Below are 71,446 nucleotides of genomic sequence, written 5' to 3'. Positions count from 1 at the left end.
ATTCATACAGAAACATCTGCGGGTTACTTCAGGTCTTGTGATATTTGTTTGATTTGTTTTTGCTTGACAGAAAACTGGAAATTATATGTTTTTAAAAAGAAAAACTTGAATTTGCAACATGAAGGGAAAGTGATTGTGCATGCTGCGCTCACTTGTTGGCTAATGAATCTTTAAAAAAAAAAACATTATTAGAAATTAAACAGGCCTGCTGCCTCTGGAGGATTTAAACATGAAAGACAGCAGAGAACTTATTACACTTGTGTGATAAGAAAACGGGAGGGAATGTTTGCGAGTGCACGGCAGCTGTAAGATGAGTCTGAATCCATGGGAGCGATGGAAATGAGCCGTTCTGTCTGAGCAGTGATTGTCTGAGGACGGACGCCAGAGAATTGAGTTTGAGTTTTACAGGAAACGCGACGGGCGGTTAAATGACGGTGTGAAGGATTTGTGGCATTAATTGGATTGGCAGAACTTCAGCGGCGGAGTTTGTCTTAAATCCGGTTTTTAAGGAGAAGTTTTATTCAGTACAGTGACCGATCAACATCAAACACAAAGTTAAAGCACAAAAGTAATACTTTTTATATTTGAGGAGTTTATAAGTATCACAAACTACCGGTTTTTTTGAAGGATTACAATTGTAATACTCACAATCCTCATAAATCTGTAAACATACATTAAACAGTAAAATGAGATACATGAGAGCCCCCACAAGTCAAGCATCCGCTCCATGTTCGTGGATGGGACGTGGACCAAACTAAAAAATTCTGTCATATAAGGTAGTTTTTTTTTTTCACACCGTTGTTTGTTTCAGTTCTGGAACGCATTATCCTCCAAAACACACAAAGACACTAGAACCTGCTGCAGGGCTGGAAACCCGTAACCATTCTCTGTGGCTTCACATGACCTCTCCTGCACTACACATGCAAACAATCCCAAAACTTACACAAAAACAAAAGTAATGACCACACTTTTCTGAAAAACACACAGAGAGAAATGTGGAGCTTGTACTAACTAATGTGTCTTTAACTAAACATAGTGCATGAGAGAAAAAAGTGATAGAAACATTCAGTTCACTGCAAACCAAAGTCAACTCTCTGGACTGCACAGGTATCAGGCAGATCTACATTCCTCTGGCTCTGTCCCGCTCTGCCCACGGCTCCACGCCCCTGTGGGTAAACTCTCTGGCAGATATCACTTCTCGACTCTTGCATAACGCAGCAGTCTGGCTCCCTTCCAACTGCACTCCCTCACATCGCCATGATTCATCGCCGGGACCTCCTTGATCCCAACCGCAAATAGGCCCTTATCAGTCAAGAACCCCCTCTTGAGAAATCCATCCTTTTTTCATACGCGCCACTCGCTCGTAAAGGAATTCCAATAAGACGGCATAAATCAAGGCTAACGTGCCCCTGTGCTCAAGGCTCCGGCAGAATCAACATGAGCCTGACGGAAGGCCCTGGAAGCAGGACGGCGTTGTGAAGCGATGCTTGTAAAAGGAGTTATTTGATTTGGCTGGCTAGGCACAACCGCTATGGTTATGTTCAACATTCTTTAGCTAATGGTCCATGTTACAGCGAGTCTGCTCTCGGGGGGGATTAGGAGGGAGCGGATCAAAAAACGGCAACACTTTGAAACAGCCTGATTCTCCGGCATCAACCTGTGTGTTGACCTGTGGAGAAATATAGTGCGGTGTAATAACGCAGGACGTGATGTGTGGGGAGCGTGATTCAACAGGAACGGTGTTTTTAAGTGCATCATCAACTTCTCCTGCCGTTAATGCTTTGGCATCATGTAAATAGGAGTAAAGTCTCGAAGTCACGTCCACATCGCGTCTGTCCGCCCCGTTTCTGTGAACATGTCTCGACACCTCGAGGGAAAACAAAAACGGGAGGGATTTTGGAGGTGAAATGTCAAAAGTCAAGAACGCTGTGACTCATAAATCAGGTTTTTTTTTTTTCCTCGGGATCGTGTCAAATTTTGTCCAGTTGTCACTTTAAAGATGAACCGATTCGATTTCAGTGGTCGAATGTCACAGTGACTGAAACTGCGCTGGTTGGACGAGGGAAACCACCGCAGGCTGTAAAATCTGGGTTTCTGAATGAAATGCGTTAAATAACACGTTCAGAGCAGCGGTTGTCGGTTCGATTGCCAGACTGACAGGATAAATCACAGCAGCTCTCACTGCAACGGCTGAAGTTGCTCTTGAGCAACGCAGGTAATCCTCGGCTGCTGCACCTGCACAGCGGCCGACCGACGACAATGTTGAGCAGCTTCTGGGCGTGAGTGTGTAACCGTGTGATTGTGAAAACGGGCGTTCCTGCGAAAGAGAACTCTGACTCTGTTTATGTTGAGTAAATAAAAGTTAAAAATTAGCTCGACTTAGACAGAAAGATTTATTTGATAATAATAAAGATAAATACGAGGCTGCAATCTTAAACTTACAGTTATACAGTAAAACCAAACTCTTATCTTCAGAGTATTTGATATTTCAGCTACAATAAACAAACTTTATTTAGGTTTGTTACACAAGAAAACAAAGCAGATGTGTTTTCAGCGACAGTTTAACGTCTGTAATTTCATTCTGTTGTTTCTTCTTCTGTTAACAATCTAGAAAATCTGGAAAATGTTTTGGTCCATGAATCAAAAAACACTGAGGAGAACAACATAAATCTAAATGTTTAAGATTCTAACAGCTGCTCAAGTTACCAGGAAGTGCATTCTTTCCTATGTCATGAGTGAGATATGTTTGATTTCACTGCTACGACACCAAGATGCTCACATCTGCACTTCGGCCTCAAAACTCAACCATCCAGCTCATTTCGTTGTATCACTCGTCTGCCAACAGCAATCCCACTTCCAGACATCATCTCCTCCAGTCGCAGCTCTTTGGCCGAGGCAGCGGGAGACGGATTCCCTGTGTTCACGCTGACGGCCGTAATGCAAGTGATGGCGGCCGGCCAGCATCACTCATTCGCCGCAAAGGTCTGTGAAACACTCCCGTGCTTTTCTCACGCGTAGTTTGAACACAGCCGTGATTCATGGCTCTCAACACGCCGTCGTGCAGGAGCGCAGCGGACGAGCGGCGGATTACGGGAGCAGGGCTCTCTAACACTCAGCTGATGTAATAACGGCATTTGGGCAACGACTCCCAAGTAAGATGTGCGTCGGCCTCAGAGAGCTGAGTGAGAGAGAGATGCTTCACATGCTCCAGTTCCTCGAATGTGGATCCACTGATACTAAACCAACCATGTCCACCTTTTTGTCTTTTGTCTCCTGACATCAATATCTAGTTTTGATGGTTTTGCAGATAAGTTGTTAGCAGGGTCATAAAATAATTCATTTTCCCCCCGAACAGACGCTGTGACTCGTAGATCGACCTCCACCACTTATAGAAGTTTAAACATGTTCTCTGCATTTCCACAGAAGTCTGGTTTACATGTTTACATTTGAATTCAGACTTCAGATAAATAGTAAATAAGATCATATCGATCCAGTAAAATAATAACTGAACTTTCATCCGTCACTGTTAATGGTGACGTCATGGCAGCTGTCCAGGGTGCTGAACCCGGGGCGTTCCCACCGGTGAGGATTAATGGTCTGATATTATTTTTATATCATTGTTTGCTTCTCTCTTTGCTTCTCTCACTTTATATATAACTTGTTATTCCAGACCCTGGATTTAACTTTTATTCGAGTTGGGTTTTTGGCTGATGAGAAGGTGGATTGTGTTCCTGAGTTGGAGGAAAGGAATGGAATATCTAAGTGAACTTTCTTGGTGGAACATTTTAAAAATATTTTAGACTCCACCACCGTTATCAAAACATTGAATAATGGAATATCTCCTGCAAGAGACTTTGACATTACTTTTGTTTTTGTCCCTGTAAATGTGCATTTTATCTCCATGAACGCACATTAAACACAACAGGACACGATATGTCCTGAGAGTGACGTGATGTTTTTACACAATCCCATGAGATCACGTTGATCTGCTTTAATCCTTCACAGGCTTCATTTGTGTCAGGATGTTTGAGCATCTGATATGTTTCAGTGTAAAGTTGTCTGGTCTTCAAGTGCGACGCTGCCGCACAAACAAGAGCTTTAAAAAGAAAGTTTCCCATCATCAGTCAAATATATTGCTGCTCCCGATGCCAAATCTTTTTTTTTTTACTGGCATGTTATTGCTTTCGGGAGCTATACTGGTGCGTAGTCGGCCTTGAAATAAATACAGAGGGAGATTGGGCTTTGTTTCATTGTGGATTAAAAGTCCTATCGTATCGCAGCCAGACGGAAATTGAATGCGGCCTCCTAATTTTAACCGAGGTAGCTGCAGGATTCACTGAGGAAAGAGAGAGAGAGGGAGAAGCTCTCAGCTAAAGTCGGACATGAAACTCACTCGTCACATTAACCATCACACACACGAATCTTATGGTTTAAGATTCATTCAAACCTCAAGTAAAACTAGGTAAGTGCTGAGTAAGTGTCTTTAGCACGATGCTAAACGTAGCCTCTGCCCAGTATTTACAAACCCACCGCGACGTACACGGAAGCTCAACTTCCGTATTTATATGTATATATATTTGTTTAGAATATATAAATACAAGCGTTTGAATACTCTGAGGGGTTCGTTTGTGTGTACAAATACAAAAAAGAAGGTGAAAGTACTTCATATGAATATGTTGGTAAATAATGTCAAAGGAGCTGAACTCTTCACGTCTTCTTGGCCTCTAACTTAACAATGCATCGCCTGTAACCGTCGGCAACCACCGACCAAATATGACGGCACTGATGTCGGGAAAAAACTGCCCGGGAGTGACTGGAGAACGAGTCCGAGCCTGGTTCCACTGAATTTCCTCCCGGGCGCTTTGGATGTTGCGGTTTGATTGATGGCGTTTCTCAACTCTGGTGAGGAGCAGGAAATTGCATCACAAGGAGTCGCCGTGACGACAGCGTGTCAGCTCTCGTGTGGGTGGGTTTGCCCACATCGCCATGCACATGCTTGTTTGTGTGTGTTTGCAGGAATGTACATGAGTGTGTGTGGGTTGGAACGGGGGGTTGGGGTAGAAATGGGTCACGCCTAATCAAGGGGAAAGACATCTCTATCAATGTCTGCTCTCGACAGACGAAAACCTAAACAATGATCTCGCCTGACGTCTTCATTCATTCATAATGTTGTTTGCTCACTGACTGGAGCGGGGGTGGGGGGGGGGAGCGTGGATGTGATCTGGAGATAAATCACACGGCAGATACAGTTGATTTTACAACTCGGTCTCCAGGGTGAGGAGCCCACATGATCCATAAAACCCAGCTGAAGGCGTTCCACATTTGCATTTCAGGGATTTAGCTGATGCTGTTATCGGTCGCCAGCGAGCGAGCGAGAGAGCGAGCGCTGTGCTGGAATAAGTGTAAAGTAGAAATTTAAAATGTGCAAATGGTCAGGTGAAAGGTGGCGAAGTTAACAGATGCAACAGGTGATGATGAGAGAATAATAACCAGGTGGAAGAGCAGGATGAGAAAACGACGGTTAAATGTTATCTAAAACATTTTCATGTGAGCTGCAGGTTTTACATCACCTGCAGAGCAAGACCACAAAAGGCCTTGGCATGAAATTTGAAATGTCTCTGTCCTGTTTTATTTTCTGCGGCTGCAGGTGCATGTGAACCTCCCTCTCATTTCTCCCATAGATTCAATCATTCGAAGCCACTCTCGTGTTTACATCTTTGAAATATCCTAAACCTTTACTTCAATCTGGGCAGTGTGGTTGGAAAATAAGGATCTGGTCTTTCACGGAGTTTGTAAACTCCTGGGATTTGTTTTAAATAACTTCACAGGGGCCATATTTCATACGCAGGAACCGTTTCTCTGCACAGATGATTTCATAAAACAACACACACAGTAAGTGACGAATGAACGTCCTGTCAGAACGCCTTTAAACTTAATCTATCAGGTGGACAGTGAACGCCCCCCCCCCCCGAACCAACAGATCAGCACTTTCCTCCGCAGACCTGACTCTCTGGATGTCGTGTCAGCAAAGTACTGCCAACTGTGTCAGGGATTACACGCTGCGTGTGGCTGCTCGACGCCACGAATTCTTGACCGCCGTTATATTCGGCTTTGAAACCCCACCCCCACCACCCCGAGCCGCCATTCCCCCTCTCATCTGACACCACCCTCTCTCCTCCTCACACAACTCCCCAGGCGAGGCAGCCGCACTATTTCCGTCCTCTGGGCCCAATGCTTGACATACTAATTATATAACAGCGATGCCAGTTTCGCTTTTTGCTGCTCCATTTCTTTTCTGTGCCATAGTTTAGTGTTTCCTCCTCCGTCAGCACACGGCCCTGCAGAGCCCCCTGTGGGTCCCTGTGGCGGTCGTGGAGATCTAGACGTCTGTTGCACGCTGGGTGCACAGGTGTAGTATCCGCATTGTTTCTCACATAAAGACGAAGCGTCGCTCTGATAACCTGCAACGCCCGAGTGACACAAATCATTGATATTTTCCTCAGATGGTCAACGGACACGTTGCGTGCAGTTTCGCAAACAAACAACCTGAAGCTGAACTCTCTCATAACCTTGGAACATCCATGTAAAGAGCCTGTAGACTGAGAGCCAGTGACTAAACCTATTTACCAACGATGTACAGAAGAGCCAAAGGGCTGAGGATAGTTTCTGTAACAGCTCTAACATGAAAAGTAGAAAATTGGAACATTTTACTCTCAGAAAATGATGCGAGCTTTGGCAGCAAATTGCAGCACTTTTTCTCTCTTGAGGTGTGTGTGTGTGTGTGTGTGTGTGTGTGTGTGTGTGTGTGTGTGTGTGTGTGTGTGCACATCCAGTAGGTGCATTTGTTTATGTGCATGATTATGTTCTTATCAGTTTTCCAAATATCCACTCATCATAAAGCGCTTGATTCTCTAAGATTGCCGCATTACTCTGAATTACCGAGTGTAAAAAGTCAAAGCACTACTTGAAAGTTTTTTTTGTGGTTTTTTTTAAGTATTTCTGTTGTCGGCTTCCCGAGAATCAACAAACATAATATTCTAATAGAATAAAATCTACCCAGCTCTTGTAATCCCTAATCCAGCCAGTGTTATATCAAATCCAAGCATAGCTCTGTGCAGGAAAGGAAACATGACGCTTATTTTCAACAGAGTGAATGAGAGCACATCTGTGTGCAGCTGTACATTTCTATACCTCCGAATGTTTGTGCACACGTGCGCCTGCCACACTGTATTTGCATTTGAGTGTCTTCCAGTCTGCTTCTGTGTTCATGCTTGTCACACTGCATTTGAGTGCTACATACAGCTCCATACATGTATGCACCTGACTGAACATGTTAGCGTGCGTGTGTGTGTGTGTGTGTGTGTGTGTGCAGCTAACAACCAAGGCAGCAGCTGACAGGAAACATTATTCAAATCACGCTTATCCCCCTCTGACTGCTAAAACCTGACATTTAGCTGCAACACGATTCACAACTGCAAGTCGTAACACACACGTACACTAACACATGCATGTTCGCACGCGAGGATCTGGACTCTCGTTCCCACAAGCGCCTGTGGGATTTGATCCCAGACCTTTGCAAGGTGTTGTTATTGTTCTGCTTTAATTAATCAAACATTGAAATTGCCGCTGCCAGATTATTGGCAGACGCAGTGAGAGGAGGCAGATCTTTGCGGCGCTTCCTGTCGAGGAAAGTCGTCCGTCCTCCTCTGTGGATTCTGTTATTAGTTGTGGGACGGCGCTCAAGGATTTTTGGAGTGTTTGTTGAGCGCCCTCATCCCCCTTCAACCCCACATCCCTCTTGCTTTCACACAGCGGAGCTTCAAGGACAAAATGAATTTGAAATTGAAGAAAATTGAAGCAGCAGTCGGCTCAGTGTGGGGTTTGTGAGACGCCTGTTTGCTGCTGGATATTGTATAAATTGAGCATAATGATTTAGAATGCAAATGGAATCTCTGCGCATGGAAACAGATTTTTAACTAAAGCATAACTCTTAGTGGAGAGGGACACACCAGCAAAATATGAAGCTTACTCCAAAATAATAAGCGAAGCTGCTTCCAGTTTGTTCCAGTGCTTTACTGGAGCTTCTGTAAATCACACTGAACATAATATTAAGACCCAGGACAGCAGTTTTATGACTCCAGCATTATATCAAATGGCAGCTTGTGGTTGTCCTGAGGATCATTTCACACGTTTTGCTGTTATTCAGCCTGATCCTTTATTTTCCATGAGAAGTTGAAATTCTGGCGACTTCATCAGATTTTACCTGCAGACGAGGAACCTTTGTGCATCAGGCTGTTCACAGCTGTAATAGATGGTTTGTTTAAGCAGTGATTAAGTGTTTCTGTGTGGGTTTTTCTTTAATGCGTGATGAATGAACGTGATGAATGTGGAATAGATGAAGATGAAGGATGATGATAGATGATGATGGATGAAGCTCTGCAGGAGGGGTTGCACCAGGCAAGGGCCGCACAAAGGAATCCACCCGACGACTTCGATTTTTTTTTAGCAGAAGCTTTTGCCGGCAAAAAATAAATTAACATGTTGTCTCACTCGGATTAAACTGATGTTGCAAACGATCGTCTTTCATCCAAAAACACTCAGTTTCTAAAGAGAAAAACATGCTCTGCTTCGGAGCTGATTCAGAAATCATGTCTGTGACAAGACCTCACACGATCCGCTGATGCTGTGAACGCCACTGTTCAATACCCGTGAAGAATGTTATCTGTTCTTACCTATTCATAACTGAAAAGAGACGCCGAGGCGCCCCGGTCAAGGTTGAGGGGACCCCACCCCACTCCCTCCACACACACACTGCGGATGAGGCCAAAACAAAAGATTGTGGTTGTAAACAGACTGGGAGCAGCTGACTGTGAGGAATGGTGTGTGTGTGTGTGTGGGTGTGTGTGTGTGTGTGTGTGTGTGTGTGTGTGTGTGTGTGTGTGTGTTTCCTTTGTGAATGAATGAAAGCATGAAAGGTGAAATAGACCATGTGTTTCTCTGTGTGTTCATGCAACAGGACAAATAATTGATTCTTTTTACAGAAATGGAAACAGCTTGATGTTGTTTGTGTGCAAATAGTACACTGTGTGCAGTATATGTACACTATTAGCTCACACATGAACGTATATTTATACACACAGACACACATATATACATTCTTCTCAATCAAAGTTGCAAATACAAGAGGAACAAGTTGGAAATTATATAAAACATATTTTGGATTTTGCAACACAAACTGCTGCTTGCACGCGTGCACATGCTCGACCAATCACAACTCAGTCCTCGATGTTTACACCTTCAAAAACATAAATACCTAAAATGACAGATAACATCTTGGTCCATGTCCCTTTGACTAACATGGAGGAGGCAGGGTATATAATCTACACTGCAGCGAGACAGCGGTTTGTTGTTGTCATGTTGTTTATCTCGATTTATTTACTGCTGGAAGTCAATTAACCAATTAGTTGATTAGCAGAAAATGATTTGACAGCATTTGTGATAATTGAAAAAATAATCTGTTCTTTTGAGAGTTTTAATTATTAAAATGATGTGATTAAAATGATGAATCCAAAACATCACCTTGGAAATTACAAAGGATGTTTTCAACCTCATTAAAGCTTATTTACTAAACAATTAACTTCATCCTCCAACTTTCAACACGAGACGGAAAATTGATTAAAAAGTTGTGTTTGCAGTTTGACCAGTGAATGTGTGTTTGTCATTATGTCCTGCATGTATCTAGCTGCATGTCAGTTTACACAAGAGGCAGTGAAAGAGAGAAACGGTGCATGTGCAAATGGCAAAGAATGAGAGGACGGCCGTGTTTATACATGCGTGCGTGTCTTTGTGTGTCTGTGTTTGACCTGGCTCCAATCAGAGAAACAGCAGCTATTCAGCAGAGCAGGTCGCGCCTGGCTTTGTTCCACTGCCACACCGTGTTCCAGTCAAAACCCGGCAGCATGCACAGTAAATATTGACATCTCTAATGGAAGCGCAGGCCGACCTGAGCCGCAGATATAGGTTTGGTCACTGACACGTTCTCTGCAGGGAAAGATACAGGACGAGCTCCTGGAATCACTGGTTCATATATTATGTTGTGCAAATTAGAAACATTAACACCCTGACATTATGAATCCACTGAAGATCATTCACACGTTCATTATTTGAAGATATGACGACAATCATTAGTTAAAATGTCTTAACATTGTGAATTTAACAAGAAACTGGTATCAAGGTTGCATATTTTTACATGTTTAACTGTAAAATGTTTTCGTCTTAGGCTCAATTCTTGGTCACAAATGTGAGGGATGGTTATCGAAGGTGCTCTAAAATACTGATATTGGTATTAACCTCCAAAATCCAGGTTTGTCGTGGTTCTAGCAGAACCCCCCTCTGGAATATCACCTTCTGGAGTGAACTCAAGCTGCAGAAAATTGCCTGCACTCGCCTAAATATTATTATTAAATGATGTTATTCTCTGGGAAACTGGTGAAAATGTCAAAGAGACGCTCAGAATGTGTCATTATCCTGTGTCGGCTGCTTTGTGCAGCAGAATGTTAACAGTTCTGCCCATTTCTCCTCCTTACAACAAGTTTCATAAAAAATCCATTCACTGCTTTTCGCATCAATCGTACAGTAAATATGACATCAATCAAACTGTCGTATCCATCACATCGGGCCTGACAACACCGACTGACCCTGATGGGATTTCTAATAAAAGGTCATTTGTGATGCAGCGTCTGTCCGACCCCTGAGTCCAGCTCCGGCACCCAGGAGACCGAGGAGGGAGCGCTGGCTGGAAGCCGGCTCCTCCTGCCAGGGGCCTAAACATCCTGACAGCTGACTCTCCAGCGCCTGGACGAGATAAATCGAGGATGAGTGCGTGTTGTCGAGAGCTCCGTCTTCACTGATGCCTCTCTCCTCATCGCTCTCTCCTTCCTCCCCCTCCGTCGCTGTCCGTCTCCCGCTCACATTCCCCTTTCAACCCACTCCTTTCTCTTCACGTCGTCCTCACAGTCAGCGTCCATTCATCCTCGATTGCGGCGTAAAACGACAACAACGTTCACTTAAAGAATTCAGGACAGCGTGAAAACAACCGGTCTCACGCTGCTTCTCCAGATGATTCCAGCTTTTACCTGTGAACGGTGGCATTAAACACCCCCTCCCCCCCCCCTTCACTCCTCCCCCACCTCCACCCTTTCTTTTTCTCATTTCTGTTTCTATTATAAGACTTTCATTTTCACGATGAGACAGAGGTAATCACCGATCAGATTCCCTGCTTGCATTCCTCAACCCCCGCTGTATTTGTTTGCCGCCGTCTCATTTCAACTTTGCCTTCATGCTGTTGACACGACTGGTGAAACTGAAACTGTGGAAACGTTCTGGAGGATTTAAAGGTCAGAATCTCATGGAAGAGAAATAAAAGTGTAATTAGATACTTTCTCCAAACATCGAAAATCATCAAGAACATTTCCACAGTGACTACATGAATATTTTGAGGATTAGCTTTTGCGTTCTCTCGCATTTCGTTTTTTGCGATCCCATTTAACGTGATCATTTCATTACAGATGCACACGAATCATTTAAATTAGGAGATCAAATTGTAATTTCTCTCTCAAATTATGCAGAAATAAAACCTCGGGTAGATGATTGGACGTTAGAAACCTGCAGCACATGTTGATCCAGTGATCAGATCAGTATCACCGCCTCTCGCTGTAACGTCCCCCCCCCCCCCCCATGCCTTTGGAGGATGTTTCTCAGATGAGCTCACTGGCTCTTGGGTTGTTGCTGCCGGCCACAAAACAATGGATCAAATGTGGGATGCACGCAATTCAGTCAACGATAAACTGGAGCCAATTATAATCTTTGTATCTCCGCCCCCAAGGGCCCCATGCGGCCCCCGGTGGGCCGGCCCCGTCCCGTGAGGTGGGCGATGGGTGGATGTGGGTGTGTGGTGGAGTTTGGGGGCCCCATGGGAAACAAACCTCAGCCGTCTGGTTCCCCGGTCACCATAAAAACATCATGAAGTGAGGCCCTGGCCTCTGTTTTTATTTTTTTTTTTTTCTATTTCCATAAGAGCGAGCTGGCCATTAACTATTAAGAGGACAATCCGTCGAGCAGGCCGTTGCCACAGCAACAAGCAATAAAGAAGTCTGGGAGAATCAGTCCTCTGTGGGGGAGTGCAAGCGAGGTTGCTCTCAAGGTCATGTTTGCTCTGACCCCTGCGGCCTTGTTACAATATATATGACCCATTTATGTCTCCATCCACTGTTGCGGCTGACCTTGGCGTTTATGAGGCCGCCGCGGCAGAAAGGGCTATCATACAATTGGCCTGATTCATGTGACATGTGGGCTAAACAACGGGCTTGTTACCCTCAACACACCTGCCTCGCCAGCTCGTAGCGGTTTGCTATATATCTGTTTGCTGAGATATATTAGCCCCGAGCTCAAGGCGTTATGTTGACAGGTAGATTTAGTTACCTGTTAGGATCGATACACGCCGCTGCGCCACAGACTCAGAGCTTCATATGTGTTGCTGACATTTTCCAAAATGACATTATAGATTTTGTGGGGCTCCATTTTGAAAGTTTGTCGTATTAAAAGGCCGTTAAATGTATAGAAACTACTTTAATCATCGCTCAGTGCTCATCTGAGATGCGTTAATCCCATTTTTGTCTCGGTGATATCAGATGTTTTGTGGCCTGTGAACCGTTTCCTGCGACCTGCAGTCAGCTGGTTGTGCAGCAGGGAGGCGGAGGATGAGAGGCCTGCGACGCCAAACGTTCAAAAGCAGTAAACATCAGTGCTTCCTGTTGTTAAAGCAGAACTTCTGCTTCCTCGACGCCCGCGGTGGCTCTGTGGATGCCGGTTACCTCAGCCTCGGGCAGTGTGACAGCTCGTCAAGATGACTGACAAGTGTGTGGAAGTGTGGGACTAACGATGCAGCCCCCACCTGAAGCCGAACACTCGAATATTGTGGTGAGACGCTCGTCGTGCCGCTGCGGAACAGCAACTCTCCTGCATTTGTTAGTGTCGTGTTAATTTGATGCTAAGTTCAGAAGCTTTGCAGTGTCAGGATTCAAAAATGCCTTCTTCGTCTTTCGTCTTCCACCGGGGTTGTGGAAGCAGCCAAGTCTCAAACGTCCCTCTCTCTTCCTGCGGCGTTCCCAGGCAAGATGGGATATGTATCGTCCCTCCAGTGAGTTTATGTCTACCCTGTGGTGTCCACTCGGTTGGACGTGCCGGGTACATCTCCAGTGGAAGGCAACCAGGAGGCATCCTGATGTCCCAACTACCCTCGACTGTCTTGAACGAGCAGTAGTTCTACTCCAACTCCAGGTTTTCTCCTGAAATTATCCAGAGGGGCTGTGTAAGAGAACACAAATGTCCAAGTCAGTCTCCCAAGACATTTTACAACAGGAAAAGTTCTGGAAATTGTAAACCAGTGAGTGAGTGGACATATTGATTTGACAAGGAGGAAGACGAAGACATCAACTTGTGAAGAGATTTGAGAGGTTTTGGCAAAAGAACCAACACCATTGCCAATTTCTACGTCCTCTCCTTCCTCCTGCATCCTCCATCCCTCAAATTAATATTAATATGTCTCCCGGATGAACGGACGATCAGACCTAAAGTAAAGTTTCCGACTCCGTACTGTTGTTTCTTCATATTTAGACGTGTTTAGGCAGCAGCGCCTGGATGTGTTTTAAGGTTCATACCAAGAATTTGAATATCCTCATAAAACCGACTGCAGCAGCGAAATATGAGATGATTGATTTTGGAGGAATATTTCTGTCTCTGATGTGGAAAGTACAGTTTACTGTGCTGTTTGGTGATAAAACTGGTGGTGGGGAAAAAATGCAAACATTCCCTTGAACGTCGGAGGAAAGTAGTTTTGATTCAGTGTTTTCTTGACAAGTTTTAGAAGCTCGCTCACACAAGATTTCTCTCTTTCCATCTTCATACGTCTCTGTCTTTGAACACACACGTACATTCTTCAGTTGGCTTTACTTGGTGTTTTGTGTGTTGTCTGTGTACTTGTACTTTATGAATTATAATATAATGTAGAAAAATGTGAAAGTTCTACACCCCTCATATTTTTTTTCCCCCCCTGAATGGAAACCTCCAAAACAAACATATCTCAAAGACGCATCCCTGTAAGGTTACCGCCTCTTGACAGTTGATTCAACCTAATTAATCCCAAGATTGTTCCCCTCCATGCCCCCCCCACCCCCTGACCCTTAGCTCCACTTTCCCAGCATTCCCCCCCCCCCCCCCCCCCCCCCGAGGCTGCGGCACATCGTGGGTCCCAGCTGCATGGATGCAAGCCTGAGTGCATCTCGCCGTTGCCATCACAACCTCATAAGCCACAGGCGTCTCTGGGTGCCGAGCATGAGGATATATGTTGTGTTTACCCAGAGAAATAGCAATGCGGTGATTTCAGACTGAAAAATGAAAAAGTAGAAAAACACACATGAACAGGAGGAAGATGACAACGCTTCATTTGGAAATTCAAAAGCAGCATTCAGAGCCAAGAGATGTCTGAGCCCGCGTGTCATTTTGTATGAATAATTCCTTTTATTTGATTATGCACTTTCAAAAGTTGCCTCTTTTGATCAAACCGCTGTCAGGCTGTTCACAGGTGCAGCCTCGTCCTTGTAGCGCAGCGTTTCATGGGATGCTGCATTTGAAGAGCTCCATTCACTGCGGGAAAACGTACAAAAAACACCAAATCATTCAATCTCTCCAACAATACGGAGAATCTGCTCTGTAGAAATGTGAAACTGTCGGGGTCACGTGCATCTGTAGACAAGTTAGTTTAAATTAGCAGGTCAATCTCAATGAGAAGCTGTTTGTTGTTTCAAATATCAAACAGAAGAAGTGTCCGTCGAGAGAAAGACGAGTGTTACCTTGGAAATGTGTTAAAGACGTGAGGAGCTGCTCAGCGACCGACAGGTGAGGAGAAAAAGAAGAGAAGTATAAATAGTAAACAGTGAGAAGAAGACGCCAGGTGAATGTATGAAACTGCGTGAACGTGTAGGAAAGCTCAGATGTGCAGTTGTAGTAAAACACATGAACTGTTTCTCTTTCCACATCAGATCATTTCCACGAAATCAAATAATCATTTGGTTTGAAAACTTTCATGGTTTGATAGCAGACGATAACATCGACCGTCTACTAATTCCACAAATTAAAAGCCTGTGGACCAATGTCTTCTAGTCCGTCCTCGGATAAATGACAACATTGGTGACACAGACATTCACAGACGCTGATCCCCGCCGAGGCAACAACGTCCACAGGAGTATTGTTCTTCAGTTTCCATAAAATAAATGCAATGGTTGATCATAGGTCACTTTAACAGTTCTGGAGAGAGAAGCTGCCGCCAGCATCACCACTCTGCACGAGCACTTTTTAAATTCTCATTTAACACAGCATCTATTTCTGACTAAATTCTGATAAGTTACACGCAGATCAAAGAGGCAATAAAGCCAAAGCGAAGACAAGTGTCATTCCTGATGCAGATCTTACCCATTCATCCCAGAGTCCCATCGGAGTCACTGTTTACTCATGAGCACAAAGTGAATAAAGAAAGTGAACACGCTGCAATTATCTGACAATGAGCGAGCTGATGATAAGCTACTTAGCAATCGGGGCCTCTTAATAAGTATTTACTGGAGGCTAATAGGCTGTGGGCTCATGAATATGCAACCATTAGCAGGTAATTGCTAATTAATTAGCTTCACACACTCATCCAATTAGAGAAATATGAGGCCATTAAGGAATCAGCAATCGGTCGTTAGTGTCAAGTATGCAAATAAATATTTACTCATCGGTGGGGAGGGGAATCTATCAAGGAGATTTGTGAGGTAGTTTTTGTCCAACTTGGTGTCGTGAATAAAAGGTTGGATTTCCGTGGGACCAGAAAAAAAAACTGTACGCATCCATTCTGGAGATGTTTTGCTTCCTGAATTCATCAGTTGACATTTTAAAACATTATTCAGCGGCTCTGCAGAAAGAAATGTTTTCAAAGCCAACTGTTTAATTAACTCATGACTTATCGTTATCGTTAATCTGCTTTGATTTCATGCCAGTGCTTTGTCTTCCAGCAACAGTGCCGCTCCTCATCTGCTCCCAGAGTGCAGCTCTGCGGTGGGTGACTGTGAAAAGCAGCGCTGGACATTTAACTCAACGTGAGCGGGGACGACTTCTTTACTCAAAATGAACGGAGACAGAAATATTTCTGAATGTGCTGCTGGCTGACGGCAACGCTGTGAAGAGTAGAAGTGAAAAATGCGACAAGAGACGACAGAGAGAGAAGTTTTTGTTTCGGCCTTTCACAAATTTTTAGACTCGGAAGCTGCAGATTTACTGTCTGCATCAGACACAGGTGAGAGTCAGGCGACACTTGATCAATACAAATAACATTTAGTTGAATAAAACTCTACATGATTTAAATCTTTCCTTTCTTTGCTCTGTTTAAAAGTAGTTTTCTCTGGGATCGTGAAGTGGTAGGAGACAGTACTCTAATGAACGTGCACACATGAACGCCCCACCAGGTGTGTGAAATCTGGACTGTACCAAGTGAGCTTGAAAGGGGGGGGGGGGAGGGGGGGCAGTGTGCTCATGTGACTAAATGACCCTTTCTAATTGGACAGTAGTCTTGACCAGGAAGCATTTGAACCTGTCGTTTCCTCCATGAAAGATGAAAGAAGAAACTTTTCTTTGCTTCTGGTTTGATGTGGCTTCGAACCATTTGATTAGTAAAATATAAAAAAGACAAACAACATTTGAAACTACACAAACTCCTGGATCTAAATCAACTCTGGATCTAAATCAACTCTGGGTCTAAATCAACTCTGGGTTTAAATCAACACTGGATCTAAATCAACTCTGGATCAACTCTGTGACAACATGAACGACATTCACCATGAAGGTAAACTAAACACTCCATTAATTACAGGTTTCTGTTGGACGCATGTTGTTCAGACATGTTGAATAAAAACCTGTCGGTATGAAATTAAATCAAATGTTTAGTCTCTTCCCAAGAGAATGGTGCCTCCTCCATGTTAGCAGGTGGGACGTGAACCAAACCAAAAAGCACACGTCAAATAAATAATTCTCAAAGATGGTTTCTGTCGTTTTAGGTCGTTCTTATCACATTGATGTTCATGTGTTCATCTTTCTCATCGGTCTGGTTTGATTTGGTAATTTGATGATATCAGCTGTTGTGCAGAGTCTCGTACTAAATTCACATTAGCTTGATTTCTGTTTACTGGGAAGACGTGGTGATGCGTTGTTGCTTTACCTAATCTGCTCCATGATGCTGGTAAAATAATTCTTGGTGTGAACGTATTTTTAAAAAGATTCCAAAGACGACCGGGTGATTCAAACAATTCTCCAGCAAACAATTCTCCCGCACTTCGAGTCGAGCCTTGACAAAGTTGTCTCCACGTGAAGGTCAGAGAAACGGAGCGTAAAATAAATAACCACGGAGGCTTTAGTCTCAAGGCAAGAGCTTCTCATACCGACACAGTTTTACAACTGCAATTCAAGACGAAAGGCGAAAGGACAAAGACAAGACACAAAAGAAGTGTGTGTGTGTGTGTGTGTGTGAGAGAGAGTGTGTGTGTGTGTGAGAGAGAGAGAGAGAGAGAGAAAAATCGCTCTATTCACTTGTGAGAATGATGAATTAGTATCATGGTGTCGTCTGTGCTGAGCTTGAAAATATTGATTTTCACATTTTGAAAACAGCTAATGATGATTTGATCAGAAAACCAGAACCTGGATTCTTGGGGATCAATCGGAATTGATCACATTTCATAATTAATTTGAGCCGAACTGTGCAGCTGATCAGAAACTGACCAGAATCGGGGTGGAGCAGCTCAGTGTTGTCATAATTTAAAGATTGAGAATAAAGATGGACGACACGACAGCTCATTGAAAGTCATCTTTCATGTTTCTGATGAGTCTGGTTTTAATTAATACCTTTTTTTTTAAAAGCTATTAAAAACCTGATGAGATGTCATGATTGACAGCTGACTGTCGTGATTGGTCCAACGTAGGTTTTGCCGGGAGGAGGTGCAGACGTCGTCCATTTTTATTCGTTCAGGAAGTAAAACATGGGAATAGAGGTTTAAAAACAATCGGACATATTTAGTGGGATGATATTTAACAATTTCTTAGAAGTATTTGTTCCACAGCTTTTGTTTATTGCTTTTCTAGTTGATGTATTGTGTAACTGTGTTAAATGTGTTCCTCCTCAGCAGACACACGCAGTTATCGACGCCGCGTGATCGCATGTTGGTTTTTTTTTAACGAAACATCTCGGGATCAGTCGCTCTAATTAAAGCAGGACGAGGATGTCACACTTTAAAATCAGTGATTCTCTAATGAATCCTTGAAGATGGAGCCGCTGTTCATATTCAGCTTCCTCTGACAGCTTGTGTGCCTCTGTGTGATCACAGGACTCGAGCTGAGGCACACGAACGAGGTGACGCAATCAGATTTTGCAAAAATGAACACCGAACACGTTTTTAAAAGAGAAACAGGATCAGGTGGATGGAGTTTGTCTCCACCGAGCGACAACATCTGGAGCCGCCACATACAAACAAACGCCTGTAAACGAAAAACCTGACGTTTCAACGAGACCTGCAAATACACGCTTTCTTCCACTTCTCCCTCTGTTTTCAGTTTTGCGTTCGAGAGTGGAGGAATGTGGAGGAGGAACGAAGCCTCTCTTGTCCCACTGATGCAAATAAAAACCAAATAAATGCATTCTTTCATCAAAGCAATATGTAAATGACGGCGCTCTCAGGATGGGGTTCCTCGAGGACTCGCTACAGTAGCGCAGCTGAGTCGCTGAGGGTTCGCCCTTTTATTTATTTCTTTTTTTCATCACCGCTTGCTTCATACAGACTCAGCCGAGGCAAACCAAGCTAACGCCCCGTAGTTCTGTCGTGGAGGAAAAGCAGGAGAGGAAATTTATGCCTTTAATTAAGAAAGTTGCGTGGCCTTGGAGGGACGTTACCCCGCTCGAGTCACCCCGGGAGCTAGAAAGTCGCGCTCCGTATATGTGCGTGTTGGTGGAGTCGGAGTGTGTTCATTGTGGTCTTGGGTGTTTTCTCTATAGCAGGAGGAGAATGGCAGACAGAGCAAGAAAAAAACTGTCGTAAACTGCCTCGGAAATGTTGTTTCTCATGAGCAGAGATGCCAATACAGCAAAACAGAGTGGGAGCACGAGGAGAGAAATGAGACAGTGAAACGACTTCATAAGAGAGACCGAGGTGAGAAACAGACAAACAGACATCAAAAATAAATTGGTAATAAAAGAAACTCAAAATTAGAAAAATAAATCAAGACATTTCCAGAGTTAATAATCAATGTTAAAGTCGTTATCAACAATATCGACTCGTACGTATTTTAAATTCTGTGAATAAAGCAATGAGGCAGAACATTTGCGGCGATAAACGTTTCTCTTGTCTGTCCAAGAAGTTTATTATCATGTTATTATCAGTAAATGTAAGTATATCACTTGTTGGCCACTTCTGATCACAACAACCTTTGTAACGACCTGGAGAAACCACAGAATGTATATAAAGATTGATGTAGACTCCGAAGCCGATGCAGAAGTTCCTGAAACCTGATATCGTGTCTGATACAAATACTTGAATTTACAATATGGTGATAAAGTTGTCTTCTAGTTTCTTCACTGGATTAAAGATGTTATTATTTTTGCTGAACACACAATCTGCTGTAACTTTAAATCAAATAAGAAGTGCTTCACAGTACCGAGGCTTTCATCAGTGACTCTGTGTCATGTTGTGTTTGTGTTGTGCGTTCAATGTGTTTGCTGCGTTTATGTATTTAACAGTGAACGGAGCTGCTCTGGTGAAGAGGAGAGAAAAAAAAACTTGTTTAACTGTCAATAGAGCCGTTTGAACTGAAGCGACACGAGGAGAAAGAGACAGAGGAGCAGGAGGCAGAATTTGTGTTATAGATAAAAATTTAAAAAAAGAGAGAGAAGCATACTCAGCTACACGTTTCTTTAGTTATTTAAACCCTGCGTGTTTAATTCCCGCTGTTTTAAAAAGCTTTGAATTCTGTGAAGTGAATATTAAAATAAAAATATTCTCTTTTTTTTCTCTTTGTTGACATTGTAAATGAAAGGGTGGAAGGGAGGAATACAAGTGAGAGCGAGATACAAAGAGAGAGAGAGAGAGAGAGAGAGAGAGAGAGACACGGTGATCTCATCTGGAATGATCTCATCGGTGTGTGTGTGTTTTTGTGTCGGTGTGTGACTGACTGGGTGACTACCGGGTGGAGTTGGGGGAAGGGGGGAGTTGAGGATGGGGGGTGGGGGGGGGTTGCCCTCTCTCTCTCTCTCTCTCTCACTCTGCAGCTCTGCCCCCCCCCCTTCTCCTCCACACACACACACACACACACACACACGCTGAGCTTTTGTGTTTGACTTTGATCGGGTAGTGTTGCCAACATCAAAAACTCCTCAGTCACTGGGAGCAACACGGTGTACAGTCAAAGTAAAGGGGTGTGTGTGTGTGTGTGTGTGTGTGTGTGTGCGTGTGTGTGCGTGTGTGTGTGTGTGTGTGTGTGTGTGTGTGTGTCTGTGCGTGCATGAAAAAAGTTGGTATAACATGATTTTTTTCAGAAAAAGAAAAGACTTATGATGTGCTCACCACTGCAGCACCGTGCCAATGGAAAGATAAGGCAGATAAACTGTAGTCACGTTTAGGGCACTCGCCAAACGAAGGTACCGAACAGCGATGATGGAAATCTTACACAGTGATGAAGTGTGGAATCGAACACAGGCACCATCCTCCCTTCATTGTCCAAATGAGGGAATGATCGGGGGGGTTTTATTATTTTGTAGCTCTCCTCTGCGGTGATGAAACGTAGAAAGGTGAATTTTCTTATTATGCAATGTAATTATGGGAACATTCAACATCAAAGCGGACGATGTGTGATACACAGTGAAGGAGGGAAAACTCAACAAACCAAAGGCTTCGAGGCAGAAAACCCATAATTGCGTAACTTCATCGATTCCGCTACACCTAATGAGCGGTGATGAAACTAAGACTTAACACGCTGATGTTCCTGTAGAAGCCTCAGTCAAGAAACTTCACACAGATCGCCACCAAACAATTATGATTTAATTGCTTTTTACGAGACATAATGAGAGCAAGACTTTTCAAACAGTTCCTCTAGAGATTCAGTTCTGCGGAAAGAAAATCAAGGACGTTTCTCAAAACCCTTCTTCTGTCATTTGTGTGATACAGTTGACGCTGACACGCATCAACACGGAGAGATTAGACTCTTCAAACTTTCTGACGACAAAACCAGAGAAATACGGGGAAATGAGAAAATGAGGGATACTGACGGCATCGTCTGTATCCTGGAATTAAATATAGCGGAATGCACGAGGGAGGATAATCAATAGAGTAGAAGTGGGATCATCGTTTGTACAGTGGAACCAAGGTGTTTAACTTCACTCTGGTCTGAATTCGTTTTTATTCCACATGATCCATATTATGAAGCTTGGAACATGTTTGAAGATTATTAAAAACCTGTGAGGCGGTGATGTCAGTATATCAGTTCCAGAAACTACATACATGATCAACTAAGTTGCAGCAACTGATGCTTTGAAGGAAACGTAACTGGAACTCAGTCATAATGAGATTGTGTTGTTAACTGATAGATTTTAATCAGTGTTATTTCTTGAAAAGGTTTTCATGCTCTAATGTTCAGGGAACACATGACTGTCCTCAGACCGCCCATCGCTGCAGCTCCTCTTTTCAGCCTCTGTCTCAAAAACTGAGCTCCTGTCTCTTTAAGACCCCCCCCTGAAATCATGCTAACCAACAGAGTAAACATAATCCTCTCGGTTGATGTAAAAAAAAAAACCTAAATAACAATGAAAGAGGGGAAAAAATGAAAAAGAATAATGTGTCTCCTTCAATACTTTATTAGTAAAATGCTCGAAGTTTCTGTTTTCCACTTCAAGAAACATAATCCAGCCCGATGAAAATATGATGCTAACACCAATCAAAAGGTGAATTTGTCTGTGAGCTGAATCTTCTGAATGAATTGAGTTTTATGTGTTTTATATATATATATATATAAAATAAAGAAGTTTTCTTCAGACACCTTCACTGACTCTTGTTTGGATTCACAGGAGAATCCAGGTTGACGAGAGGAACAAGACGTGTTTGCATGCACTGCAGTAACCTGGTTGTTCTAACAACAGCATGCATTTTTTATGGTACCAGTTGTAGTCTGACTTTGGATGTAATTATTCTGGAGGACGTGCCGCCATGTGTTGTGATATTTTCTCCCCATGAGAGAGACCCAGATACAGATAATCTGCCCGTGGCCAAGAAACCATGTTCCTCCTGCAGACCCAGGTTTCTGCAATGACTCAGTCCAACGTTGTTTTCAAAAAACAAAACACATTGATCTGGATCGAGCAAAGTCATCGAGTTCAAGGCAAAAGTTTAAACTAATCCATCCCACACATTCCCTACGACTGAACCAGTGCAAAGAATAAGAAGAAATACAGACTGATGTCCATAAACTGCAGAAGGAAATCCAAAATTGACAAATTACCTTAAGACGTCCCGTAAATTGAGCACGGTGCCAAAACTGCAAAACTAAATTTGTCACATGTTCTCTTCTTGTCATTGGCTTCTGATGAATATTTGATACTTGCACTGAAGGTGAGAGAAATAGTTCAGGGGGAAAAAAATACATATGGAGCCTAAAGACGAAAACAGCTGATGGGCAAGGATGGGTTTATTCCTCCAACACGTTTCAACAAGGTGATTTTTAAATCCTGCACAAAAGGTTGAAAAGGCCTCAACGCAAGGTATGAAAGAAACGAAGGACGGTATCAAAAGACGCATAACAGGGATTTAAAGAGCGTAAAGTAAAAGGGCTGAGGACATTGTTCTGACTTCATCACACACACACTCATACATGTGACTATATATATTTATATATGCTTTATTCATGGCTTTACTTATGCATTTCATGGCGTGCATTCGTGTAGAGTGTTGCACTAGAGGGTGGCACACGTATGAGAGGAAAAGCGGGTCAGTGAGGTTGCAGCCGTGCATTCCAGCAGTGCATCATGGGATATGTACAGAGATGTGCACAGATCTAGTATCAGTAACTTGTATTGTAGTATTATTAACTTGTAACTACAGGTCCTCAGAGCCAGAAGGAGAAATTTCCCTCTGTCATGTCACTTCACATCCAACACTTGTATCATACATCCTGTGTGTGTGTGTGTGTGTGTGTGTGTGTGTGTGTGTGTGTGTGTGTGTGTGTGTGTGTGTGTGTGTGACATTCAGAATAGTTAATGAGGTCAGAAGCAGTATGTGCACACCTGACCTCCTTACAGCTGAGCCTTGTACAATATCATGGCACCCTGTGCTGTTGTATAATGCACGATGACTGACTGCAGTTATTACACTGGTCCGCCCGGGACGTACTGGGCTCTTTCTTTTTTTTTCTCCACAGCCCAGATGCTTATTTTTCTCCGTGATGTATGATCACGCTCTGGGCGATATGACCAGGCAGAGTCATGCACACGAGGTAATACTGTGTTATTGTGTGAAAAATAATGGTAAAACATACGACTCGGCCTCTTCTGTTTCCTTGAGACGGACCAGTCGTCGTGCGTTATCAGCAACTTGACTTAATTTTCCAGAGAACAGTTGAGGTGGAAATGGAAATGCAGGCTGTTAAACCTGGAGGGGGGGGGGGGGGGGTCCTCTCTGTGGAGGCCGCCATGTTTTTTAAATGTCGTCCAAACAGGACAAACTAAAACCGAACTGAAGTTCACCACAGGCTCATGTTTGGAAGAGGAGGGTGAGATGAGGAGTATTCAGCTGCTCTAGACGTCACTAAATTCTACACACTGAACCTTTAAATGTGCGGTGTACCACAGGGTTCGATCCTGGGTCCTGTTGTTTTCTACTCGATCCTGATTTTTATTTGGATCTGCAGCAAATTCCACAATTAAATATCATAATATGTATAAACTGAACTGTGCTGACCAACACACACACAAACATGTAAATTCAGAGGTAAATCGTTTGTCTTTAGTGTTGGATTCTAAATAAATTAAAAATTTCAAGTAGCTCAAAAAGTGTGGATCCCTCTGTCTTTCACTTAGTTCACTTAGATTTATTTCTGTTCTTTTCATCAAATGAGAGAAACTCTATTGTTGCCGATTTCATGAGAATTTTTTAGAGTTAAATTATTTTCCACAACTTGAATAAAACATCATTTCAAAACAAAATTTTAGGCCAATTACTGTCAATAAAAATAACACTTAATGTTTGCAGCAAAATAGAAGCTAAATAAAATAAAACCATCCTAAAATCAGAATCAGGTAAAGAAATGAAATGTGATGCATGAAAACCAATAAACCTTGTGAAAACAGAAACTGGGAAATTAAAACTCAAATAAAATCAGAGTTTATAAAGATGCATGACTTAAAAAAAACTCCCTTAAAGTGAAGCCAAAACGTCCTGATCACCCCCTGGTGGCTGGCTGCAGTATAGGTCACAAACCCTGCCTCCTCCTCCACGTCAACAGTGGCTTCATTTTTGTCCAGCGGGGAGACATGTCGTCCATTGTACTATTGTTTTCACCCAGCAGCATTTGTATCTGCTCCGACATCAATCTCTTACATTTCTTTAAATCTTTCAAAGCTGCAGACTGAAGTGAATTTGACTCAATCTGACGCGGGATCAGTTCATGGGAGATACTGCATCCCTTTCATCTTAGGCTCAGATTCCCCGCTGCCTTCAGCCCAAAGCCAAAGACATGTCGGGCTAAAGCCTCTAACCCCAATTTGAAGTGAGAAAAGTGGGAGGGGGGGGGGGGGGGTTGATGGACTTCAAGGCCGTCTTAGCCTCTCCATTCTCTCCCATTGGCAGCTAACAGGCAGGAGTAATTGGGATGTAGATAAGACAGTGATCAAACGAAACCCTCACTCCTCCATCGCACTTAATGAAAGCTCAACAACCAAACACAGACCTGCCGGGCGCTTTGTAGTCCCTCGCCTGCAGAAGTTCATGTGTTTGAGTGTGTCTCGATGTGTGTTTGTGTGTCTGCTTGTGTTATTTTTAAGGCAATTATTTTGTTTGTTTTTTTTTTATCTTCTCAGTCAATCCCGAGTTTTTTTCAGAACGACGTGTATCGCATTCAGACAAGTCGTCTAATGGCGGAGATGTATAACAAGTCTTCCTCCTGTGTGTGTGTGTGTGTGTGTGTGTGTGTGCGCGTTTGCTTTCTTTTTTGTGTGGCAGCATAGCAGCTCTAGGGTATTTAATTCAATTATCTACAAAATTATAGAGGAAAACAAAATTCACAATGTGTGGATTTCATGAAAAAGTAATTATGTCTTGTCTCTTGTGTATTACAAAGAACAGATTCCTCAATTTCCGTGCTGCAGTGTGTGTGTGTGTGTGTGAGATTGGAAGTAGATATGGCAAAGAAAATTTGGTTGACCCTGTGATACCCGGGCTGCAGTAGGTGTGTGTGCAGTGTGTGACGGCTGCATCGCTCATCTGCTGCGTCTCGCTCGCTCGCCTTTCTTATATTTTCTCCTGCGTGTCTGCAGAGCGACCGTGTGATGTTTCTGGTTACGACTGTATTTCCTCAAATAAAATAGATCTATGAACTCAACTAAATGTCAGGACTCCAAGGTATGAAGCTGTGCGTCCTCCGGTTCTGCGATAATAACAATAAAAATCGCAATAAGACAACTGAATGGATTCAGTGAGCAGAAACACTTTACTTTGAAATGTGAAGTGTTGCAAATACTTGTGTTTGAGATATATCTGACAGATAAAGACATTAAAACTGAGCTGAAAGATTATTTTCACTTTCTGTTCTGCTGTGACCCCTGAGACGTGCACGGCTCATGCAAACACGTTTAAGAACAACAAAATATAGATTTCAATACAGATTCTGATCATCAGCCTCAATATTAGAACCATCCACGAAGTACTACACTACCCACAATCCTCAGGTGTAATAACAATGTCGCTGACAGGGTGGAGCTCACTGTTACCATGGAAACGCTCATCACAACCACGATAAAAACATGTTGGCTACGATCGGATTGGTTCAGCGTTCGTACGAGTCACGTCAATGTACGGTCGTGTTAGTGAGGGCTGGTGGGTTCACAGTGGTTTATGGGATGTGTAGTTCTTTCAGTCCTCAAATAATTATCCAATAATTATCTTGTTGCTTTGCCTTTTTTTCCTGTTTTCTAATATTTTCTTGCTCCGACTCAGATGTGTCGTGGACTCGACTCATCTCGTAGCTGGTCGGAACCAGAGCTGCTCACAGGATGATGTTCACAGTGTCAGACTTTACTTTCATTGTGTTCTGACAAACCTCAGTTTAAATCTGTGACTTATTATCACTTCAGAAAAGCATCAATGTAAAAGACACCATCTCCTCCTCATGCGTTTTCATGCATTGTCGCTCTTGACTCATTTGACCCGCGTGTCCCGACAATACGACTCCATCAGTGCTGCTCCAGAGGGACTAAACACGGTAATAACCAGCGCCACGTCGCAGCTGTCACATTGTGTGTCTGTACGAGCGTGCACTCGCTTGTTTGTGTGTTTGTCTCCGCACGCCTGCTCCCACACACTTGAGCGACACGGAGAAACGCTTCTGTCACACACAGTTTGAGCATTAACTCTTGCTAGCATCACTGCTGCGCTGCACAGCCATCTGTTTCCTGACTCGCTCCCAGTGTCGACATGTGTTCAAGTGTCACATACTGTCGCTCCTGCAGTCACAACGTCTCCCAACTGTGGGAGATGCAACAATAAGAACACAAGCTGGGTGAGTTGCTCCGAGACGTCTGTGATTACGTCCCTGTACTTGTAGCATTTTAAAATGAAGGCATCTGGTAATACCAACTAAAAACAGGCCGTTAATGTACGTACTTATACTGTATTAGGTGTGTTCAGTAAGTTTAATGTCACGGTGAGTGGATTTTCATAACATACTGAAGTGAGCTGAAACCAGTGTGCGCCTGGGAGGCTGCAGTAACACATGAAACCACGGCAGCGCTACGAGCGTGACGTCATTCACTTCAGGCGTAAACTGGATTCCAGTAAAACCACTGGTGTGGTCTGTTGTTGGGAAATGTACTTATTTCTGATTGGAGTTCGTCGTCGTCGCGTCGGAGTTAAAGTTTGAGACGAGTTCTCAACAAACAAACTGATCGGATTCAATTTAACAACGGTCCCAAACTATCCAGTTAAATTGCTGCATGTCCCCCTCGGTGAGATCTGCACCTGTTCCAAGCTGTTTCACTCCTGTGCGCTAATGCAGACGATTCAAACATGGAGGAGATTCAAATCATCAAACTGACAATTGTGATTTAGTGTTTTTAAATTAGATTGTTGACTTTTGAAAAGAGACGAGCGCTGGTAACAAAGTGTATTCAAACAGATGCTGCGTGTCTTCCCGGGCAACTCTTCCCATTTCATGGTCGTGTCTAAAAATATCTTGAAAAACAAAGGAGGCAGAATGTTGTGGTTTCAAACTGGTATCAGGTTCTAATCCGACGATTATGCTCTGAAGCTGCTGGTGATGAATCATAATTTCATGAAGAACGAAACGTTCAGTTTTTTGTTGAATTTGTTGTAAAAAAACTTTGGTTAAAATAAGTTAGTTGTGACTATTGACTTAGTTGATACCTGTAGAATTGAGTTTTGTCCAAATGTTCAGTTGCACGTCTCCAGACGGGCGAATCATCTGTTTCTCCATCGGAGCGGTTTTCCACCAACAAAGCAACTTGAAGGCAACACAGAAGTTAAATATTAATATGAAATGATGTGTTCACTATTAATAAAAACACGTGTAACTTAAACATTCATGCTTCCAGTGAAAAGTGATTCCAAAATATTGTCTTTGTCATTTGATATTGAAGGAAGAAGTGCACAGAGGACTAATGGAGGATAAATAGGAATGAAAACAGTGTTTGGCAGCCAAGAGAATCTGCAGTGTGTGTGTGTGTGTGTGTGTGTGTGTGTGTGTGTGTGTGTGTTGCCTCCTGGGAGTTTCCCTCCCCACTCAGCAGTAATGAACTGTGCAAGCAACATTTTGCTTATAGGCCCATAAACAACGCACTTATTAAGATGGAAGTCGCCGCGGGCTATCAAGGCTAATTCGGGTACATATGCGAGGAGTGAAGTGCTTTCGGAGAAGTGTGTGTGAGTCTGTGTGTGTGTCTGTGTGTGAGTCTGTGTGTGAGTCTGTGTGTGTGTCTGTGTGTGTGTGTGTGAGACTAAGTCGATCAGGTTGTACACAGAGGAAGAAAGATCAAGGCTGGAGAGGATTTACGTCCATATTTGGTGTGACTACAGATTACAGAGACATATCTGTATATTTAAAAGAGAGATGTTTAGAGAGGGGAAAGCAAGAATGAAACAGACTAAGAGAAAGAGATGGAGAGAGTCAGACAGACCAGAGAAGAGAGAGAGAGAGAGAGAGAGAGCAGAAGGGAAAACAGGGAATGAAGGACTCAGACAAACAGAGAGACCGACGCTGAGACAGAAACGGAGAGAGTGGAGAAGCAGACACAGACAGAGATTAAAATAGAGAGCGAGTGAGTCAGAAATGGAAAGAGAGACAGAAGGAAAGACTGAGTCACAAAGATAAAGCGAGGGAGACGGAGAGGAAAAGTGAAGCGGTGAGAGAGAGAGTGAGCGAGCGAGCGAGAATAAAAACTGAGCAGATGTGAGCGAGAAACAAGTCTTCGGACTAAACGAGAGACGGAGACACGTTGATAGAAAGAGCGGAAGTACAAGTGAGAGGAGAACAGGTGGAGGGATAAAGTGAAAAAAAGGAGAAAAAGAAACACTCATGAAAGCAGAAATTAAAAGCGTCAGCGGCCGTTCTGTCTAACAACCAATCACTGGAAGTAGACGAAGGGAGGACTTAAAGGAAAGAGAAGAAACCAAATCTAACGGCAGAGAGAAAATGAAAAGAATCATTTGAGACAACATGAGCGTCTGAAGATGAACCGGACTCATGGAAGTTTATGTCAGAGCCGTTGGACTCACCTCAGGTCCTCATGAGCCTCTGGATTTCGATGTTTCTCCTTTCTGCCCCTCAAGGCCGCTCTGGAGTTAATAGTGTTAGTGAGAGTGTTTGGATTTGTGTGTGTGTGTGTGTCGGCGCAGTGGTAGAGCGGCTGTCTGGCAGCGTCAAATTGGTCAAATGAAATTTCTCCTTTTAAGCACTGAAATGTCACAGGAGAGTAATTTGCATCTGCTGGGTGCGATAGTACAAGATGTCGCTTCCAGCTGCTGCTGACGAGTGACGACTCAACCAAAGGACAGAAGAGCGTGTGCGTGAGTGTGTCTGCGTGTGTGTGTGTGTGTAAGTGTGTGTGTGTGAGTGTAGTGTCCGTGTGTGTGTGTGTGATCAGCAGCTTCTCAGTGTGGCTCATAGTTCACTTTTCTTCTTGGTATGTTCACCCATTCAACTGACATTTTTCACACTTACTCCAACACACTTGTGTGTATGGATTTACCCATGCATACACCCCCACACACACATGTGCACAGATATACAAGAATATAGTCTGCGTGCTTAGATTTTACTACACAAACACACACAAACACACACACAACTGCACAAGCGAAGGAAAGGACAGATTAACACAAACACACTCCTGCAGTTTGTACATGTGCTCGCTTGCATAAATATAATTTAAAATGCAAATACATGCACACATGCAAATGAACAAGCAGTCACCCATACACTGTCTCACACACACAAACACACAAACACACACATTGCATATAAAACAAACATGTGCTCGTACACTGCACATGAATGCATGATTACAGAGAGGGAGGCCCCAGTGGCCGGGACCTCTCACCCTGGCTCTTCTCCCCCGGCACGAACCTTTCCCCATCCCACCGCAGCTCCGTCACCGTTCGTGTCGTCTGCATATTGACGACAACCTCCAGTTCAACACATCTAAAAAAAAAAAAAAAACACACAAGAGCTCGTTAGAGATTTCAGGCACAACCTTCCAAAACCCCCCACAACATCTCAGGAGAACCCATAACCATCACCTACTCATTTAAATTCCTCCCATATCGTCGATACCCTCCGATGGAACATCAACTTTGACCACAGTAACAAAACAGCTCAGCTGAGGCGGTTTTTCCTCGAGCAGGTGAAAATGAATGTAACGTAAAGTAAAACGAGGTTCACTCATCTCATCCACAGCAGCTCGGACACACACACAAATAAACCTGCACCACACTGACAGTAAAGCCCCCCCCCCACAAAATACATAATCTCAGATCCGTCCCTGTCTGGCTCCATAAATCCCCCCTCGCTAAAACTGCCCGATCAAAAGCCGATTTTTCAACGAGGACTCCGAACATATCGTCACAACCGCGTCAGAGGTAAATGTTTAAATATCGTCGGTGAATCTTCGTTGGAAAATATCTGATCAGATTCTGATTTGCAGCCATATGCACACACACACACACACACACACACACACACACATTTACTCAGTGACACACTCCTGCGCATGCTGCCATATGCTATCATTCTCACACACACACACACACTTTGTGAGTGAGAAAACAGACCTTCGTCTCTCCAACACATTCACATGTGTGCGGTTGCCAACCTTGTTTCCATGGAAACGTGCGGGGCAAGGTGTTAATGAAAGACTTTGTGATTGTGTAACCATCACAAAATGTTCACCATCACCTGCAGCGGGATGAAGAATGTGAATATGCACCCTTTTTATTTTTATTTATTTCATTTTCACTGTCATGAGGCGCATCAGCACCGGCAGCTTCCACGTTTATCTCTTCAGCAGGTAAACGATCCAGAAACCGTCAGGATATCAGCGCTGAGCGTGATAAGTTGTTCTCAAACAAAGCAGCGGTCAACATCCACGACGAAAGCGTCTCTGGGCACAAAGGTAACGAGAACAAACGGGGAAGAGGCTCCCGCTCTCATTTTACACTCATATTAAAAAACACTGAACCTGTTGTGTGAAACACAAAAGTTGCAGCGCATTAAAACATCCTTTACTAGATTCTCCTTCTGTGATGTTGTCCATCACTTCTCTCTCTGTAAGATTTCTGAGAGAACTTTAGCACGACTAACTAGTTTGGTTTTGCAACCTTCAGACTTTTCAGTTCAGTCTGAACCTGAACATCAGGTGTGAACGGTTCCTCAGGGCAGGAGAAGTGTTCCGGGTCTGGATCGAGCTGAACCGTGGATCGGTTTCGTTTGCAGAGTGAAGAGTTTTGACTTTTGGGACCAATCACAGGAAGTGGAGACAGCACTGAACCATGGAAGAAGAAGAGGAAGCAGCTGCGACGATACGTTTGAACCACGAGGACGTTCATTTGGTGCATTTGAATTTGGACAATTCTACAATGTCTACACACGAAACGTTTCTGCAGCTCAAATCTTTTAATATCACTGGAGAATGTCAACAGATAAAAAGATGAATCATTATTTCTCTGGATCTTTTCCCTAAGGCACTTTTTCTTTTTCTTTTTTACAATCAAGGTTTGTTGAATTTGTCGAAACCAATATTTGTAATTCACTATACTTCAATATTTCTCATGTGTGTCTCTTCCCCTCCCCCAACACTTCTTAGCGTTCAGACTTGATTCCCACTGGAATAGATTCTTCAAATGACATTTTCTTCCAGGGTTGGTTTCAACTCTGGAGGAAGGTGTGTGTGTGTGTAGGTGAAGCTGCAAAACCCTTCAGCGTCCTCCTCTTTTCTTTTTTTTTTCCCCCCTCTCTCCTTTTTCCAGGTGAGTGAGCGTCAGGGGAGATAAGCCTGTCACAGTCTCCCTCTAGACGGAAGCACAGGGAGCACATCTCAAACAGCAAACAGCAGGACGACTGGCCAACAGCGATAGCCGGCCAACATCTCCATGAGACGGGTGAGACAAGGGGGAGGTGGATTTTTTATTTTTTTTGGGGGGGGGGGGCATCAAAACCCTGGCAGACTTTCAGAGGAGGCGAGGCACTCGGCAGAACCTATCTGTGACGGAGCCGCAGTAATTGTTTTGCTTCCAAACGAGATTCACTTTGTTGTCAGAGCAGAGGAAATGATTGATGGAACTAAGTCGTGAGCGAAGCTGAATTTGAATGAGAGGTTTCAGCTCAGACTCTGACGACGAAGACTCTCAGCGGCGACAGCGAACAGGCCTGTCGAGGAAACACTCGTCCGGGGGAGCGCACACAGGCCGAACTCTCTTATTCCAGGCGTCCGTGTTATCAGGTTACGTCAGCGTGAGATGATGGTCGGGGTCTCGCCCATTTCCCTCCGCATGCAGGTCAAAGTAGAATAAAAAGATCTCGTACTGAAGTTTCAATGTTTACGTGACAAACATAATATTTGCGGCACGTCCTGTACCTGTTTCAAAGTAAAAGCCCTCTAACGTCTCTGTTCCATTTATTTGTGTTTTATTGTGAAATATTTGCAGTTCCGGAAGACGCACAGCTTCACACTTCTCACGTCTCTTTGCATTCAGTTGAGAACACGGGCAACTTTTATTGGACGGAAATAAACCTTGAGCCTTCGTTGGCTCGGAGATTTGAAGGGGGCCTTCGGAAACGGGACGTCCTCGATGTCTGAATATGTAAATTTGATCGTGTCCCCGTTTCACTGTAGACACAGTGTGTGGGTTTTAAAATCATCCTCAATTTCCAAAATGTCATCACCTTGAAAAGAATGTCCTCACTTTTTAAAAACTCGTATTATAAAAATACCTTTGCTTCATAAATGTCCACATTCCTCCCCACCCCCCACGTCACTGTCGGAAGACGTCCTCACTGACGTTCCAACTATGTCTCCTTAATTGTCTCCGATTGGTCCTCACTTAGATAACGGCACAGGCGCGCCTTCCTCCGTCTTTCACACACACACACACACACACTCACGTTCCCCTCGCCCCCCCGACACAGAGCGAACGATGCTGCTGGGACTAATAAACGTTCTCCGGGTTAATTATGCGAGCTGCCCATTACATGCCCGTCCAGGTCAGACCTGACATGTGTAATTTCCCAGACGTTTATGAATGGAGGCCAACAGCCCACCAGAGGCTCATGGGAAGCAGGTGGCTGCTGGACACTGCCTCTCCAACGGGTGACAGGGGGCTTGTTTGGACTTTTTAAATGGTCAGGTACCGCAGCGAGGAGTTTCATCACCCCAACTCTGAAGGACACTTTCTCAAATGTCACTTTTTGGAGGACAGGATAAAAAAAAAAAGAAAAGAAAAGCTGAAGTATTCATGAGTTTTGTAAATGTCTTGTTAAGGGATGAGTTTGCGGTTCTCTCATATTACAGGCACGGTTGGTACGGTCTGTCCCCGCAGTGAGACGCCGGCTGCTAACCACTTGTCAATTCACCATTACGCTGTTCAGCAGAGTATGAAAAGGGTAATTTCCTGCCTTGTTATTTAAAAAGTAGTGTGTGATCTGCTCTTGCTTTGACCCACAGACTCAATAAAGGGAAGAAAAGTCACATACGTCAGAACTTTAAATGTGAACGTTGATTGGAGTTGAACTTTAAAACCTGTGGGCCTATTTTTACGGCAGCAAATGGAAAGTCAGTGCCGCACGTTGGTGCCCGAGCGTGAAATATCTTCCTCAGCAGTGATGTCATGTGTAAGCTGGTGTTTTAAGAAACATTCAGAATCTATTTCTTTTTTTTAAATTATATTTTAAGTGATGCTTGTTGTTGACGTGTCAGTTTTAAGCACTTGGTTGTGTTCTCTGTCTTGTATTGTCCGTCAACGTGACAGAATCCATTGAAGAAATCAAAAAGACGTTTCCCGGCTCGTTGCTCGACACTCGCTCGTTTCTTCTGGCCTCCCTGCTTTGCACTTCCCACAGATCATCTGTCAATCAAACGGTGTGGGCGGTTCTGCGATGCCCTCTTCCTGCCGCTCGTCTTCTCTGTCTGTTGCGTTCGCCATCGCCGGTCGAACTCACGCTCCACTTCATCAAGTGGAGAATCTGAGCCATTCGTCAGCTGTATTAAGATGTTAATTAAAAATAAAACCGCTGAGTGTTTCGGCTTCCAAGAGCAAAATAGTTTTGGCCCACACTGTCCTCCGGTCCCGGTTGCCACATCTGGGCCAGAGGTTGTTGTTTTAAAATGTTTGGGCCAGATTTGCTATTTTAGATTTGGGCCCAAACATCCATTCTGTTCTGACCCACATCTGTTGGCTCTCTATGTCATCTCTCTTTTTTAAAAATGGTCTAAATAATAATCTCTCTCTTCTTGTTGCCCCACGAGGGATTCCATCTTAACCCCCACCCCCCACCCTGTCCTCATGTGTTTGTATTTCAACAGCTCTCCTGGCACTTCTTCATTTATGCCTTTATTTTTCACTGCGGACATTTTGAACCAGTCACAGAAGCAAAGCACGGACGTAAATAATAAAACCAAAAAGATGGCCGAGCTCCACTGAGCTGCTTCAGTTTCAGGGTGTTGTTGGCGTTGGCTCACGTCTCTTACTGGGACACTGAAGACACTTTCTCTTACATATTCTCCACAATCTGAGGACAGCAGAGAGCATGCAATTAAAGGTTTCCACAAGGGAAAGACACACACACAAAGAGAGAGGGAGAGGAAATGTTTCTGCATTTACCATTGCGTCATTTGATGAATATTTCTCTTCTGAGATAAAGTCTCAAGAGTTCGGAGGAACAAAAAAAAAAAAAAAAAAAAAGAGTGAAACCTCATGTGGGCTTTGTGCGTTACCCCTCTCTGAAGTGCTGGGGGTTGTCGAGAGGTTGTGAGAACGGGCTCGGCTGTGTGTTTAGCGCTGGTGGCGGATGGGACTCCTCACCCACGCATCACCCATTTACTCCCATCAGGAAGCAGCGATGGCAACAGAGAGGACAGGAGCGCTGTCGAGTAAAGAGTGAAGGAATCCAAATAACTCCGTTTGTGTGTGTGTGTGTGTGTGTGTGGCTGCAGTGGGTTTTGACTTTTGAAGCCGTGTTTTTTATTTTTTTTTGGCGGCTGAACACCAGTTTGGTTTTCCATAGAGGTGCACTGTGGCAGAATTATTGCATATTGCCTATGACAGCGATAACGACTTGCCGCATATTGGGATTATACTGCTGTGTGAAGTCTTGGCACCCACCCCATTAAATATGCATGAATGTTTGAAATGAATTTTGGAGGACCCCCCCCCCCCCCCCCCCCCCACGCCACACTTCCTCTGCCCCACCTCCTCTTCATTGTCAAACTATATAATCATATTCCTGTCTATTAAAATTCGGATGAATAATTTAAACGTATGACAACAGCCGGGCTCAGAAAGAGCAGGTTTGTGTTCAGCAGCTGGCAGACAAGGTTGCTTTTGATGAGCAATGCATGCTAAATTGACATTGTTGTGTTGGGAAGAGGAAGGGGGAGGGGGGGAAGGGGGGGACGACGACGCAAAACAATAAAAGAAAAAAACAATCCGCTGAAAATTTCACCCCTGTGAAATTCAACGCCACGACTTCAAAAGTGTGACACAGAAACATATTGGCAGATATGAAATATTCAGCAAGGTTACAGCGAGGCTGCAGCAGGTGGAGACACGCTGCAAACACCTGTCAATCTGTGGCTGTTTCATGCACTTTAATTCCAGTCACCGACTTTATCCGCCCGACAGTTGTTCAGAGAAAAAAAAAATCAGCCAAGTGCAGGATGTAGGTTACATTTTTAACAAACAGGGAAAAAAAAAAAAAAGACAAACAGTTCACGCGTTCAAACCGAACGTTCGCACTCAGGAGTCGTGTTCGTTCACAGTCTGACGCTGACGACGGGAGAATCTTGGAGGAAATAATCAGAAATGTGCTCGGTGTTCGTCCCGTCTGAAAACCTGCAGCAGAACAGAGAGAAATGAAAAGGAGATATACATCTAAATATAGATGTACTGTACGTACTGACACTGAATAATTAAAAGTGGAGGACAGATTCTAAACCTTTGAGTCCCTGCTCTCAACCTGCCTGTTTGTGATGTTGTGTTTGTCACTTTTTACTGTTTGTGTGCAGAGCTTTTTATAAACAGTCTGTGTCCATCCCACCTGGTTTATCTGCAGTAAAGATTTTAATGATTTTCATAAACTGACACTGAATTTGCATTGTTACAGGTCACGTGTGTGTTTTATATGAAAGTTTGAATGATTTACTGCCCTGTAGTTTTTTTTTTTTTTATGCATCGCATGTCGGCTATTTCAAAGTCTGTTAAACAACCGACGTAAATCTTCAGACCCAAGTCCACTACTTTTCAAAATAAAAGCTCAAACTCGATATTAATCATTGCAGAGACAAAACAGATGTTGTGTTTTTTGCTTTGAGGAAAGAGTGGAAGTGATTCTATGAACGTTGTTGCCATGACGGAGATCAAATGTCTGTGTCAGTCCAACATGGTCCAATAGAAATACCAGGGGATTATCAGGGGACGTGGAAGAAGAGACAAATTCAACCCAGAGTGAATGGGGTCTATCACGTTGTTGCCCTGAGACACAAAGTTTAAAAGATTTAATCTTTTTGGGTAAAACGCTTGTTGATAAAATTGCCAAATTATAAAGTTTATTCCGTCCTTCTTTATTTGACGTTCCACTGTCTTCACTAACAACCCACCTTGTCTGTCGACGGTAAATGAGGTGAATATGTTGGATATTCTACTTTTCATTTGTTTTTGTGCCATACCTGCAGAGGAATATTCAAACTCCTGTATAGGAACAGGCGGAATCATTTGCGTACATGATATATGAGAGTGGATGTGCACAGACAGAGATGTAGAGATAGACCGTGTGTGACAGAAAGAGAGAAAGTCTGAGTGAGTGGGAGATCGCGAGCTTGAAAGCGAACGCAGAAATTGGAGATATAGCTGTGGGTGGAGGGCAAACTAACTTTGAACATTCATTGCAGTGAAGTTATTATCCGTCCTCTCCAGAGGTCACAGCCGAGGCTGCTGGGAAGTCTCCTCAAACGGGGGGGGGAAAAACGAGCACACACAGAAGTCGTAGAGCACGATATGAGCTTTCATTTATTCCCCAGACCTTGGAGAAAATGTCATGTGGACGGATCCATAGATGGAATTCATGCAAAATTAGGCTCCTAATTTCAACTGTTCTTTCCATCTCAGCTTATTTACTTAATTTCCTGCAAAGTACCGAAGGAGCATTAGCTTGTATCTCCTACTGGTTCCGTCATTTCTGATAAAAAGTCATTTCTGAGAGGTCATCAAAAAAAGTTGCAGCTCCAGTGAGACTCCAACACCAAAGAGAATGAGGAGATTTTATAAAACTACTGTGTTGAGGCTCATTGATGAAATTGAGCAATACTTTGAGCAAATGACCGTCGGAGAGAAACTTTGAAAGTTGGTAAGAAACTAGAAGCATCATCTCCATAGTCGGAGTTTGTCGGCTAACAGATTAGCCTGCGGGGTCAGTAGTGATACTTTTCATCGGTGTTTTAAGTCCAGAGGAAACTTTACCTGCTGGCAACCATGGTCTGCTCATGATTGGTCAAACTTCTGGCTCCAAAATCTTGTCCCTCGCCGATAGATTCCGCAAATTCACATTTGGAATCTGTTGATTTTACATTTTAACAACCTCCTCCTCGATATGTTAGTCGTTGTCGGAAACTTTAGACCGGTGGACCCGGCCAACGTACCGGACGCTGTGACGGTTTCTTAGTTTTCAACAGACTCTTTTTCTGCATGAAGGCACAAATGAGCCTGAACTGATTTAGTCTCTGGGACATTGTGTCCAGTGTTTAGGTTTCTAATGAGTTCTAATTGTGATCATGAATGAAAAACACTGCTCCCAGTGCTGTTTGTGTTCAGATATTCCGGGCACAAGAACGGGAATCAATCGCAATTCAAAACCAGGTCGGTGGCAGCACATGCACACAGTCTGGGGCTATTAGCAGCCAGCAGCAGCTCAATAGACCAAACCCACAACACCTGAACAAGAGAATTCACAGCCAATAATGTTTTGAACCCAGTGGCCTCACTTGTTATTGATTTCCCTTTCCATGTAGACACAGTGTGTGGTTCACCGCTGCTCAGATGGCTACATTGTGTGTGTGTGTGTGTGTGTGCTCACGAAAATAGAGAAAATGAAATGCAGGAGTGCCGTCTGGCTGTGAGGGACGAGGGCCAGTGTCCGTCCAGGTGACCCGTCTAGACGATCCGTCCAGATCAGTGTCAAACACTTAAATCTACTCTGCGGGATTGAGAGCGAGTAATCGAACCTTGAGTTACGATTTGTTCGTCAAACACTTGTTTCCAAGGTCATGGATGAACTTAAATGATCAGCTTCAACACACAACAGCTACTGTGGTATCAAAGCAGAAACCAAATCATGTGAACGGAGCAGCCGTCGACTTTTCAGGATCATTCTTCAAGCCCTCGGATGTCTGAGCTGCCGAAAAGAGAGTTTGGGAGGATGTTACTTACTTCTTACTTTCTTGCAAGAAACCGAGAGAAGGAACTGGTTCAAAGATAAAGTGAGCACAGCCAAAACAGATTCAGTGCATGAGAGTTTGACGACCTGGAGCTATTTAACAACCTGTGACATCATTACTGATAGAAATGGTGTTTTTAATAACCCAGAATGATCTTTTTAAGATTCGGGGAAATGATCTGGTCGCGCAGGTAGTTGTGTCTGTCATGCTCAGAATTAGGGGCTAATGCCCCCTGGTAACGAGGGTCTTCACACATACACACGTGTAGATGTCTCGACATGCGTAATCGTCTGCATGGGGCATTGACTTTTCGCGTGTTTAAACAAAGGGAGTGGACAAGATAAAGCTTAATGTTTCTGTGTAACACTGCACTGAGTCTCTGTAGGCGTGTGTGTGTCTGTGTGCATCCAGTATGTCCACACACTTAACGCTCAGTGTTCCTCTGGAGTCTCCGCTCAATAAGCTGGCAACAAATGCAAAACCTGCCAGATCAAAAGGAATATCACCCCGCTAATTCAACTTCAGATCAGAGGGAGAGATCTTCAAATTAGGCGCGAGGTTTTGAAGTAAACGCTGTTTTGCCACCGCGTTTCATTTATTTTCAGCTCCAGTGCCCTAATTGGCCCCAGAGGTGAGGAGCAAAGTGGATGGGATGGGAGTGCAGACCCGGGGCCAACTATCCATCTAAAATGTGCACTAATGAAAAGGTCTGGGGAGAAATTGACATTTCGGTGAAAAAGAGCAAAGCCGTGTCAGATCGGCCAGTGTCCAAGCAAAGAGCCCTGTGGGACGTGTATTCTGAACTCTATAGGTATTAATGAGACTCCTTCCTTTTCTTTTATCACAACATGTGTCCTGACACAGAATCCGAGCTCTTTTGCATGTGCAGAATATTTTCCTGTTTAAACCCCTGCATGGGCGACTGTGTGACGAGGACACAGATCCTGAGTGAGGACATCAGGCTGAACACTTAAACTTCATTCTTTAATACCACAGCCTGGAAACAGCTTGATTCCAAAACACAGGGAGGAAACAATGTCGGTAGATTATTGTTCAACTGCTCCTTACATTTTGTAAAATACGAGATCTCATACCGAACATCTGCACCAGTAGCAGGAGAAAGGTTTGGTGCTGGTGGAGGCTGAGGGAGAAAGCACAGCTCTGCCTTCCATAGTGGACCAGGCTAAAAGTAAACAGCCCGTGATAATTTATTTTATCAAATACCCAACCTTTATTTGCCCTTTGTGAAGGGAGTGATAAAGCCACGGAGAGGGCGTGTGTGATAAACATTAGTGCTGATACAGCAGGAGGTGCAGGTGCAGTGAAATGCAGTGCACGGTGTGCACTGAGGGCGGTGACTGCAGAAACCATCCTGTCACACAAAGATAGGAATGTCATGATTTTTGATTTATTTCCAATTTATCATTTACAGCAAATGATATCAGCAGTTTTTTGTGCAGTGGTTGGCGTGCGGAGCAGTGGGGGCACATCTGTCCACCATATTGCTCGACATGGCTATAGCTAGCTCTGATCAGCTCAACATGCTACTGAAAGCGCCAGACGTGGCGGATCGACCGCTGTAGCGAAAGCTTCTTCTTGTGGTTAATCTCACCGACGTAACTGCTGATGTTGCACGGACCAGCCTGTCCAAAGAACATCCCAAACCTTGTGGGTTCATCTGTGGCTCGAGCAGCCTCCATTCTCCTGGTTCTAGACAGATTTTAGAACACGGCTGCAGGGATTTTTCTTCCATTCAGCCTGATGAGCATCAGTGAGGTCCAACGCTGTCGTCAGGCGATAAGGACCGACCTCCAGTTCATCTCAGCATTGTTGGACGAGGTGCAGGGCACTAGAAAGTCTTAACGGACCTGGCTTTGTGCACGGGGGCATCGTCACGTCAAAACAACAATGTGCTTTCCTCAAACTGCTTCCTCAATGATTTCCTTTCCTAACGCAGCCACTGTGAACTGGATTACTTTTAAAAATGAGAATATGGAGCAGGTTGTTGCCGTAGGAAGAAACATTCACAGACTGTCGCTGGGTAACACATCGAGTGGGGAAGGAGAGGTTTTGTTTTCCATCTGACACTGATGGATAGCTTAAGATGGATGAATCGGCGTCTGGACAGTCCAGACCTTTATAAAATCCTGTGGATTACCTGAAGGAAAGAGCACATCAACACCAACACGCCACCAGTCACTCACACCTACACTACACTACATGCACTCCTGGTTATATGGAGGGATTTTTATTTTTCCATCTGTTAAAATATGCTGGAAAGAATATGTGCTTTACATTGGAAGCTTTGTTGAACCCAGCCACAGGGTCCAATGTGAAAATATATCTACTTTTCATGGACAGAAAACTCTTATTTATTACTTGACCATCATGCATTCATTACTTTATTCAAATAAGGGCTTTAAGAGCAGAGGGTTTGCTCAACCCTATAGAGGCGTATGTAATCCTTCAGTTGACCTTAAAGTCACCATGAAATTAAAAAAGTCTGCGTCAGCTTGTTTGCTAATTTTCCACACTACAGTATAATCCCATACATGAATAAACTGCCAGACTTTCCCACAATCCAGGGTTTGTGTTTTACCTGTGTGGGTTTTTATTTTGTGACCGTGTTTTGTTTGATTTTCCTGTTTAATTGATGAGGGTACTTTTATTTTTTATTACATAGTAAACACAAAAGGAAAATGTCTTTTTATTTCCTCCCTGGTAAACAACGCTGAGCTCATACTGTACCAAACGTGTGGGAATAAAACTCGAGAGTTTTTATTCCCCTGAGATCACATACTTTTCTACTTTTGATTGATCCCTCCTGCATTATGCTCTTCTTCAGCAGGAGCACATCAAATTAACGAGGCACGATCCAGGCTGCCAAAATGTTTTTTCTCTCTCTTTAACTTTGAAACATAAAAAATCCCCACTTGTAGATTAATGTTAGGTTTCATGGTTTACCCATGAAAACAGGATCAAAGTGAAATTATGAAAGAACGACATTATGAAATCACCAATGTGACTTAAAACATCCATGAAACAAAATTACATCAATTCATGGCCACATTTAGCTTTTCACAAAATCAAATTTTCAAGATGAATTTCTTTCGGTTCCGTGTTTTCTCTTCGCTTCACTTTGTGTGATCAAGGTTTTTTCGCTGATAATGAACATGCAGAGGCCGACTGGAGCCGGCTACCACGTTGGAGGACGCTGCTGCTCCATCAAAAACGCTCCTGCCTCCTTCACCAAGGCCTCCCATTCAAGCTGCTGGAAAATCTCCCACGTGCTGTCAGCGGAAACACAAGGGATGACCGTGAGGAAAAAGAGAGGCGGTCAGTGCAGGCACAGTGATTTCAGCACGAAGGAAGGAAGTTTCACTTTGTGCTGGAGTGTCTAAACCATGGTGAGAAGTGACTGCACAGCCCCTGTTCAACCCCAAAAGATGGCACCGTGGCTCTGCTGAGCTCCGTGGTGGGTTTGTAGTAAACAGATCATCCTTTCTACAATTATCTTGTCGGGTCACGGGGAAGGCTGCAGCTCTTACCATTATTACCACTGTTGGAAAGGATTCAGTCTCTGCACAGGAGGGGGGCCCCTGAAAGAGAACTCTGCTAATGTACACAAATTATTCCAACCACCTTCTCCTGTATTAAAACAAATTAACCGGCTGATTTCAGGTCAGTGCTTTGATCTCATAATTTCACACCCTGCCAGACTCAACAGCCGAGCCGAACGTACAGACGCAACCTAACGCGGCCGAGCTTTGTTCGAACTCTATGACCCTGATTCCACCAACTGGAATGCGCCGCCCCGCAAAAAGTGCTTGGCGGATATTTCGATCGCTCGTAACTACACAGAATGGCACTCGGAGGACACACCTCTTCCAAGGCCCATTCAATCAAGCCACACCAAATTAAACACACTCTGACCATTAGTCTGATTGTACCTGAGGAGAGTGATAAAAAAAATCTGCTCCTTTGTCCAGATCTGGGGCAAAATTCCACGGGTTCTCTCTTGGTCCACGTCTCCGTCCTTCCACCGGGTTTTGCAGAAAATCAACTGACACATGATAATCCTGCTTAATTCCCCTGCGTCAACATCAATATTTCCAGACCTGACGTTTTATTAAAATAATGCATACTTCTAAATTAATTTGAATAGAGAGAAACAATATTTTAGCAAATGGACTGGAGCTGTGCTCGAGCATATAATAAATGAATATACATTTACATTTTGGTGGGTCATTTAATTTAATAATATATTAAACGTATATATTTAATAAGAATTTGACGTGTTACTGTCTTTGTATTTGTATTTGACTCATGGGGGGGTGAAGTGGACAAAACGTGATCTTACAGCGCCATCTGCTGGAAGAGAGGCTGAATCACATGTAAAATAAAGGAATCTGAATATTTTCCTGATCGAATTATTTAAAGTTCAGGTGAAGTTTATTTCTCACAGTGGAGGATGTTGATTTAAAATTTAAAAGATAAAAAAAACCCATATGTGTTTTTTTTTTTTGCTTTAAGCCAATCAAGTGAGTTCTTCCTCCCGGCTCGACCAATCAGAAGCAGGAATGCTCCGAGGTGCCGGTTTCACTTCCGGGTGCTGAGCGCATGTGCAGACCAACATGGCGGCGGAAGAACCGAACTGAGCCCAACACAACTTCACCGTCCTCTTCTTCTGACGTCACGCGACCGACGTGTCCGCGCGGTTCCGGAGTGAAGAGGCTTCACCGATGACACCGCGTGGTTTCTAATCTCATCGCTGAACATGTTCCGACAGACGAAGGCGCTGCTGCAGAAACTCCGGAGTCTGCGGTGAGTGTGTGTGCGTGCGTGTGTGTGTGTGTGTGTGTGTGTGTGTGAGAGAGAGAGACAGGGTCAAATCTAGGACAACGTGTGTGTGTGACACTGTCAGGGTCACTGTGTGTATTATATATTTGTGTACATGCATTCTGTGTGTGTGTGTGTGTGTGTGTGTGTGTGTGTGTGTGTGTGAGAGAGAGAGAGAGAGAGAGAGAGAGAGGGACAAAGACAGGACAACGTGTGTGTGTGTGTGTGTGTGTCACTGTCAGGGTCACTGTGTACTATATATTTGTGTACATGCATTGTATATGTATGTACATTTGTACGTGTGTGAGTTTACATCCACACTCACATGTATATAAATATTAATTTGTCTATGTGTGTACAAATATACATACATATCTGTATATATGTTTATACATACGTAGTTGTACATATATGCATGTGTATATAGTTTTATATGTATATTCGTACATACATATTTGAATATACCTGCTTGTGTGTTTGTATATATTTGTATATTTATAACATAAACGTAAAGATTAAGTTCTGTTTACTTTAAACTGTTGAGTATTTTTCTCCGACATGAATTTGCAGAGGAAACTTCTTTACTGATCAAAGCCACAGCGTCGTTATGACTCATGGACGAAGACTGATGTTTGTGCACATCTTTAAACCTGTTGAGTCAAACATACGAGTGGAGACACTGGACCGTGTGAATAATATTAAACTTACACACACACACACAGAGTACACACACACACACAGAGTACACACACACACACACACACACACAGCGTACACACACACACAGAGTACACACACACACACAGAGTACTCCAGATCTGTGTTTGTGCACTGATGGGGGAATTGTTCCGTCTTTCCCAACAGTCTCAATGGACGGCAGAGTGCTTGGAGGCTGAAGAGCACTTCAGCAGAGAGAGCTCTTCAGTACCAAGCAGGACAGAAAATCCACGGATTCACAGTCAGAGAGGTCGGTGACGGCTCAGAGAACAAACTGAGAATTGTTTTAGTCTTTTGTTTATTTCATTTACCTTCTTTTACAACTAGATGCTCGGTTTAAGTGGCTGAAAACTGAACCTCGACCCTGAAACCATCTCCTGCCCGTCTTCTCTTCCAGGTCGCCACGGTCCCCGACTTGTTTCTGACGGCAGTGAAGCTGACTCATGACGAAACCGGAGCTCAGTACCTTCACGCAGCCAGAGATGACTCCAACAACCTCTTCAGCGTCCAGCTCAGGACGACCCCCATGGACAGCACGGGGGTTCCCCACATCCTGGAGCACACGGTGCTGTGTGGGTCTGAGAAGTATCCCTGCAGAGACCCTTTCTTCAAGATGCTCAACAGGTCTCTGTCCACCTTCATGAACGCCTTCACAGGTACGATCAGCCGCACCTGCACGTGACCTCGGAGTCTGCGAGCAAAAGATGGTGAAACGTTAGTTTATGTCCACCGTGAGATCCTGGATGTCCGCCTGACTGTGACTCAGAATTCAGTCAGATAGAAGTTTACAGGATGATAACGGTGTTCGTAATACGTTTACACGCAGAAGTTAAAACTCAGATTAAATGAATTTAAATCAAATAAACCCAAACGAAGGTTTATATTAGTCGCTAAAGATGCAGGTGTGTTTCCTCTGTCTCTTCATGAACAGCCAGTGACTACACCATGTATCCGTTCTCAACCCAGAATGCAAAAGACTTCCAGAACCTCCTGTCCGTCTATCTGGACGCTGTGTTCTTCCCTTGTTTACGAGAGCAGGACTTCTGGTGAGTCTGACCGTTCACTGTGTATCTTCACATCTATTTACCTCAAACACAGCACAGTTCTAACTACCATGAAAAAGTATTGGTCGCAGTCATATGGATGAAACCAGAGATTTGTAATTGGGTTGTGTGTGTTTTGTGTTTCCAGGCAGGAGGGCTGGCGGCTGGAGAACGAAGACCCCACAGATCCCAGCTCCCCTCTGGTGTTTAAAGGAGTGGTGTTCAATGAGATGAAGGGCGTGTTTGTAAGTCGACACCGTCTGACTCTCTGTAGTGTTTCTCAGTTTTACTCCCGGTGGATTCAATCTGCTGTTGGCTGCTCCGTCGTTGTCGACAGCATTAACATGACACGACACTTGTCCTGTTTCGTTACAGTCGGACAACGAGCGTCTTTACGCCCAGCATCTTCAGAACAAGCTGTATCCAGACCACACCTACTCTGTGGTGTCAGGGGGAGAACCGCTGGTCATCCCCGACCTCACCTGGGAGCAACTCAAACAGTTCCACGCCACACACTACCACCCCAGCAACGCCAGGTAGAGGGAGACACACACACACACACACACACACACACACACACACATGGACAGGACATGACGTCTCCTCGACGCACATCTTTCAGTGTACGTGTTTGGTTTTTTTTTCCAGATTCTTCACTTACGGAGATTTGCCTTTGGAGCAGCATCTGAAGCAGATTGAAGAGGAGGCTCTGTCCAAGTTCCAGCGCATCGACCCAAACACAGATGTCCCCCCCCAGCCTCACTGGAGCAGCCCTGTAAATACACAGATCTCACGTATTACTGTTTATTCAACACCGCAAAACTTCAAACTACGCTCAAAGCATTTCTCTCTTGAGTCACCTCTGAGATACCGTGCTGCACGTCGTCCCTCTCCGGTCTCTTCGGTACACACAACATGTATGACGGTCGTCTGTAGCGGCTGTTGAGGAGTCACCACGTGTTTCTCTCCTCTTCAGAGAGAGGAGCATGTGACCTGCAGCCCTGATGCTCTGGCACCAGATCCCGCCCGGCAGAACACGCTGTGTGTGAGCTACCTGCTGGGAGAGTGAGTCCACTTCGTCTCTCCTGTTTTCCTGCTCAGACATTTTGAAGCAGAGCAGGAAGATGACAGAGCTTCCTCTCACGCTGCTGCTCGTCTTCATGTTATTCCTCAACATCTGATCTCTCGTTCTGTTGTTCTGTCTCTAACCAGCATCACCGACACGTTTGAGGGATTCACTCTCAGCCTGCTGTCCGAACTGATGATCTCTGGACCAAACTCTCCTTTTTACAAAGCTCTGATCGAACCCAAGTTAGGAACCGACTTCTCCTCTGTTGTCGGGTGTGTACCGAGAACCTTCTGCTTCCAGTTGAAAACACATCTCAGCACCTGCTTATCACGTGTCTCTGTTTAAGATGGCAGCTAAACAAAATGCTCCTTTCTCCAGATACGACGGCAGCACCAAAGAGGCGTCGTTCAGCATAGGTCTGCAGGGAATGGCTGAAGAGGACTCGGAGAGGGTGAAACAAATCATCAGCCAAACCATGGAAGACATTATCGAGTAAGTCCCTCAGCTCTGTCAGATCTACGTGTTGAAATAATGAAAGAAAGCAGAAATAGATTTACACACACTTCTTATCATCCGACACAGGAACGGCTTCGTGGAGGAGAGAATCGAGGCGCTCCTCCACAAGATCGAGATCCAAATGAAACACCAGTCCACCAACTTCGGTCTGTCGTTAGCTTCGGTGAGTTCTCTGCTGCTTATCTCTAACGTCTCGTCACGGTTTGTTTTCACAACCACGAGGACTCTACGACATGATTTATAAACCTCCACGTGCTCGGTGCGTTACAACACTGGGGAGGTTAGTTTGTTCTCTGAGCGTCATGTCAGTGTTTAAAAAGAATTATGTGTGAGGATTAGTGGACAACTTGTCTTTGTCCTCTGTGGAATATGTCTCTGAAATACAGGAAACGAGGGTAAATCAAGGTACTTCATTATTTCAGTGTTGTTTTTCAGAGCTGCACATTTGTATTTATTCGTTTCCTCACCCGGGACATGTTGTTTGTGTTTCTAGTACATAGCGTCATCGTGGAACCATAACGGTGACCCGGTACAGCTGCTGCAGATCAGCGACAGCGTTGCCAAGTTCAAACAAGCCCTGATGGAAAACCCTCGTTTTTTACAGGACAAAGTCAAACACTACTTTAAGGTGAAAGAAACGAGGAAGATTTAACCTCCGCTTGTTATTTTAGGTTTTCATGCTCATTCGCGTTCTGCTCTCCTTGAACTCTCTGCAGGAGAACACTCACAGACTGACCCTGTCCATGAGCCCGGATGAGGCCTACCTGGACAAACAGGCCAAGGCGGAGGAAGAGAAGCTTCAGAGAAAGATCCAGGCTCTGTCCGACAGCGACAGGAAGGAGATCTATGAGAAAGGTAACGATGATTACGCTTTGGTGTCGCTCTGCGAAGTTAACGAAACATACAAATCTCCGTAACATTCACGTGTCCTCCCGGAAAGGTCTGGAACTGCTGGCCGCTCAGAGTAAAACCCAGGACGTCTCCTGTCTGCCTGCGCTCAAAGTGTGCGACATCGAGCCGACGATCAGCGCCACCGCGGTTCAGATGAGCTCTGCAGGTAGAGCGCGGTGCCGACCACGCAACACTTCAGGTCACTCTTGCGCAGTAACTGCAGCGCTGTAGTTTCTGTCCTCAGGAGGAGTTCCGGTTCAGTTCTGTGAGCAGCCCACCAATGGTCTGGTTTACTTCAGAGCCATGTGCAGCCTCAACACGCTGCCGGAGGATCTCAGGCTTTACGTCCCGCTCTTCTGCAGCGTTATCACCAGGTGAGTTCGTCTGACGACCTGGGGCTGCACCTTTTCTCGCCTTGTGAACACAATATGTTCAGAACGCTTTGAGGGAATCGTCTCAAATTTGGTGCAAATGTTCAATTTCGACTCACGGATGATCCGATTCGATTTTGGTTGTCACACGTCAAGGTGGCTCCTCGAAACTGCTTCGAAACTCTTAAGTGCTGCATTTGTAGTTTTTTAGAACTAATATTTATGTGTTTTTGTTGAACTTTATGTGTCTCTGATGTAAATAAAATATTCAAGACATCGTCCACGAGGCCCGCTGTGGAGAAGATCTCTGAAGAACATCTACATCGTCTCCAGATCAGTGTTCATCTGTGCCTCTGTGTTTCCTCAGGATGGGCTCTGGAGATCTGGACTACAGGCAACAGGCCCAGCAGATGGAGCTGAGGACCGGAGGCATGTCCGTCTCCACGCAGGTCATCCCTGACTCCACGCAGCTGGACATGTACGAGCAGGTCAGTGCCGTCTCCGTCCTGTGGGCAGATGCTTGAGGATGCGTTGTGCTGCCGTGCAGAGGTATCCCGATCGGGAAATTATAATATCTGTGATCGTCCCAGACTTTCATCAGGACACGCTTGAAACATGCCTGAAGATGATTTCATGCTTTAACCGTTAAACTCCCGGTTCCAGGGTGTCCTCCTGTTCTCCTCCTGCCTGGAGAGGAACCTCCCTCACATGTTTCAGCTGTGGAGCGACATATTCAACAGGTACGACCTCGAGCGGCGAGAGACGCGTCCGGTTCCACTTGAGCTTCGTTGTTGGTGGAGAGTTTTTCAAGACAAATCTTAATTGTTGATGCTGTGAGATGCAGAGAATCTTACTCTCGTGCCTCCTCCCTTCAGTCCCCACTTTGATGACGAGGAGCGTCTGAGGGTGCTGGTGATGAGGTCAGCGCAAGAACTGGCCAATGGGATCTCGTACTCCGGACACATGTATGCGATGACCCGCGCCGGCCGTCACCTGACTCCAGCAGGAGACCTCCAGGAGACGTTTGGAGGGATGGAGCAGGTACGACTCAGCTCACGGGAAGAGGATGAACTTCACGCGTCGGGACGTCCCTGTCGGTAAATTTGACATCCTGTGTTTCGGTTGTTTGAAAACCAGGTGAAGTTTATGAAGAGGATTGCTGAGATGTCGGACCTCACCCAAGTCATCAGAACATTACCCAGAATCAAAAAGCATCTGCTCAACCCCGACAACATGAGGTGGGTTCACATTGTCTCTGCTGTCAGTGTTTCGGAACCAGACTCAGGTTTTTCACACACACACCCCCCCCCACACACACACACACACACACTGAAGGAAATCGAACTGTGTGTTCTTTACAGATGTGCAGTCAACACAACTCCACAGAAACTGTCTGACACAGCAGCTCAGCTGGAGAGTTTCATCCGGGACGTCGCTATAAACAGAAAACAACGCAAACCTGTCAGACAAAATCTATTTGAGGTGAAGTGTACGCGCACACTGGAATGAATATATATATATATAAATATAATATATATATATATATATATTTATCTCAGAATATTTGTCAGAACAACTAATGAAAACTTCTTTTGGTTTATTTGATGTTTTTCCTCCAAAACAGATTCCTCTCGACCCTCTCGATGAATCTGGGCCGAGCAGGAAACTAATCTGTGTAAGTTCAGTTTAGCTTTTCTTATTCCATGTTTTTCTGTTGTTTCATTTCAAAGCTGTAAGTGATTTTATGTCACAGGAAGTTTAGTAGTTTTAAAAGGTATAATACAAGGATTGTAAGGTGTACAGGTTCAACACAAGAACTAGAAAGTTGTTGTTGCAGCTGGAAGAAAGAAAAAGGAAAGTGTAGTTTTGTAGGGTTTTCCACAGCATCTTCAAAAGTCTAAAACTCAATCGTCTGAATTTTTCAGGTCTTAAATTTGTTAAAATTATTGTGACACCTCGTTCTATGTCTGAAGTTTGTTATTCTTCATCACCTCATCAAATTTGTTCTTTTTGAAATCTGCTGTTTAATGTTGACTCGACAGTGAAATATCAGAGTTTCTGTTGCGATGGAGTAAAAAAAAAAAACGCTGCTGCACATGTTGATGTACCGTCTTTCTCAAAGATGTAATTAAATCTCCATGTGATTTAAAAACTTCTGTTTTTCCACAGGAGCAGAATTTCCACCCGTGTCAGATGAAAACCTTCTTCCAGATGCCGTTTCCTGTGAATTTTGTGAGCGAGATCATACGGACGGTGCCGTTCGCCCACGAGGACTATTCCAGGTTATTTGCTCTTTTCTCTTGCGGGCGGATTCTTCTTCTTCTGAATGCTTAGATTTCACCACAAATGACTTTTCTCTGGATTAAATCACTACAATTTATGTTTATGCTAATATCAACATCACCACGGGAACCGTCTTGTGTTCATTCTGAGAAAAACATCTGGATTTCGACTTGTCGGTCAAGCGTTTCTTAATAAAAAAACCAACGCAGTCATCAAACTGACGCGTCCTCCACTTGACTTCAGTAAAACTTTATTTCTTTTGTCTCTCTCAGTTTGTGTGTCTTAGCGAGGATGATGACGGCTAAATATCTCCACGGGGAGATTCGAGAGAAAGGCGGAGCCTACGGTGGCGGCGCCAGGATGGGAGGAGGCGGTCTGTTCACCTTTTACTCGTACAGGTGGGCAGACGTTCATCGCACATTAGTTCCAACTGTGTTCTATATTGAATAAAGCCGCACATTTCATCTCTACATTAGACAGGTATAGTTCTAACATCGTGTCTTCTGGGTTTCTCAGGGACCCCAACTCCGTGCAGACGTTATCTGCATTCCGTAAAGGTGTCGACTGGGCCAAGAGGGGACAGTTCACGCAGCAAGACATCGATGAGGCCAAACTGTCCATCTTCTCCGCTGTGGACGCACCTGTGGCCCCGGCCGACAAAGGTGAGACTCAAACTCAACTGAATGATGCATGAGACGCATCAGCAAACTTCACTTTCATGAAATGGGTTTTTTTTATTTTTCTCTAAGGTCTCATCAAATTTTTTTAAAATTTTGTCTTTAACTTGACATTTCTTCAACATTTTTATGAACTATGAAGTTTTAGTTCGATTTTTTTTGTCATTACATTACTTTTTTTTTACGTTTTATGTCGTTACCATGAAATTTAAAACAAATTTACCTCTTAAACCTGATATTAGACTAAAAATTTAAATATTTTGTCTCTACTGTGAATTTTTTGTGAAAATATTTGTCTTTACAAAAATTTCCTAGTAGTTAGTTTCATACTAAAAATACAAAAATAAATGTTAAAAATGTTAAAGAAATGTCAGGTTAAAGACAGAAAATGTAAAAAGAAAATTAGATAAAACCTTAAAGAGATTTCCTTATTTTAAAAAAAGAACTTGATCTCTTAAACGTGGAATTTGTTTGTTTTGAAGTCGTCACCATGAAATTTAAAAAAAATTATCTCTTAAACGTGACATTTTTTTTAAAATTTTTGTCTTTACGTGAAAATATTTTTACGTTTTCTCTTTACCATGATATTTTAAAAAAATCTTTAGATCTTAAACGTGACATTTTTTGTCACAGACATAAAAACGTAAAAAGAAAATTAGATAAAACCTTAAAGGGATTTTCGTATTTTCTTAATTAAACGTGAGATTTGTTTACGTTTTCATGTCTTTACCATGAAACTTATAAATGTTTTACCTTTTAAAACACATTTTTTAATATTTTGTCTCTACTGACATGAAATTTGTTTATGAAGTTTCTGTTTCTGTTCTTTGTCTTTACCTTGAGTTTTTTTTTTTTTTTATGTTAAGTCGTAGTTTTCGTCGTCTGATTGTCGTTGGCTGTTTTGCAGGATCCGGTCGTTTCCTCAGCGGAATCACAGATGAGATGAAGCAGAGTCACAGAGAAAGACTCTTCGCTGTCACTCACAAAAACTTGGTGGACGTGGCCGAAAGGTAAACAAAAACAAAATCCCTGAAGTAAATTCCCTGTAGTACTACTGAAGTATTTCTCTGTTGTACTTGTAGATTTAATGTCAGTTAGTAAAAAACGATAAATAAAGAAAAGCATGGTTGTCTGTGTCTCGTCTCCCTGCAGGTATTTGAGTGTCGGTCGGAGGACGTGTGGCGTTTCCATCCTCGGCCCGGAGAACGAGATGATTAAGAAAGATCCCTCGTGGATTGTTAAATGACCTGATCAGTAGAAATTTAATAATTGAAGACTTGATGGAGTTTTATTTAAAAGGTGGCAAACAAAGTGAGTGTGTGGTTCTTATATGTTGATCCTCAGATTTCTGCTTTTCTTTCCATAGATTCTCTTCTGTACATAATAATGAATTAATGAATATCATATTGGAATATTTAAAATCTGAGTCGGCTCTTGATTTTTTTTTTTGGGTTATTTACGACGTTCTGACGTTCGTATTCTCTGTGGTTTTAAAAACAACACAACCTCATAACCTTCCACACAATAAAAGCTTTATTACTCTGACAGGACACACAAACCACACTGCGTTCACAAAGGTTAACGTTGCACTCGGTTCCCGACAGTTCTCTGCCTCACGACGTGGTTTAAAAGGAAAAAAAACACAAACGGTTGACATTTATGCGAACAGGTTCTCGGACCGTGAGTTCGATTCCTCCCGGGACATTCTCTGTTTATAAGCAGCTTTAGGGGGATTACATTTATCACGGGGCTCAAAGTGCTGCGGAAAATAAAAACGACAAAAGCGACACTTAAAATTCATTACCCGACTCCGGCTTTCTGCTTTTATGCCACGAAGACGTTTGCTCAGTTTGGCTTCTTCAAAATAAAAAGATAAAGCTACACTTTCAGGACCAAAACTTGAATCGTGCTTATACATATTTAGGTTTATATTAACTTTGTATTTCGTAGAATCTCCCCAGTCAAATTTAGTAAGATGTGAAAAGCTCTGTTCCAAAAAGACCAACCTCGAATTCTGTCGAAATCTAAAATATGGACGATCCGCTCTGAAAAGTGCTGCGACTTTACCGCACGGCGTAACTTCAATATCATCACCCGCCTTTTAAAATCTACCATAATTTATCTGTCAATCCGTCGTCGTGTGAGCAGCCACCCCGGTTCGGTGGAGCTGTTTTCACGTTGGAGCGAATCTCTTTGGCTCAAATGGCGGACGAGCCGTCGCTCTCTCTGGGTCGGACCCGGGTCACGTGTTCCAGTTGCCCCGAGTCGGACACGTCGTAGCTCGTCTTGTACTTGGCCAGGATTTTCATCAGCGGACGGAGCTTCAGCCACCACTGCTCCTTCGGGATCCTGTGGCTGGAGGGAGCAAATACAAACAGCATTTTTATTCTGTTTGCAATTTAAAGACAAAAGTTCTCACAGCGAGTCAATAATTAATATTTCTTTAGCCTTAAATACTAAATGAAGAGTTTAATGATTTTCTTTCTTGCTAAGATGTTGAATAACACAGTGGACTCATTGTTTCCCACAATGCATCATGAAAAGTATTGCACAACCGATGGTTAAGTATAGAAAGTTATAGAAATGTGTCTTTCTTACACAAAGTCGGTCTCGTCCCGGAGCTGAGACACGGGCTGAAAGACCATCGCTCTGCGGCGCATCCCCAACAGACAGGCGGTGTCCTCCGAGTTGGTAAACACTCGTCCTGCATCGAGAACAAGCGTTAAACTTCACAACCGACGCGTGTGCACAGAGAAACTCGTGAACCCAGAAGAACAAGAAACCAGAGAAATTGAAATGTCCTCTTCAAACAGAGGGACGACGTCCGCTCTACCTCCTTTGTAAGAGTCCTTGAGCGTCCTTGTGATCCACTGCATCGCTTTAGCTGCAACTTTGGTGCCGAAGTTTCTATCGAATGGAGACGGAGCTCCTCCCTGCGGAAAGAAGGAAAACATTTTAATATTTAAAATAAGGCCGTGAAAGAGAAAAGCTATTGAAACATCATTTCAGATGAATATTAATACATAAACTAGAATGATCACAGTTTCCGTCTAAATCAGATTCACATGAAGTCACCGTGACCTTTGACCACTGACGATTAATCACTTCATCTTAGTGACAACTGAACAAAAGTTGAGGAAATTCTCTCAAGTTGTTCTGTAGTTGTCACATTCAAGAGGCCATGTTTTGTGAGGCCACAGTGACCCTGCCCTTTGACCTTTGACCACCAAAATCAAATCAGTAAATCCGTGAGTCCCAGTGAACACGTGCGCTGAATTTTAAAGAATTCCCTCGAGGCGTTCCGGAGATATCGCATTCACAAGGCAAAACATGTCTTGAGCGGTCACGGTGACCCTTGACCTTTGGCCATCAAACTCAAATCAGTTCATCCTTGAAGTCAAGAGAAAGTTTCTCAACCAAATTCAGAGAAATTCCCTCAAGGCGTTCTTGAACTATTGTATTAATTAGTGATGTTACCGTGACCTTAATCCGAAAAAAATCTAGAACCCGAAAACATAACAGACATAAAAAAAATTTTGCCTTTCACGAGACAATTCGCAAATTTAAATCCAATGTCTAATTTCTTGTTTATGATCGTTTGCTGGATTAAGAGAATTAGAAGAAACGCGATACATTTACGATATTTGGACACCTCCCTCCTGGTGCATGCTGGGATTGACCCATGAAAAGGACAAGTGTAAATTTATGAATCCTCTTGTGACAAACACCGGAAATGTATTTTTGCACGTGTGGTCAAATTGTTTTTCTTAATTTTGCACGCTTTTTTCTATTTGCTGTGTTTTCTGGATTTGCAGTGCGCTGACTTCTCTCGGCCGCCGTACGACTTCCGACATTATCGGTCAATTAACTTGACAAAAACGAATCTGGCTCGGTGAAGCGTGTGTTTGTTGGCGTGTGTCCGACCTGCTGCATGTGCCCCAGGATGTTCTTCCTGCAGTCGAACACGCCCCGACCCTCCTCCGAGTACAGCTGGTAGATGAAATCCGTGGTGAAGTTCTCGTTGCAGTTCTCGTTCCTGAAACGTGAAAAGGTCCGTTAAAGGGTCAGAGGTTTCCTCGGTGATGACTTTCTTGTTTTCAGCGCAGTGAGAGACATCCGATGAATTTAAAAACCTGGACAAATCAAAACCACCTTCTATTTGTTAAAGCTCTACATCTCGGCTCAGACACAATGTCCAAACTATTTCTTTCGTCCCATTTCCTGAGACCTGCGTCCTGCTACAGAACAGCAGGATGGTGCAGTGGACAAAAATAGCCACATGACACGAGTTAACATCTGTAAGGTCGATCTGATGTCACACATGTTTTCAGACTCACTGGTTTTGTGCAGTTGTTAAAATGTTTCCATAAAAAAAACTGAGACGTCTGCTTCTTGCCTCAGTCCTGCAGAAACTCACTGTCCTCAGTCAAACTGTCCAAGGTAACGTCAAGGAAACAGCAGCAGCAGCTTGGAGACGTAAAAGACGAAGAAGAAGAGCAGCCTCACCTGAGCACCAAGCCCCTCTGGATGCTCGTCTTCATCTTCTGCGTCAGATGCTCCACGTTGGCCTGGAAACACAGAGCGGAGCGTCAAACTGTGACCTGCAGGATCCAGATCCAAATCACAGCTTCGCCTCACGACTCCTCAGAGAGGAGAGGCGCAGGGTGGTGTTTGGACCACCTGGGGGCGCCAACTACCCTTAATAAAGTTTGACTGGGCTCCTTCCATCGCCATTATTTTAACGTTTTTATTTAAAATTCTTACTCAGATTTTAAAAATAATTTTTACTTACTTTTCACATAAATAAACTGAAATAAATAGAAATTCAGCTGGAATCAATCTACTGTTATAATTCATGTTAAAATATTTTAAAAAAGTAATTTATTTAAAAGCTAATCACCGATTAAACAAAACTTCGATTATAAGGTGAAGTTAAAGTTTGCGGTGTATAAATATGAGAACACTGTGACGAGCCTGACGTGTGTAATCGTGATGCAGCTCAGAGGTTATTAATAAATCCAATCTGGGTCACACGCCTGAGACTCATCAGAGGGGGGGGGGGGGACGTTTTCACTCCACGACGACAAGATGCTTCAGTAAAAAAACGATGTGATTCGTCTCTGACCTGCAGGTCGCGGATGTCAAACGGTTCCTCGTAGATGTAGACGGCGTCTGCTCCGGCAGCCAGACCCCCCACAGTGGCCAGGTAGCCACAGTAGCCCCCCATGGTCTCGATGATGAAAACCCGCCGCTTGGTGCCGCTGGCCGACTGCTTGATGCGGTCGCAGGTCTGATTCCCACAGGCACAGAGTTTACAGTTAGTTCAGAAGAGACACAGGAGACTGGTTCAGCAAAGAGGACGTGCAGCTGCGAGAGATTTAGACAGTGGAGCTGAAACTAACGAATCATGCAAGTGGGACACACGGAGCATTCACAGGACGTCGTTTACCGACTGTGCAGATTTGTTCTGTTTCTTATCATCACTTTGTTTTCACGTCTGTGATGTGCATTGTCATGATCAGGACGATGATCAGCTGCAGCTCTGCTTGAACATGTTTGACATGATGTGACTTTCCTACAAGAGGAGACCAAACATTCAGTCCTGCACCGAATCCTGAATCTGAATGAAGGACGTTCAACTCAGAAACATTTCTGTTGATGCAGGATTTTAAAAAACTGATGGAAACTAAATGAAAACGTCCTTTTCAAAGTGTTTCAAGTTTCCATTTAATACTTTAACAACAACGTAGAAGTTTTTATCCGTGCAAACTTATCAAACTGTTTCCAATCCAGACCTGACGACACGTCCCAGGGAGAAATCCACAAACTTTACCAGCAGGAGGAGACGAGCACGTTTCAAAACTTCATCAATCCAACATCAAACACGATCACATGCACATCAGAGCTCTGCATCTTTCCTTCCTCTCTTCAAATATAGAAACGTAAACTCACAGACTTTTCCTAGAAACATCTGTGAACCAACATTGTTTGAGACGATTAGTTCAAATCCAGCAACATTATCTCTTCAGTTTATTATTCTGCCAAACGTCTCGGGAGGAGTTTTTCAAGTTGTGATCCAGTCGTTTATTTGTGATTCTGAACAGTCGTCGTTATAACACAGGAAACTTCTAGCTGCCATTTTTCACCTCTTCCACTGGACCTTACCTCCACGATGGCGTTGAGGGACGTGTCCGCGCCGATGCTGAGGTCGGTGCCGGGCACATTGTTACTAATGGTGGCAGGCAGCATGCACATGGGGATGCAAAGCTCCTCGTAGTCCGCACGGGCCTCGTACAGCTGCAGCAGGGACTCGAGGGCCTGATGGGGGTGGCCGCAACATTGGGTTAGACCCCCCAGGGGGCGCACTACACGTCTGACACACTACCAATGAGACCATGTGGAGGAAACTAGTGTTTTAACTCTGTCATGGTGCAAAACGCTCCACTGGCTTGTCTCCTTCCAAGTTTCCAAAATGAAGTTTCACGTCGAAGCAAAATGTTTGGATGCAAGAAAACTGTGAATGTGTGTGTGTGTGTGTGTGTGTGTGTGTGTGTCGCTGGCTCTCTCCAGGTGACGGGGGCTTTAGCTGAGGGTAGATGGGATGGGGGGGGGGCTTCACTCTGGCCAACAGTGTTGACGTGACAAGATAAAGATTGGGGGACAGACTCCAGGCGCTCGGAGCAACGTTTCCTTTTATGTCCAATAAACGCAGGAGACGTGCCGAGGTCAGACACGGGGCCTCGTCTGGTCCAACACAATTTAAAAATGTGGACGTGTACGAGCCTGCATACGACAACGTGCCATCGAGGAGGAGAGGGAGCGAGGCGGAAGAGAAGGAGCGAGGCAGAAGAGAGGGAGCGAGGCAGAAGAGAAGGAGCGAGACAGAAGAGAGGGAGCGAGGCGGAAGAGAAGGAGCGAGGCAGAAGAGAAGGAGCGAGGCAGAAGAGAAGGAGCGAGGCAGAAGAGAGGGAGCGAGGCAGAAGAGAAGGAGCGAGGCAGAAGAGAAGGAGCGAGGCAGAAGAGAGGGAGCGAGGCAGAGTCCCTGATGGTTGAACGGGACACTGTCCGGTTCTCTGTTTACCAAACAAACACAGGAAGGGCCACGTGCTACAAACATGCCACAACACGTCACTTCATGCTCCAACACTCACCTGAGGCCCTGAGGCCCTGAGGCGCTGAGCAGCTCGCCTCCAACAACATCCAGCGACTAAGGCTTTTTAACTTTGTGTGTCCTGTCGTGTTCGGACATCGTCCAGATCCTGATTATTAGTTTCTACTGTGCTCAAAGATTTTCACCTGAAAACTCTGGAAACTGAATGAATCATTCGGAGATGTTTTAAATAAAGTCTGTGTCCCAGGGTCGATGTTTTTCAAGATGTCTGTTCATCGTTTCACTGAGAAACTCTCTCAGCTTTGTTTGTCAGTGAGCAAGACTTTCATCAGACTAGGTGGAGTGATGCATTATGGATAAACCTTCTTGATGTTAAAAAGGCGCAGAGGTTTGCGTTCGTCTGTTTTCATGCTTCTCATCACTGCTCACATTATAATACAGTTTAGTTTACGTGGAAGCAGAAGATCCACAGGTTACGTTTACCTCCCGCCCACAGGTTTGGTTGTTGAGCGTCAGGTTCTCTGTGTTTACACAGAAAATATTAGAGCTGCAGCGACTCTCAAATCAATTCTGCTGTGAAGCTATAACACTTAGAATACGTCGTATATAAACTGTTATTTATCATTATTTACAATTCCATTTTTATATTTCTGTTCATCTATATGGTATGTTTACTTATTTAGTACTTTATTAGTAACATTTCTTATTTTTATTTTATTATTAGGGTCGTATCTGTGAAGCACTTTGTTAAAGAACAATTTCACCAATTTCCTCAACACAAGGTCATTTTCCGAGGCAGTAATATGTCCTAACGACAGTAGTTTGATTTATTCCTCAAAGTTTGAATTGAATCCTAGAATTTCGAGTTTATTCTCAATGATTTTTTTGAAAAGTAAAGTGGAAAACAATCTTCCTCTTCTCTTATTTTGGCAGTCTTCTGTATACTCCTCTTTCCATATTTTCTTTTCTTATATATATTAGTTAATAGTTATAGTAATAAATTAGTAATAGTTAATTGTATATATTTTATTTAGAACATCTTGATTCACTTGTTTCTCAGAAGATGAAAATGAAAATATAACATTGATGTTTTTGATCAACTGATTTTACTTCCCTGTAAAACACTTTTTCTTTTTTCCACTTCCTGCCGTCAGTACTTAATAGGAACTTTAAATATATTTAGATTTTTCCAAATTTCAAGAGCTCCGAAATGATTTCTTCCAGTGCAAAATTATATTATTAGAATTATTATATTATTAGAATTATGTTTGTAAGAATCATGTAGTTTTGAGCTGATGTGTCTCAACCTGTCAAATAAACCTTGGGACTGATCATGTGTGGATGCGAGCTGTCAATCAGCAAGGCCTCAAAATCCGACAGGCCGGACCTGACCTGTGACCCAGCCACACTTACATCAGTGATGGCGTTCAGAGCGGTGTCTGAGCCAATGCTGAGATCTGAACCGGGGATATTGTTGGAGACGGTGGCGGGGACCATGACCATGGGCACACAGAACTCGTTATATTTGTCCCGAGCGGAGGACAGCTCCAGTAATCCCACGTAGGCCTGCAGCGATGAGAGGCAGCGTCTGGTTGGTTATCATTCAGGATGAGTGTCGAGACAAAAAAGGGGGATGAGGGAAGGTTGTGGAGAAACTGGTGGGATGAGCTGAGCGTGGTCGGGTCAACATTGTTATTCGAATTATTGTTTAAGTGAAACTTCTGCTTCGAAAAGTAAGAAGAATGGAAATGGGTGTGGTCTGAGGTGGGGGGCGGTCACACATCCGTGAATTTGAGGAGGGAAGTTGAACGTGTGAATTTGAATCGATCATATAATTATTATTAATATAATTATAATAATAATAATTATACATATTGGCCACATAAGAGATGAATCCGTAAAAATGACTGAAACAAAAATAAAATAAGACAGTAAAAAAATAAACGTTGAATGTTTGAGAACATCTCAAATGAAGCCAGAGCGGTTTAGACGTGTTTGAACGAGCGGCAGCTTTTTGGAGCAGCTGGAGAATCGAGACAAGAACAGACAGATGAGCGGGAGACAGAGATCCGCTGCTGCTTCATTCACGTATGTGTGAGCGTGTCCTGACGTGGTGGGAATAAATAAATAAAGGGACGAACAAAGGTCTGGGAGGAGTTTAGTGGAGGGAGAAGCCAAGAGGAGAGAGCCCGACCAATCACGATGGACAGTGAGACACACACACAGGAAGTAGAGTCCAAATAAAGACGAGGATGGAGTCGCATTTACATTCGAGCTGCCGAAGCCAAATTAGATAATGTGTAACGTAATGAAACAGCTTCTAGGATCTTATTTTTATGATTGAGGTTCGTCTTGGACAGACGAGGAGACATTTCAATGTCTCTCAATCCTATTTTCTTCAATAAATGTCTTTCAATTAAAAATCAGTGAAGAAACAAAAGGGACAAAGTGAACACTGGACAGAGAGGGGACAACGTGACTCCGATGCTTAAAAGGTACAGAAATATAATTATCATTAGCTCTGAGGAATAAAACAATATCCAGAACAAGACTTGTCATTGTTTTACTGTGAGCGATGAAAGATTAAACATTAATTATTGAGGAACTAAGATTAAACGCGTACCTCGAATCCTCCGATGACGAGCAGGGCGTTGATGTTATGGACCCTCATCTGCTCGGCTATTTTATCCAGATGTTTTCCTGGAAGAGTCCTGGAACAGAGACAAGAGACAAACGTTCCACTTCAAGTTCGACTCCATCTTGATCAAAGAAGTCGATGTGCTGATCAAAGTCGTTATCAAACTTGTAATTGCAAGTTCTTTACATTTTAAAGATATAAATCCTCGTTCCGTTCAGTTTTTCTGTGACTGCGGCGATTTACCTTTTAGTCCCGAGCAGCGACCCTCCCTGTCCCGTCCAACCACCAACATCGCCCCATTTGATCTCTTTGATCTGACAAAAGAAAGTCGTCAAGATTATTCTTCTTTTCCCAAAGTTGGACTGAAAGTCATCGTCTCCAAACGCTCTTTATTACGCTCGTAAAAAGTCTTGAGTAGAAAAAACGCCTCAGAGTGAGTGTGCTCCTGTTCCCGCTCGGAGATAATTGACTGAATCATCCTGATTTTAAATCCTAAACATCAAACATGATGATTCTGTGGGAGCTTTGAGATTTGGCTCCTAACTCCTCACACGACCAGACAATCTTGAAAAACATATATTGTGTCTTTTATATTTTATTTAGATGAGACTCAGGACTCATTTCTGGAGCTCTACAAATAAAATGTATATATCGTCTGAGGGTGGAGGCAGATGTAAATATCTCAGATTAAATATATAAAGCACCTGTCAGACAGAACGAGGGATAAATGATCCGTGTGGAGCACAAAAAAAAAAAAAAAAAAGCAGTTAATCTGTGAGTGTTGCAGAAGTTAGAGCCCTGACACGTTATCTGCTCTCGTCAGCTTTATCCAGAGATCACAGCTTCACTTCCCAATCACGTCTAATCCTGCAGCATGTCAGCTCCATCAGCAGGTGTGTGTGTGTGTGTGTGTGTGTGTGTGTGTGTGTGTGTGTGTGTGTGTGTGTGTGTGTGTGTGTGTGTGTGTGTGTGTGTGTGTGTGTGTGTGTGTGGAGAGCATGGGTACAATGAGCAGAATCCAACAGACACGGTGCATGTGTGTGCAGCAGCTGTGGGAGCGGAGTAATTGGATTACAGATTACAGCACGGAGAGAGGAGAGCGGCTGCTGGTCACTGTGAGCTCACGGAGGAAACGCTGCTCGTCCGTTTGGTTCTCTCGTCATCGAGCGAGTTTCAAGATGCGTTCACTGTGGAAGTAGATGAATATACAGAATGTGTTTGTAATCACACTCTCTCACCTGTCCTTTGTAAAATCCCTCGAAGCCGTCGCTGACCGAGAACATTTTGTGGCCCTCGGTGATTCCCACTCTGACGGCAGAACGCACTGCAGCGTTCATACCGGCCGCCGGCGCACCGACGTTCAGCACGGCCACGTTAAAGGAGCTCTGTGGGTGACGGAGAGCAGCAGCAGTCACACACAGACACACACACAGACACACAACACAGTGTCTTATTCAGGGGCCGCGTGCGTCCACGTAAGCTTGTACACACATTTTCAAACATCTGCACACATCTGTGGAACGACACAGTGTGCGCGATGCTTGGTTTGAAGGAGACGGTGCATCGGCAACTTTTAGAGGCAATGAAGACGAGCGGGAGATTCACTGCGAATCAGGGCTGAGCCAAGATGTTATCAGGATAAAAAGTTCACAATCAGTAATAATTCACGACAAATCTCGTTAAAATGATCAGTTATAAAAGTCAAATGATTTCTTTCTTTCTCTCACAGCAGACAGTTCATTGAGGTTTTTTCCTTTTGGGTAAAAAACTTTTCAATTAGCAAAGAAAATCATAAAAACATCACGTGCATAAACAAAATATTGATATTTTAACATTTCAAAGAATCAAATGATGACATAGTGATGATTCTTATTACTGTTGACTCAGCCCTTCTGCATTTCTACTGGAGATTAAACATCAGTTGGATCATCATCTCCACCGCCTCGTAAAAACCATGCACGTCTCTCTGACAGCCGAGGACACGGAGACTCGGAGCAGGACGTCAGCAGCAGCAGGCAGAGATCGCCTCACATGCAAGAAGCCGCAGCGAAGCAGCAGCTGCTTTCTCATCACAGTCTCAAGTTCAAACTTTCTCCCACTGTCCACGAAACGCACCACGAGGGCCCGAGCACAAGAGGTTTCTGGGTAAAATCTAAAAACGTTTAGTCCCTGATGTCAAAGCTCATCTCGATAGTTAAGAGTTCTTTCCCTCTCAACCCTTCGGATAAATAGATGTCATTAGGGAAACATCTAACTTTTATAGAATTAACTATGAAAAAGAAACAAATTCAACTAAATATATGGTGACAAGTGAGTTTTCTAATAACTTAAATTAAGGAAATATTTGTATTTTCGATGTTAAATATGAACATAACATCAATACAACAATGTTAATTCTGCAAACACAAACACTGACATTGTCCGATTTCAATCTGTCGCCTGATAAATCGTTTAATTGCAAATTTCAATGAATTCAAACGTGCATCAGGGATTAATTTCAGCAGCCGGCTCTGACAGAGTGAGCGGAGCCCGTCACACTTGGAGTTGAGAATGAGCGAAGTCATTTTCAGCCGTGACATTAAACCGTTAGGAGGCGACTCCAGTTTCGTTCGAAGCGGCTCACAACAGATTCCCTGTGATTGTCTGTGACAGCGGGAGCCGGTGGGACGAGCCTCCCTGCAGCTCTGATGCAGCTCGTTCTTCACTTCTACGTCTGAAATGAGCAATGATGGATGAACATCGAGCTCTGACATCATCACTGAGTCTGAACATTCAGAGTCTGGAGCTCTTTACACAAACTCACAGGACATTAGTCCTGGAAAATCAAAAACTTAAAACTCATATCCTTGATGAAGTGTCATCAGAGGAGCAGTGAGATGAACAGAACTCATTTCTATCATCTGCTCTGTGAGCTGCTCTGCTCTTCGTCCTCCTCCTCTCCCTCAGGACCGACAGTCACAGAGAAACAGACTCGGCGTTAGTGTCAGAGACAGAAATAAGAGACTACAGGCCCCGAGCAGGAAGTACCTTAAATGCTAACGCACAAATCTGTGAGCCGCTGGTGGAGAAACACATCAGAGGAGTTAAGTTGTTGTGAATTTACAGGTTCGATGTGATCACAGTTTTTTTTTTTTCTGTTCTGGGATCGTGAGGCGTTCTTACATTCGGAAGTTCAGAGTCTGCTTTCCGGTAGGAGAGGAGCCTGTAGGTTCTCAGGTTGTTTTCAAAGCTCCTGCAAAAGACACAGAAAAAACAAAGTGAATCCACGGAAGAACAAAATCCACACTGACCGTCATCAATCAATACACACACGGTTAAACTGCAGACACGTGAGCCTCAAAACACACGATTCAGAAACGGTAAATACCTCCCACGCAGGCGGACGGCCTCCTCAAACTTCTTCTCATCCATGGCCTTCTGCACTTCCTGGGTCTGACGACAAAAGAGAGGAAACCTTCGTCAGAGTTAAAGAGCTCAAAGTCTGTGAAGCTCCTCAGCTGCCGAATAAAACACTGACGCTCCTCAAACACCTCGTCCAAGAACCAAACGTCCTCATCATCGTGACGTCACAGAGGCTTATATTCGCATGATGCACATCGAGGGGCTGATCTGACACGCCCCCTAACGAAGCCAGGTAAAGAGAGAGCGGACATCACGCGTGCTGGAAGCCGTTGACCAATCAGAGTGGGCCGTGCAATTCAATCTTCAGGCCTCAGCTCTGTACACTCGACTCCACAGACACACAGACACACACACACACACACACACACTCTCTTACCATCTGAACACACTCCATAAGTGGCAGTCGAACAGCCTGGTTGCCGACCAGGGACACGACGCAGGCCGGGGTGTTGGCAGACGCCTCCAGTAACGCCAGCACGGCCTCCACGCCCATACGACTGGCCTGCAGGGGTCAAAGGTCATTATAATGTCGGCTACTGGTCACACACATGATCAGAGGTGAAGACCGAAGCAGTTGAGCGGCAGAACGTCTGAAAACATGTGTTCAGTATATTTTAGTAATCGAACAAGAACAAGAACGTCTCGCTCCGGTGTGGGTTTGAGTGAATGTTTAAATTAGCTCTAACCTATTTTCATATTTTATTCCAATGTCCAGTGATGTGCTATGATCCCCCTCGGATAAAGAAATAAAATAAAAGTTAAAGTGATCAGAGCTGACGTACCAGGATCCTGTCAAAGGCGGAGGGGGTCCCACCTCTCTGCACGTGACCCAAGATAGTGACCCTGGTGTCAAAACCCAGGCAGCGGACGACCAGCTGGGTAGAGAGAGAGAACACGGTGATCACAAGGGAAACAACAGCTCTAACTGTTGTAAATGAATCAACTGAATACTACTGAAGATTATTACTACTTCCTCTGACTGTCCAGTACAATTTAAAAACTACATCTAATCTAGAGAAAATGCAGAAATAAAAAAAAAAAAGGACAGAGGGAGAAACCATGCGAAACATCTCCTGTCATGTTAGTGAGATAAATCAGATGCAGGAACACGTGATGGGATGAAGATGAAATAATATTGAAGCCTGGTGGAGATGAAGTGAAGAATTCAAATTAAAAAAAATCTTACGTGAAACAAGCAAAAGAAAAAGTCACGTGCGAGTGTTTCTCACACTGAAGGAGCCTCTGACGTAGGTTCTGCATCATACTCACTTCCTTGATATAATCAGGAGTTATGGGCTTGTTGTGGGCGTCTATGGCTCCTTCAGCTACAATAATAATGTTCAGCCTTTTCTTATCAGCGCGGTTCTAGAGGGACGTAAATAAGCAGAGGCAGTTTTTCACTTTCAACGAAAACATGACAGAAAACCTTTTGCATCCACAGAAGCTGGATCCTGTGACGGAGCAGCGGATTCTTTCAGGGGCTGATCTCCACCGGCCGCTCCAGCTTCCGTCCCCTCCCCCTCTGTGACGCTCACTCGTCACGACTCACTCACATCCTTCACAGAACCAGACGTGATGGCTTGTCCCTGTCTGTCGATGGCTCCTTCAGCGACTATGATAATATTCAACCTGGAACCTCGAGATCGACTCTGCACCGTGACAAACACACTCAACACGTCAAACCCACCGGAGATCAACACGCTGGTGTCACATTACGTAAAACAGACATCGGAACATACGTCGGAATTAATTCTACTTGTTTTAAAGTTCAGAAGAATAATGTTAAACATCTGGTGATCTAATAACATCTTTAATATGACTGTGAATTCATCTCAGAGTAAGATGATATTCAAAGGTTGAGAGTTAGAGTCCCACCAGAGTTAGCATAACCTTGCTTTCCATGAGAACTTGAACGTGAACAAACGGCTGCACACGTCAGCTCCTTCTCTGAAATGTGTCTGTGTCATGAGGTCATGTTTACAGGATCAACTTCGACTGTTCACTTCGTATGTTCCTGTTTGAGGCGGTTCCTTGATTCACTGATAATTACAAACTTTATTCATGAGCTCTGATGTCGGCTGCTGATTTTAAAAGTCCATTCACATTGTCATCATTTCCTACATGTTCCCACTGCGGCACTGAAACACAGAAGTTATTCATTTTGATGCAGTTAATGCAGCAGCTGTGACACTGACATACATGTTGAGAGTGTGTGTGTGTGTGTGTGTGTGTGTGTGTGTGTGTGTGTGTGTGTGTGTGTGTGTGTGAGTGTGTGTGTGTGTGTGTGTGTGTGTGTTACCTCAGACAGTTTCTGGCACATGTTGTCTTCCCAGCCGTCCTCAGGAGGCATTTCAGGGATAAAGACCCAATCTGCTCCACATGCCAGGGCACTGACCAGGGCCAGATATCTGCACGAACACACACACACACACACACACACACACACACACACACACACACACAGTTATCAATATCATCAATATGTTTCCTTTATTGAGCTCTGGACGATTCATTAAATTGGAGGAAGTAAAGCAGATTTGTACATTAAGTTGTTTAAATTATGTAGAAAATGAGTGATTTTATTTTCTAATGTTCTTTTTAATTGTGAACTTTGCTTTAGTTTGTAAAATAAAAAACATATTGATTGATTCTGTAAATACAGAATATAAGTCTGAGAGTCTGGAGTCAATATATAGATTTCTTTTTCCTCTTTCCCACATGTTTTATACATGAGACTGTAAGAACATACATGATTTGTTATTTAAGGATCATACATTTTAAAGTTTGTCATAAATGAAAGGACCACACACACGTTTGTGTTGATATGTTTTAACATGCGTGTGTAGTGACGTGATCTGACACAAAGAAAGGTTCCTACCCGCAGTGTCTGCCCATGACCTCCAGAACAAATGTCCTCTGGTGGCTGGAAAACAACAAACCACAGGAACAAGACACAGCACATGTGAGTGGACGCTTCATCACGTCTCTGAGGTTTGAAGAGACACTGAAATATTCCCTGACTACACTCAGACGAACCCTAACCCAGTGGACGGACGTTACCTAAGTACATTTTGTATCAGTACTGTAATACTCATTCATCTCTCGTCTTGTCTCGCTTATTCTTTCATCCCGACTCATCTCTTTCACCTCTGAGCCGTGGTCATGATGGCGTCCACCACCTCGATGATGCGGTGCAGGGCCGAGTCGGTGCCGATGGTCATGTCGGTGCCGCAGAAGTCGTTGTCGATGGAGCCGACCATGCCGACGATGTGGAGCTCCGAGTTGGCGAGGGTCGCCTCCTGGTCGATCAGACCTGCAACACACCAGAGGGGGGCGACGGTGAATTGTGTCCCCGCCTGTCTGAACGATGGACCGACCCGTCCCGCAGCGAGAGGTCACCTTTCTGCAGGAGCTCATCCAGCAGGCTGCTCCACTCCTCTCTGAACAGGTTGGCTCCGGTCAAGCTGCCGTCTCCGCCGATCACACACAGGTTGGTGATGCTGCGCTTCACCAGGTTGTGTGCGGCCTTCAGGCGGCCCTCGCGGCTGCGGAACTCTTTACAGCGGGCGCTGCCGATGACCGTGCCGCCCTGAGAACACAGCAGATATGAGCTGGCACAGATACTTTTAATAATCGCTCACGTCTGCAGAATAGAAGAGGAAACACGGATGGTTTTATTCGGACGCTCTGCTCACCACTTGCAACATGCTGGAGACGCTTTCCCATGATGCCTCTTGGATGTTATCGCCCCCGTCCACCATCCCCTGGTAACCCTGAGGGGAGACACACATATTGCAGATAAACCAGGTAGGATGAACACTCTGCACCAGACTGTTTATAAAAAGGTGTAAAAGTGACTTTAGAAGAGTTTGAGGACGACTCTCTAATGACGAGGAATAATTCTCAAATCAAATTCAATCAATCGTCTAAAATATATAATATGAACAGGAAAGGAACATGCTGAACTCAACTCCTCGCCAAAATAAAGGTATTATTGCCCTCATCTGTGGTTACTCAGCTGATGAGGGTGAGAACGACACCTGCCTCTGCTAATCCACTTAAATCCACCCTGAGGCCTCAGTGTCTCTAAACCACTGTTCACCTCCACGGAGCTAAGAGGCAAGTGAGGAATAAAATCCTCCCCCTGAGTCTCTCTCTCTCTATATATATATATTTATATCTGCATCTATATCTACAAATATATATTTGATTCTAGAATCCCGCCGGCACATCCAAAGACTCGTCAGTTCTGATTCAGCTCAATGTGTGAGGGTGAGACAGAAACCACAGACGCCCTCAGGGACCTCGTCTGGAGTCACGTCTCACCTCGTGGATGAAGAAGACCTTGGCCCCCACGTAGATGCCCATTCTGACGGCCGCCCTGACGGCTGCGTTCATGCCTGGGGAAAAAAAGGACAGAGAGGAGTTGGTGGTTGTCTCAGAAAACAAGAGGCGCTGTCTCCGTCCTCACATCCAGACAGCTGAAGGACGGAGGACGACAAACCAAGAATAACTGACACTGGAGGAAATATTATTTTATTTATTAATACTGATTTTGTTCTGAAATAGTGACGTGACATTATCATAACTCCTGCTGCTCTCCAGGTTATAACGTTATAATAAGGTTAACATGCAGGACACATGGGGGGGGGGGTCTAGATGTGGTTTCAGGCTAACGAGCGCTGATGGGATTAGCTAGTTGTTGCTAAGAGACCAGGGCCAGTGCTGATTGGTTGAAGAGGATCTGCGTAGAAATGGGAGATGACTGAGTTTGAAATGGACAAAGTGTTTAATGAGGTTTCGGTGAGTGCGGAGAAAAAAAACATGAAAACACACAAACACCCTGATCAATGTGTACTGACACGTGTACACATGTAGGGGATGGGTCAGAAACTTCACAGAAACACTCACAGTCATAGTCTGAGATATCGCCTCTGTCAACCACAGCACTCTCTGACTATATATATATATATATATACACATTTTCCAGATACATATTAGGTTCCTGTGACCGACGAGCTTGGAAATCAAATCAGTTCATCCTGGAGTCCAACTGAACGTTTCTACCAAATTTGAAAACGATCCATCGAGACATTCTTGACATATAACGTTCACAGAGCTAGTTTTGAGTCGCTCTCATCCCGCCGGCTTCAGGTTCAGTGAAATCTCTGAGTTCTCAGGAACATGTGTTGTCACAGCGAGGAGACTGGCACATGAAGCTCTGCCGCAGAGACACCGGCACACAAACATATCTGTGCTCGTCACAATCGTCCTATAGCAGCTCACAGTTATGTAATCCAGCTACAGCACACATGTCAAGATAAACCCCAGGGGGAGGACATGTATGTGTCATGGTAAAAACACACGACGACGCCTCAGGATTATTATTATAATATAAAACGAGTCTGAGCATCAAATAAATATTAATAAGACAATATAATCTAATCAGATTTAAATGATGATGCTTCAGGAATATTATTATCATATAAAACTAGTGTGGAGATAATTTAATATCAATTATGAACTAATCATATGATATAAAATCACCTTTAAACAATAATATTTCGGTTTAATTGCATGAATAGCTTCATCATCACTGGTACTCGCTGCTCCTCACGTAGGCATCAATGAAGCGAGTCACAGTCACACAGGAAGCCAAGCAAGGGACGCTTTCAAAGTAAACTGCAAGGCAAAGGCGGGCTGGGCTGCACGACTTTTACTGCGAAAGGCTCCACCGGAAGCAGGTGATTGTCCTCCAGCTTGACTTCAGCTCGTCTCACGACTCATCCTCTGTGACGTCAGACACGTGTCAAACTCCGGTACATGAAGTTTCAGAGCCTCACTCTGTCATCAGCAGCAATCAGGAGTCAGTGATGATGTCATCACACAGCGGATTCCTTGATGGGTTCTCTGATTGTCCATCGCACGCACGCACGCGCTCACGCACGCGCCGTCCTGCAGGAGGAAACCGTGCGTGAGGGCGCAGCGCTGCGGGATGAGACAGGGAGGAGGTGGAGTCTGTTCGTTTTCCAAACACCTTCATGCGTTGGTGCAGATTTCTTATCTGATGATCATCAATGTGTTTCATTCATCTTTTCTATAAAACTAATAAAGGAGCGTGCATGTTCGAGCTGTGTGCGTGCGTGTGTGTGTGTGTGTGTGTGTGCGGGTGTGAGAGGGAGAGAGGGAGAGAGGGAGCGTCATCTGTTGCATAACCAACCAGATTCATCACAATTAATAATAAGACAGAGCTGAACATGAGAGGATGAATCTCTAAGATTAATTAGAGACATGATATAAATACAAACACTTCCGTCTATGATGAGGTGAAACTTCACAACAATCAGCTTCTCCATTATCGGACAAGTCGCTTCTCCCAGCGGCCCCAGCGCGAATCTTCTATTGGAAATGAGTGGTCCGATAATGGAACCCGCATCCCTTTACCTTGAGCATCTCCTCCGCTGGTCAGCACCGCGATGGATTTCCCGGCGCCGGACAGATTCTCGAAGAACTTGCGGGTGTCCTGCCGCTTCGGTGCCGCCGCGACCGCCATCAGTGTGCGTGCGTGGAGGAAGAGGAGGAAGAGGAAGAGGAGACCTGGTCCTTATAATAATAATAATAAGAAGAAGAAGAAGGAGGATGAAAAAGAAAGAGGACGCTCCGGGTGTCAGAGACGGGCGGAGATATACTGGAGTAGAACCGCAGTGGTCACCGCCCCCCCCGCAACAAACGCACCCGCTTCACCAAGATCGTCTAATAACACAGATGACTCACTCCACAGCACCAGAGGAGGAAGAGGTGACCCCAATGATTATAACTATAATTATCATAATATAATAATAATGACTATTGTCCCGTGTCCCATCTGCTAACATGGAGGAGGCTGGATACAGCCAGCTGCCAGGGGGACAAATATTTTTTGTCTAAGCGATGAATCTTCCCTCAGTCAGAGCGTTGAACCTCCATCCAGCCCCTCCGAATAAAACCTTTTAAATTCTCTAGATTTGTATTTTCATCTCAAATATGAACAAATATCAGTTCCCGACACGCAAAATCGTTTCATCAAAATCTGCGAAAAATGTTTTTAAAACGTGAATGAGTCTCTCAGAGTTAAAGAAAGTAAAGACATCTGTATCCGATTCCCTCCAAAGTGTGATGTGATTTCTTTGGGTCGGAGGTCGGCCCCCCCACCCCTTCTGTAAAGTTCAAGGAAATCAGTTGAGTGGTTTTAGCGTAATTCTGCTAACGAACGAACCAACAGTGATAAAATGCTAACGTCCATTGTGGAAGTTATAAATAATATAAAACCATTGTTCTATATAGAAACAGCAGTGAGAAGGATTT

The 71,446-nt window shown here is 44.0% G+C and overlaps 2 protein-coding genes across 9 annotated transcripts; one reads left to right on the top strand and one right to left on the bottom strand.

Moving 5' to 3' along the window:
- Nucleotides 1-43,152: 43,152 nt before the first annotated feature.
- On the top strand, nucleotides 43,153-52,372 carry pitrm1 (pitrilysin metallopeptidase 1). The gene is made up of 26 exons (XM_069510622.1): nucleotides 43,153-43,369; nucleotides 44,249-44,351; nucleotides 44,499-44,757; nucleotides 45,033-45,147; nucleotides 45,293-45,389; nucleotides 45,520-45,680; nucleotides 45,793-45,919; nucleotides 46,121-46,209; nucleotides 46,357-46,485; nucleotides 46,592-46,705; nucleotides 46,796-46,892; nucleotides 47,223-47,357; nucleotides 47,446-47,584; nucleotides 47,670-47,786; nucleotides 47,865-47,994; nucleotides 48,359-48,479; nucleotides 48,655-48,731; nucleotides 48,867-49,032; nucleotides 49,129-49,229; nucleotides 49,353-49,473; nucleotides 49,616-49,666; nucleotides 50,161-50,273; nucleotides 50,547-50,672; nucleotides 50,791-50,936; nucleotides 51,859-51,961; nucleotides 52,104-52,372. Exons 1-26 carry the CDS (start codon nucleotides 43,323-43,325, stop codon nucleotides 52,195-52,197), a joined length of 3,078 nt encoding a protein of 1,025 aa, XP_069366723.1. The 5' UTR covers nucleotides 43,153-43,322; the 3' UTR covers nucleotides 52,198-52,372.
- Nucleotides 52,373-52,461: 89 nt separating this feature from the next.
- On the bottom strand, nucleotides 52,462-70,815 carry LOC109642881 (ATP-dependent 6-phosphofructokinase, platelet type-like). 8 transcript variants are annotated; one of them, XM_069510624.1, is made up of 23 exons: nucleotides 70,547-70,807; nucleotides 68,429-68,502; nucleotides 67,798-67,875; nucleotides 67,502-67,691; nucleotides 67,250-67,415; nucleotides 66,981-67,025; nucleotides 66,402-66,510; nucleotides 65,656-65,751; nucleotides 64,885-64,977; nucleotides 64,479-64,604; nucleotides 64,068-64,132; nucleotides 63,863-63,932; nucleotides 61,939-62,085; nucleotides 60,944-61,014; nucleotides 60,686-60,773; nucleotides 59,476-59,628; nucleotides 57,117-57,269; nucleotides 56,077-56,241; nucleotides 55,458-55,519; nucleotides 54,876-54,987; nucleotides 53,785-53,884; nucleotides 53,550-53,655; nucleotides 52,462-53,306 (listed from the first exon to the last, which is right to left on the bottom strand). In XM_069510624.1, exons 1-23 carry the CDS (start codon nucleotides 70,653-70,655, stop codon nucleotides 53,150-53,152), a joined length of 2,535 nt encoding a protein of 844 aa, XP_069366725.1. In that variant the 5' UTR covers nucleotides 70,656-70,807; the 3' UTR covers nucleotides 52,462-53,149. The 8 variants fall into 8 exon arrangements, with proteins under 8 accessions (XP_069366725.1, XP_069366724.1, XP_069366728.1 ...); XM_069510623.1 differs by lacking the exon at nucleotides 65,656-65,751 and adding an exon at nucleotides 65,372-65,467 and having other exon boundaries at nucleotides 70,547-70,796; XM_069510627.1 differs by lacking the exons at nucleotides 59,476-59,628; nucleotides 65,656-65,751 and adding an exon at nucleotides 65,372-65,467 and having other exon boundaries at nucleotides 70,547-70,815.
- Between the last annotated feature and the right edge of the window lie 631 nt (nucleotides 70,816-71,446).

This window comes from Paralichthys olivaceus, chromosome 16, assembly GCF_024713975.1.
Source record: "Paralichthys olivaceus isolate ysfri-2021 chromosome 16, ASM2471397v2, whole genome shotgun sequence".
Taxonomy (NCBI): domain Eukaryota; kingdom Metazoa; phylum Chordata; class Actinopteri; order Pleuronectiformes; family Paralichthyidae; genus Paralichthys; species Paralichthys olivaceus.
Note: the sequence above shows the minus strand (reverse complement) of the source record. Positions and strands in the feature narration are given on the sequence as shown.

Bases quoted from the DNA above. Each gene is read 5' to 3' on its own strand.
- pitrm1 (XM_069510622.1), top strand. From the start codon at position 43,323: ATGTTCCGACAGACGAAGGCGCTGCTGCAGAAACTCCGGAGTCTGCG. The intron at 44,352-44,498 runs GTCGGTGACGGC...CTTCTCTTCCAG, and splicing joins ACGGATTCACAGTCAGAGAG to GTCGCCACGGTCCCCGACTT. The intron at 46,210-46,356 runs GTGAGTCCACTT...GTCTCTAACCAG, and splicing joins GTGAGCTACCTGCTGGGAGA to CATCACCGACACGTTTGAGG.
- LOC109642881 (XM_069510624.1), bottom strand. From the start codon at position 70,655: ATGGCGGTCGCGGCGGCACCGAAGCGGCAGGACACCCGCAAGTTCTTC. The intron at 54,988-55,457 runs GTGAGGCTGCTC...TTCACGTTTCAG, and splicing joins CAGAGGGGCTTGGTGCTCAG to GAACGAGAACTGCAACGAGA. The intron at 53,885-54,875 runs GTCGGACACACG...TTCTTTCCGCAG, and splicing joins TCCTGGGGCACATGCAGCAG to GGAGGAGCTCCGTCTCCATT.